General features: G+C 30.9%; 5 protein-coding genes and 1 pseudogene across 5 annotated transcripts; 1 reads left to right on the forward strand and 5 right to left on the reverse strand.

Annotated features, from left to right (window-relative positions):
* Nucleotides 1-1,670: 1,670 nt before the first annotated feature.
* On the forward strand, nt 1,671-4,163 carry LOC128172125 (uncharacterized). Its single transcript, XM_052837891.1, has 3 exons — nt 1,671-1,828; nt 2,156-2,315; nt 3,565-4,163. The coding sequence occupies exons 1-3, from the start codon at nt 1,763-1,765 to the stop codon at nt 4,104-4,106; spliced, it is 768 nt and encodes a 255-aa protein (XP_052693851.1). The 5' UTR covers nt 1,671-1,762; the 3' UTR covers nt 4,107-4,163.
* Nucleotides 4,164-7,979: 3,816 nt separating this feature from the next.
* Nucleotides 7,980-9,896, reverse strand: LOC128172136 (perlucin-like protein). Its single transcript, XM_052837903.1, has 4 exons — nt 9,768-9,896; nt 8,949-9,040; nt 8,650-8,740; nt 7,980-8,454 (listed from the first exon to the last, which is right to left on the reverse strand). Exons 1-4 carry the CDS (start codon nt 9,823-9,825, stop codon nt 8,309-8,311), a joined length of 387 nt encoding a protein of 128 aa, XP_052693863.1. The 5' UTR covers nt 9,826-9,896; the 3' UTR covers nt 7,980-8,308.
* Nucleotides 9,897-12,951: 3,055 nt separating this feature from the next.
* On the reverse strand, nt 12,952-15,305 carry LOC128172126 (uncharacterized). The gene is made up of 3 exons (XM_052837892.1): nt 15,209-15,305; nt 14,692-14,851; nt 12,952-13,517 (listed from the first exon to the last, which is right to left on the reverse strand). The coding sequence occupies exons 1-3, from the start codon at nt 15,272-15,274 to the stop codon at nt 12,991-12,993; spliced, it is 753 nt and encodes a 250-aa protein (XP_052693852.1). The 5' UTR covers nt 15,275-15,305; the 3' UTR covers nt 12,952-12,990.
* Nucleotides 15,306-17,437: 2,132 nt separating this feature from the next.
* On the reverse strand, nt 17,438-22,011 carry LOC128172134 (perlucin-like protein). The gene is made up of 6 exons (XM_052837901.1): nt 21,878-22,011; nt 21,274-21,365; nt 20,170-20,260; nt 19,857-19,985; nt 17,723-17,816; nt 17,438-17,546 (listed from the first exon to the last, which is right to left on the reverse strand). The coding sequence occupies exons 1-6, from the start codon at nt 21,936-21,938 to the stop codon at nt 17,519-17,521; spliced, it is 495 nt and encodes a 164-aa protein (XP_052693861.1). The 5' UTR covers nt 21,939-22,011; the 3' UTR covers nt 17,438-17,518.
* A 6,335-nt stretch (nt 22,012-28,346) lies between these two features.
* LOC128174214 (uncharacterized) lies at nt 28,347-30,233 on the reverse strand (annotated as a pseudogene).
* A 14,521-nt stretch (nt 30,234-44,754) lies between these two features.
* LOC128172138 (uncharacterized) lies at nt 44,755-51,068 on the reverse strand. The gene is made up of 9 exons (XM_052837905.1): nt 50,971-51,068; nt 50,175-50,378; nt 49,620-49,883; nt 49,118-49,198; nt 47,764-47,857; nt 46,999-47,187; nt 46,461-46,658; nt 45,539-45,715; nt 44,755-45,120 (listed from the first exon to the last, which is right to left on the reverse strand). The coding sequence occupies exons 1-9, from the start codon at nt 51,038-51,040 to the stop codon at nt 44,910-44,912; spliced, it is 1,488 nt and encodes a 495-aa protein (XP_052693865.1). The 5' UTR covers nt 51,041-51,068; the 3' UTR covers nt 44,755-44,909.
* Between the last annotated feature and the right edge of the window lie 11,650 nt (nt 51,069-62,718).

Raw genomic sequence — 62,718 nt, forward strand, 5'->3', positions numbered from 1 at the left:
CATACACAAATGATATTTCCTCAAGTTGTTTATTGCCATTGACATGAATCAGCTTACAGAGTTTGAGCCAGTGAACAAATCATTGCATCAAATTTCGCTTAAATTCTCGAATTAAAAATAAAGTAAACTGTCTGTGCTTAAGAATATTTGTCATTTACAAACGTTTGAGACACTCTTGTAGATGTTTTTGAGTCATAAATCGACCTGAAAATGATGTTCATAACTTGTTTCATAGACAGGCGATCGTTGCAAAGTTATATTGTTATGTTTATTATATGTATCTTAAAATAATGTAATCTACAAAGGAGCTATATTGAAAGTTTGTTTTTATTTAATCAAATATTGATATTGATAATGATATAGAGCATATTTCTATATTTTTGTAAATTCTTTTCAATGCAGTAACTATTTTAGACCCTGAAAGTATGATGCATTATAATCAGAGTTATCCATCTTTACAAATAGTTTGATTAGTAAACTCTGAGTAGTAATGTATTTCATGAATATATCTTTGAATATGATTGTATATTTTTATGCGGACACTTATTGTAAACAATGGTCATTTTTATGCTGGTATCTATTAATTATACTACAGGGTTTAATCCTTTAATCCTTTTATCATCTGAAAAAATGAAGACCCTGAAGTGGACTTGTTTATTTTTGGGACAACCCACTATCACAAATATATCGCTCATTTGTTATATCAGATCTCTTTTGAAAAAGAAGTTTCCTTCATATTGACGAAGTGATTTTCCCCTAATAGCGTCAGACAAGTTTGAATTTGAGTACAATAAAAAATACTGATAACAACTAAAATATGCATAACAGGAATATTATCTTTCTTGTGATTTGATCATCTTTAAAAGCTAAAATCTTATTACGTCGATGATATGGTCATTTTTAAAATAGTATTATTTTAATATCATAATATTAGTATCGTTTTTTAATTTCGAAGAAATTCTAGTGCAGAATTATTTAAAGATATGTTCTTTTTCTCACAAGAACCCCCATTCCGTTATGTTTTATTAAAAAAGAGAAGTAATACAAGCAATGTTTAATACGATTTCTACTAAAACATTAAAAATTAAGTTTATAATCTTTTTACTGATTTTTGGATATCGTTAAGAGCTCTAAATCATATAAATTGTCATGAAAATAACTACTTTAGAAATGAATTGGGCCGTCATCCTTATGAATGAAAATGAAATATGTTATTGGATCTACATATATATCATATTATTGCATGCCCTTTAAAAAAAAGAAGTATAATTACAGAAGAAGTTTAGAAAACAAACAAACTATCACATATTTTACAAATATTGTTCTCTGATATTTAATCCTGCTATGTAAAAGGCTTTATTCCCTAAAGAGGGCATACTAAAAAAAACCACATGTATAACGACCTTTTCTTTTATACATTGGACGTTCATAAAATTGTGCAACCCTTCACATTAGAACTTTACATAGTTAGCTTATGAACGTTGTTAAATATTGAATTAATTTGATGACCTTTGCATTGTAAAACTATAATGATGTGAACATAATTTCAGTCCTACAGTAATGATTACTTGAATTATCCAATTTTGGTTTGATAAATGTCAATTGCAATTCATTTCAAATTCCCCTGAACAATTTGAAAAGTTGATATCTCACTACATCAATTGTGCACTGTGATCGTATTTAAAATTCGAAGCTGCTGTTTTCCTCTCTTCACAATATTTTCGCAGTGTTGAGATACTGTGGCTAGTTATTGTGTAGAGACATGGGCATGATGAGATTGTATCTACTGGTACCATTAGTATTTTTTCTAGTGGGAAGGCAGTACTCTGTAAGTTTTGTATCTTTTTTAAACTTATCTATATGATATATTGATTGATATTAAGTGAAGAAAAATTAGGTATAATCAGCAATAATGTGTCTTTTTTCTGGTATATCAAATGAAAGGTACAACATTTTTCCTAGATATAAATTCAAATCTTGATCTTGATCGTTAAACATTCATTCACGAGACAAGATTTCATGGTATTTTTTGAAGAATACGATACATATTTGACGTGAGCTTGAATCGCTTTAGAGGGAAGATATTATGTTTATTAACCGATTATAAAGTGAGTGTCAAGAGTCTGATCATTTGTCTTCTTGTCATACATTACAGAAAGCTGAAATTATAAGAAAACTCCAGAAAACGTCATTTCAGACTTTATATTTGAGCACTGAATCTTTTGGTCAACAATCCAACTATTTTGGGCGATTTACTGGGCCTCCAGATACAGAGGCAAAATTTGATGGCGACGAATTAATTTCATTCCAAAATAGTAGGTCAACTTTTTTTTTAGAACAATATTTTTATATGCTTGTGCATGAAAGATTTCTTTTTGATAATTGTTGAAAAGCTGTTGTTTTTCCCTGTAAAAAATAAATATATGATTTCAAATTATCATAATTTCTTTAAAAACTATTTTTGAATACAGTTTGATATACAATAGTTTTGGTTGTTTAAAGAACATATCTTTGTCTAGAAAAATAATACATGTTTAAGTAATAATTAGGCTGTCTTTGATCCTTCTGAAATCGGTATATAGGCGGGTGGGAGATATTCTCGTTTCAAAGAGTGGGACATATATATTTAGGGGCATGTTGATTTCAATAGTTTTTTGCTAAATATTTTAAACATTGTCATTGAAAACTTGAAATCTTTAAAGTAGCTTTTATGCAGTGATACATTAAATAGAAATTGGGTGCTTTTGATTATGGCAGATTTGAACTAGGTTTTTATCAAAGCAGGAAAAGCAGGAGTATTGACTTAACAAGACAGCATGTCTTAGAAAAAAATTAAATCCACAAAATTTAAACCAATTTAACCATACTCTATTAAGTACTCTGGAATCATTATAATTCGCGGTGACTCAATGTTCGTGGTTTTCGTGGGTAGTCCTTGCCCACGAATTTATATCCTTCACGAAAAAAATTAGACAGAGTATTCTTTATTACTACAAGGGAAACCTGACGCACCCACGAAATTAGATCCCCACGAATAAGTAAAATACCAACAGTCCACGAAAATTGGCCCCATGAATTTGAATGATTCCACAGTATACAAATAAGCACTTTTGGATCTATTGGCTCTCACATTTCGTTCACCTACACAACTAACAATATATCTTTTCATCAGTTATGTTTTTGGAAAATCCATCAACAACAAGAATTTGTATTAAGGTAGTATGTGACACTTCCATGTTGTGACGCATTGTTTATCTTAATACACAATAAAACCAAATGTAGATATAAGTAGTTTCTTTCCCAATTCTGTCACATATCAGTGTAGCGCAGTGGTTTGGATGGTATACTACGAATTTGTATGTCATGTGTTCGAATTCCGCCTGGGGTTTTACAATTTTTACCTTTCCAAATATTTTTAAAAGCTATTTTTGGTTAAATAATGTAAAATTTGAAACTTCTAAACTGGTGATAGTATTTCAATTATGATGTACTTTAATGCACATTAATATCGACAAATTCGCTATGTTACATTAATAGCAAAATTATAAATCATTCTTATTTCAGAGTTTCAACGATGGGGCTTGGAATATGAGGCCGAGATGAGAAACAGTCACTCCAACTACGACAGCTGGCTAACCCTGCATTCAAACTCCACGGAGGAAACTTTGCTGGTGATGTTTAACTACAACTACGCTAATCGCTCTCAAACAAGGTTCATCGAAAATAGCTGCGAAATCGGAATAGAAAAGGTAGAGAGCACCTTTCAGACCGAATACATAGGAACAGCAAAGAACTGCGAATACCACGATGTCGTGAGAGAGTTCTTTATCGTTGGTTTAAACGTTAACAACACCAAGAAGGTGGTCAACCTCGCGTCACGTTACCCGTATTCTACAGAGACTATCCATGATAAATATTTGAAATATGTAGATACATACAAGATAAAGGATAAAGATGTTTATCACGCCATTTTAAAATGGCCGATGATGAAACAAGATGGCGTCACTGTTGACAGCGTTCGCTTTGAGTTGTGGTTAAATGAGAAAGACGCTTTCATGGGTGATGCAATTGCTGGAGTTCGCATTTGGAAATTCAAAATTGTCTAAGTTTTTTTCTGTCTTTAATGAAAGTAAGATGTTGTTCAATAAAGCAGCGTTCAAATATTTGCTTTCAATCTTTCTTTTCTTACATGTACCTTGTATTTAATTCTAACGTTAATATTTGAAGTGTTCTTCAAACAAGAAACTTATGCATATGATATAGAATCAATATGTATCGCTTGCTGTATCGCTTTTAAGTCAGCGATATATTCAAAAAGTAAAATTCTACTAAAATGTACTAATAGTTGAACAAATAAAGTACAATTGTTGACTACAGTCCCTGGAACGTTTTACTTTCCCTTTCCATTTTCACTTGCGCTCTCCGTTTCGTTCCGTTTGCGCTTACAGGTAACAAAGCTCCCACCGTGTGTTCACTTGCGCTCTACCGTTCGCTCATTCTTTATTCAGCGTTTACTAACCGTTCAGTCAGATAATATAATATATATGCTGATAACAATACTTACAAGAAGTATAGGTTGATCTTTCTTATTACCGACGTAACACAAGAACATAATAACTCTTGAAACACTCCGAACTGATTGTTTATCCAGCGTTCAAATAGCGTTCACATATCATGTGATGTGTTCACCGTTCACTTTGCAATTGCGCTTGCGCTCTTTGCGTATGTCCAGTTCCCCGTTCACAAGCGCTCACCAAATGTCATTCAGTGTGCGCTCATCGTTTGTACAGAGTGCGCTTACCATCCGCTCATCATTCAAGCTGGAAAGTAGAATTTTTTAGGATAAATAATTGAGATCGGAGTTTTTCGTTTGTATGCAAACTGTATTTTGCATATAACAAGCGCCTTATGAGTATTAATAACTCGAAACATGTTGTCGTTTATTGTGTCAAATAGAATTTGAGTAAATTCAATGAAATATCCCTGAACAGAGCAAACCCAAATAATAGAGAAGAGTTGTTAAAATTCATTTTTTTTTCTTCTGAATTGTTGATCAATCTGAGCAAAAAAGTTCAAATTTGACACACGAGTTCTCATTATAAACTTTCTGTGATCAGTTTTCCCAGTGACCAAAACTATTTTTAACTATTTCATTAAATATGTTTAATAATGTTTATTCCTCTTTCATACATAATTAAATCAATTCATATTTAGACATGCATAAACGATAATTATCTTAATCCGCTTGGTACATGTACAAAGTAAACGTGTGCATACCTTAGGAAATTTGTTAATCTTATTTCCTAAATTAACACATACATTGCAGGGTATTTTTTTTTATTATAATGAAAAACTAATCCCTCAACACAAAATACATTGTCAAATTTTAATCATCAAAAGGATACTATTTGTAAAAATCAATTATATTGAATGTTTATAAAAAATGTGTGATTATTCGCCTGATCTTTTTCAAAAATATTTATACTTTAATTTTTATCAAAGACCATCAATAGTTATAATTAATAACAACTATTATACCTACCTTCCAACCTTCCAACCTACCTACCCACCGACCTACCCACCTACCCACTCACCTTAACAATTTTGGTTCGGATTAGGGGAAACATGGATATTTTTGATAATGGTTTTAGGTAAGATTCTTTAAACAGACGCATTGATCTTTGCGAAATTACCACTCCGTCATTACATATCCTTATGGAAAAACGACACGATTTAGACATGTTTTTTTCTTTAAAAAGTACTGCTTTTTGAAGTTATATGTAATCAGTGCGAGGCTATTATGTGTTCCGTTATCTGGTAATTTATTGATGGCAATTGGTAAATATAAGTCTGTGGAATGTTTTTGATATTAAAAATATTAACGGAGGTAGGATTGTGCTCAATTGTCAGTCGTCATTATCTAAACACTGCCTGTTTGGTAAGATTACAGTTGCAATTGACACCACAAAGAAAACCATTGTCAACCAACGCAAAGCAGAAGTTAATAATCATTCTCGAGGGGTGTCAATTTCAACTGGTGGATTTCCATACAGGCATTGTTTTCATTGTTTTAACCGTTGTTTTTAACAAGTGTTTCTAACGCTGAAATAGAAATGAAAAATAGATCGGATTATTGACTGCGTCCTAGCCAATTAGATGTTAGCATATAACGTTCAACTACAAAAAAGACTCATGTACGTATACATGAATACTTTTATACCTCACGAGGTTTATATTCCTCATGTTTAAACAATGATGAAAGCGATTCGTAAACGATTTCATGTTATTTTCAATTTTTGACTCTTTGATTTTTTAGTGGACTACCTATAAAATAATTCATCAGGGTCAATGTTACAATACAGACGCCAATTGCAGATGTGCCCCCGTAATTCGAAATAACAACCAGTTTACCTCTTGATTTTAAGGATCTTGCTCATCACAAGCCAACGTTTTGTTCTTCAAGTGTTTCTTAATCTGCTATCATAATCATTTAGATAAAAAACGCACCTTAATGTTCAAATTGATTTGAACATATCACATATGTATATGATTTGACCGATTTGTTAGATTTATGTTCCATTACATTTAACTGTTTATGAATTTTACATGATTTAATGTTCCAATAAATTTAACTGTTTATGAATTCTAAATGATCTTAAATGTATTTATGAAAGTTTTTTTTTTTCTTAGGTTCTGGCATATATCACTTATCTCATTGATATAATAAGTTGAGAAATTGAAGAAAGAAAAACAGAAAAGAAATGTTACATCTCTATTTCAAAAACAAAATTTCTAGTTTTGTAGGCAATTAGCACAGTAGACAGTGAACACGAAAATCAAATTATTTAATGTTGAGATAAAAAACAAGAAAACAAATCGCTAAACGATCTACACGAGACGCTGAACTATTACATATCCACCAAACGAAACACATATTGCTCGAAACTTTTCACGGTTTGCACTAAACACTGAACGATTTTCACGAAACTTTTTTCGCACGAAGTAGTTGCTTGCTTTTTACACGTTTTGAACACGCATTGATTTCCTTACAAGCGGGTCCTCTCGGATTTTTTCTCTGATTATAAGAATTATTTTAAAATGACACGTTATAAAATATATTATAAATACAGATAAAAAAATCTTTATTTAAATCACAATAACAATAATGACATTTATTTACAAAGAGTTCATTCATTCACACCAATAAAAGAAAGATGCTACAAATAATATATGTATATGTATTAATCGTTAAAAAAAGATACTTAACATTCGTTTCAATGTCGTATGAAAAATGAAATTGTTCCGAAAAAATAAAAAATGCAGAAAAGATGAATGGTTTATTAAATGACATTGATATTGGAATTCGTATTATTACAATCGTATATCGTTTTATTTTTTATTATTCAGATCGTATCAACTACGTTTTGACTATGTTCCGTATATAAATTTCAGAATAATAAAATTAGACAATTTGGATAAAAAGGAAAAAAAAAAGGTTTGTATCCCATTTTTATGCAAAATAAATTAAGACCATTATATTGGGAAAAACAAAATAAACAATTAAATTCCAGACTCAATATACACAAAAGCTTATTTACCACACACTGTTAGAATAACCATACATTTATAGACATAGAGTGTGAACCGTACATTTCCCCCTGTTCTTCTTCAATTGTGTTCATTTAATTGTTTAACTTGATACATTTAAACTGAGTACCTTATCAAACACTGAATTATTAAAGTCATAAAACTTTTATTGTCTGTTAACCAAAAAAAGAGACGCGTGACCATTTCAAGGAAAGAATACAGTTTGATTAATAGGTTAAGCCTACTGCATGTGTTATCAACTATCTAAGCTATGTGTGCAAATTGGATATGTTGAAAATTTCAGTTATCGATGGAGAAACAAAACCCCAAAATACTACATTTTTATAACGAAATGACAGTATTTCAAGAACTTGTTTTTGTAAGGTCTTGAACATACGTATGCAAGTGTTTTGTTACTAACAAACTACTCCGGAAAGTTTTTAAATCAGGCGTTTTTTGTATCACTTGATAAATGAGAACAGTTCCTAATGAAATCTGTTGAAACGTGTCGCACGACTCTCGCATGCTTTACTCAAAACGCCTTACACGCTTGGCATGAAACACAAAACGCTTTACACGCTTTGCACGAAACACAAAACGCTTTACAGGAAACATTAAACGCTTTACAGGAAACGCTTCACGGTTCACATGAACGGTGAACGGTTTACACGAAACGATTCTCGCACGGAAGTCGCACCCTTTTTTGGTGTATTAGTGCGTTTCAAGGTTTGTAAGTACCCGGATGATCTGGTTCTGTTTGGTACCAGTCCGTATATCCGTTGTTTATTTGTTGTTCTGTTTGAACCCAGTACCAATTCTGATCAGATGTAAATTGGTCGGTACCACCAAGCCAAAACATAAAGCTTGCTGAAAATGAAAGAATAACAAAACAAACAAAATTCAACGATCCGAGAAAAATGTTAATCAATTGTGCATTTTTTAACATACTCCTTCAAGATGTTTTTGCTAAAAGATTGAAATTATACTTTGTATGTAATTTGGTCGCTTCCAACGAGCTCTCAATTAATATGCCCTTTTTATGAAATGAAAAAGAAATCTGACCAAAATCAATATGTAGTCTATTTTGTATGAATTTCTCTTCAGTCTGGGACTCTATGGCTATCAAACTTGCACCAAATGAAGCGCAGATGTCCTGGGAGTGAGATAAACACGTATACTGTTTAAGGTTGATTTAATCGTTAAAAATGTTTTAAACGTCCATATAATACCATCGCACGGTTAAAAAAGAATATCAGTTTGTTGCATGTTGAAATTTAATCAACAAAATGAAAGAAATCAAAATAACCAAATGATTGAGTTGTCATTAAAACTGAAATTGAAAAAAAAAAACTAAAACCTACCGATGAACTGTTCCAAGACTGAGTGTCATTCGAAAACAAGTAGCAAGAGTCCCCATGGTGGTCCCAACCAAAAGGGCATCCTCCGGCAGATTCTGTGTAAGAACCACATGTAAAACTGCTACCTTGTATGTTAGAGAGGATTTGAATAGACAATGCCTTCTGTCCTATCCGTTTGTGTGTTATACATAATAAAATAGTGTATAAACTAATACGTGTTTGAAACCAATTTTTTAGCTGTCTGACCAGCGAGCAGCGCGCTGTACCTATCTACTTCCTCAGCTAGGCAAGATTAACTTCTTTGTTTTGTAAAACAAAAATTACAAATGAAACACTTTCTAAGTTAGCAACTGTTTGGTGACGAGGATTGCCGAGGCACAGTAGACTAAACACATATGACGTTGCCCTTAAACATATTATAGAAATACATGTGTTCATCAATCAATAAGTCATTTTGTTTAAAAAGTTATCAAAAAGAAAAAAACACCCAAAAACAGAGCGACAAGGAAAATATATTCATTTTGTTAATTATTTTTAATTTCGTTTAAGTATGCTGTAAATTTATACATGTATATGTTATTGCGGCAATAAACAATATTATGATTAGATGGAAGCATTGCCCATTTCAGCCTTCTCAAAGCAGCTAACAATCTTAGGATAATGCAAAAAAGAATAATAAAGTACACGTAAATAAATGTCCAACTGTCAAAATGACACAATTTGAAGAGGATAATAATATTATTCAGTTGATAAAATGAAGGTTTATGTTAGTATTAAAGAAACACAGTCAGAGTCATTAAAAATAGTCTACAGAACAAATACCTGTATATTTCACAAAAATAGCAATCAGGCCAAAAACGTAGACACTTGACATGACCATCGTTGAAAATGTGCGTCACTTATACAGTTAATCGGTGAATCAAGTCTATGCATACGCATACCTTGACAGAGTTCTTATCAAAGACCAAATCAATGGCATCGACCTAGTAAATAAATGTTTCTTCGGTCGTTATAAACACCCAACATATCAAGGCTTTGTTATATAATATAATCGTTTTTTTTATTTTGATTGATTGATGACAAAATCCATATTTTGTTTGAATAAAAGATAAAGAATAATACATGTATCTATAGATATAAACAAAATTTGCAATGATTAAATGATTTAAATATACATTTTAATCGCCTTTTTAATAGAGAAGAATTTGATTTTCATCTCAAACACATTTGCCTGTTGTTAAGAATTTTCTGACCAACAAACCTAATTTGCACAAAACATTTTTTTACTTGTTACGTTTAAAGTGCAAGTTAAGGCAAATACTTAACTGTAATTACTTGAAGGTTCGAATTTTTCTGAATCTTATACGCCTGATATGTTCTTCTTGTTTTTGATCTAATCAGTTATTTATAAACTTCGAAAAAGCATAAGATGTTGTCATTTTGAATTTTCGGACAGTAATATAAACAACCAGTGCAGTTTTTTAATCAAAAAGGTCAAAAATATAATTCGTTTTTTTTCTTTGTTTTTTTTTTGTAAATATATTTTGCTGAAGCAATTTTGTATTTGTTATCTGCCTTTTATACGACGAATGTTTTTTGTTTAATTAGATACAACAGCGTCTGCATCATTTGTTTTATATTTGGATATTTTACTGGAAATTGACATTGATGGTAACCTAACATCAATACTTTATAATAAACGCCATTTTTTCTATAGTCAATTTTCCTTACTTGTGTAGCAATATACCTTCATCACCTGCATATGGTGCTTTTGTCTCTCAGTTAATTCGATACGCAAAGGCATGCTCTTAGGACGAAAAGTTTTTAAGGCGAGGCAAGCTACTGAAAAAAAGTTGATAAAACAGGACTATCAACAGTCTGGTTTGAACTCATCTTTTCGTAAGTTCTATGATAGATAAAACGACCTTGTCAGCAAACGCAATCTTCCCCTGCATCGCCGCTGATTGATGTTTTTCATACTAATTGTTAGAACATAATTAATTACCTAATTGTGTACGGAACTTTTTGTTTTTCCCGATTTCGACAAAGAGCATACGGCGGATGTGACCGGTCAGCAGAGGATGCAAACTTCTTCATGGCACCTGATCCTACCTTTATTTTTTGAAGAGGTCTGTGTTCGCTCTGTTCCTGTTTTGTAATTTGAACTTTTGAATTTGAACACTGTTCAGCATCACCACCTGTCATTTTTAATGAATTTTCTCAACCACGGTTTTATTTTGACCTGCTATATCTGGCAACACTGATTCAAACTAGATCTTCTAAAAGACTGTTGACATATAAACTTAAGTAAACCAACTTATACCATTTTGAGACCAAGAACATTCATGATACATGTAAGAAGCACAGACTGAAAAAAAAAGTTTCCGCATAACTCAAACCCGATGGAAACTGCGGAAACTCAAGAAAATTCATGGTTTACAGAAGGTTTTCATTTGGAAGCCCGACGTTAACATGGGTTTACGCATTGCGTAAACTTAAGCTATCCACCAGTCCAGGCTGTTTACACAGCGGGAACCTGCAGAAACATGAGGTTTACCAATTGTTTCCTTAGGAATTTATTATTTAAGTGCTTGTGGCTCCGAACGTTTGTTGATCATTTTCTCTATTGAGGAACTGAGTAGGTAATGTCGATGGCTGTTCAATGTAACCTCCTCAAATGTTTTGTTTGCATCTTACCGGTCTATCGATCACAGGCTGCTACATATAATCGTAATGGCATGCAGTAATATTTTTTCCGTATGAGGTAAAATGCACTTCACATACATGTATCTCGAAAGTATATTTGAATCATATTCTTTAAATTCTAAGGGTAATTAAATGTGATATTTACATTATTCTTATATAAGAACATGCAGTGAAAATATGTAAGATCAAAATCATTGATCCTTTCGAAATTAACACTAGAGGCAATATACATCGTTTTGACTGGAACAAAGACGTGATTTAGACATGGTTTTAAAATAATAAATCTTTCTTTATGAAGTTCTCTATTTCTAATCAGTGCGAGGCTAATAAGTGTTTTGTAATCTGGTAATTTATTGATGACATTTGTAAAAAAAAAAAATGACTTCAGTATATCTTTGATGTCGGCAATAAATGAAGTTGAGTTGAGCTCAACTGTAGGTTGTCATTATATAAATAGTGCATGTTTGAGAGGATAACAGTTGAAATTGACATCCTCGAGAAAAACCATTGTCAACCGACCCAAAGCGAAGGATGACAATGTTTTTCAAGGAATGTTAATTTCAACTGTACACAGGTACTTTAATACTGAATCTCTTGATTTTAAAGAAAATGTTACTGTATTAGTTTTTTTTAAACTGACTTCCTAGGAATTACGCGAAATCTACAGCGGACTGTACGCGCATAATTAACGCTCTTGTAGTAATTCGTTGTGCTATCCGTTGCCAGGTGTGTTGCTAGCTACCGTAGATGGTAATAGCACAGATTATAGACTGCATCTAAATCACTTGGATTACAGCATTCAACATGAAAGTATAATGATGATATATACGTATGTACGTGTACATGAATAATTTTTCAGCCTACGAGGTTAATATATTTGAGGCTAAAACAACAATAATGAAAGGGCCCATTTTGGTATAAGGTTTGACCGATTTGCTAGCTTTATATTTCATTAGGATTAACAGGCTATGAATTCCACATGATGTAATATGCATTTATGATATGTACGTTTCGGCAAATATTACGATTTATTTTTCGCATTCAGGTACTTTTTCACAACGTTATGAATAGTTTATCACGATGACTTTTCAGTTTTGATTAATTGGAAAACATCATTTAAAAAAAATGAAAACTTGATAAACGCTTAAATTGCATATAAAAAAGCTATTAAAACAAGAACCGAAAAAAAAACCCAGCATTTCTAGTTTTGTGAACACTAAGCCCAACACGCAATGCACATGAAAATTAAAACTATTTAATGTTGAAAAAAAAACAAGAACACAATCATATATGTTCTGTTTTATTGAGTTCCACTTAATTTTTCATTGATGTTTAAAACTTAGACAATATTGAATCGCCAGAGGCGATTGCTAGAAATACGTGCATTCTTTTCATTTACCCACAATTCAAAGGAAAGACCATCAAGGGTGACGCCATCCTTTTCCATCGCCGGCCATTTAAATATGGCGTAATATGTGTCTTCATTTTCAACTTTGTATGTATCAACATATTTCAGATGATTTTCGTAGACTGCCTCGCCTGGATACCGGGTAATAATGTTCTCTGTCTTCTCTGTTTTGCTAAAAGCCAAAACGACTTTAAATGTTTCCCTAACGACGTTATTGTTCCCGCAGTTCCTCGTTGTAGCTTTGTATTCTGTCTGGTTACCTATCTCAGTCTTCTCTATTCCTATTTCGCAGCTATTTTCGACGAACGTTGTTTGAAAGCGATTAGCGGATTTGTATATTAACAACAAAGTCAAACTTTCCCGTGTGGAATTTGATTTCAGGATAAGCCAGCTGTTATAGTCGGAGAACCTGCTATTCATGTTGGCCTCCCATTCTGTGTTGCCTTCTCGCGTAAGATCTAAAAATGTATTGTGAAATTTGAAACTGTGTACATGATTATCGATTTTATCTATGAATAATAAATTGCTGAGTGAAATGTCATAAAATCAGATACTGACCCATAGTTGAAGAGCAATATGTGCCAAATTCAGTATTAGTAAACAAAACATTATGAACATTTTCCTCTCGTAAAAATTAACATACATTTATCTCGTTAATATCTGAGTGCATCCTTTTAAGGCAAGTCCTAAATATTTTTATGTACCCATTATTGATTGTTTCGGTTTGTAAAGAAAGATTTGCATAATGTCTGGCCTTGATAAACAGGTATCTAGAGGAAAGATCGAGCGTCTATGCTACAGAAAAGGTTACCAATTTTGTTATTCTATCGATCGTTTTGTTAATAAAGGTTTAAGTGATCGATTATAAAAAAGGGAGTTGATTAATGTGCTAAGTAGATGGAACATTTTTTAAACAATTACAAAAAATGTACCATCCTCTCGAACCGAATGTAACCTCTGTAACGGGTGGGATAAATTATCTGGCATTACTACAGATGTGATGATACCCCTACGAAATGTTTTTGTCATTTTTATCATACTGTATAATATCTTTTTGTGTTCTTCGAATGAAAAAAGTTACACTTATTCATTACTGTTACTTAACTTACTGCTCACATTTAATTAGCTGAACAATACACTCGAAAGCACCTATTAAAAGCGTGTACTCATACACGAACGTGGTTTTACTTGATTGCGTAGATATCAGGCTTGTCCGGGCAAAACTGCATCAACTTTAATCGATTTTCTTCAGAAATAGAGAAAGAAAAGAACTAGATGATGTTTAATATGCATATGTGCTCTAGTGATATTGCTTCTATTTTGTTATTCTTTTTCTGTACATGTTTACTTGGTGAAATTAACACTGCATTCTGAAAGGGAGTACCATAGTTCGTTTCATACCAATAGGTTTTTTTTAAGAAATGAGTTGCGTTCCATTGTACAAAATTCCTCAATAATCGATTTTTAAAGTATATTACTTTTTATGATTAAAAAGAAATTCAGATCATTGATAACAAAATTGCCTTTAAATTATTTTTTATTCATATCTCCCAGAGACCCCGTTGGACATGTAAGAAAAACAAATCTTACTTAGTATTTTATGAAAGGAAATCTAAAAAAAAGTTAACCTACTGTTTTGAAATGAGAGTAACTCTCCGCCATCAAATGTCGCCTCTGTATCCGACGGTCCACGGAACTGTCCAAAAATGAAGTTCTCCTCGTTAGAGGACGCCGTGCTCAAAGATATAGGTTGTAACGCCGCTTTTCGAAGTTTCCGTATAATTTCAGCATTCTAAAATGTAATATGCAAATTTAAAATATTTACTCGTAGGAAAAGGTTCGTACATTGATCCTCAATATTACTGAAGACCTTTATAAAACACAATTGACACAATAATAGTTACTTGCATTTAATTTAGCTTAAAGTAAGTTTGAAATTTTAAATAATATATTGGAAGGTTTACATGACAAAGTTTAAAAGATATACAAAAATAGCTGATTGGTTATAAATTATTATACATCAGTAATTTTTCAGTCACTAGTATATATATTTAACCTATTACTGCAAAGAAAAAAAAAACAAGTTTAATAAGTAGTTTGACTTTAATTAATTATAAGCAAATACTAATTTAAAAAAAAAACAACTTACGGAATATTGTCCTCCAATCAGTAAAAATACTATCACTACCGAGAGATACAGTCTTATTAAACCCATGTTGCACCACCAGAGTCAATATCACAATAAACAACAATGCATGCACTTTTGCATATATAAAAAAAAAACAGTATTTCAACATGACAAAAGCAGCTGCTTCTACGCAGTCTGTAATACCGTAATTTATCAAACAAATGAATGGCAATCGCTTGAGGGAAATGTATCATAATTGACATTATTAAACAATATTAGTAAAGAACATAAATATAACTGTTCGTAATTATTACACATAATTGAGTAAATAAGATCATGATTTTCACGATTGTTCCTTTATACCTATAATTATACGATGCAAAGTTAATCGCAGTAATTTCACATGAAATGACCCTTATCAGCTTAAATCCATGTTTTAAATGTAACGACTTTAGGATTGTTTACGATCAACTTACAGAGGAGGAATGTCGAACATATGCAGTACTATAAACCATAAATTTTTAAAAGCAATATTTTGGTTTTGCGTGGTTTTTAAAAGTCGTAATTGAAAATATCGAAGGTTAGTTAAAACAAGTTGTTATATCTTTTATCATCTTTATATGACAACAAACAATTTGCCCTCACTAATAACCAAAGGCATAATTTTTCTCAACGTTTTTGATTCATCGATCTTGAAATGTAAACCACATATGCATTCATCACTGTATAACCACACTATGTAAGGAGACAATGACACCATTACTATTATTTTTAATGCAATTTACACTGCATAGGTAGCCTTAAGGAATAACATCGGTAGGCCACAAATCCATATTGAAATAGTTAATAATAGTCTGATATATAATTTTGATCCGTTTTTGCTCAGACAAAAATCTTCATTGCTTTATTCAATTTTAAAATGTTTTGTATCACTTAGAGGGATATTTCTTGTACACGTATTTCGCAAGATCATTTTCACAGGAACAATTTCTTCCAAGGAATTGCAGCAGTTTTCTAAGAACTGTGCATGTTGTTAACATATTCAAGCAGAAAACATACGGTTTTGAGGAAAAACCTATTTGGGGTTAAATGTATTTGGAGACAAAGCTTTGGTGAGATATGTACAACAATAAACCAAAGTACTAAAGTAGTGTCGGGAGTTGGTTTTCTTGATTATTTTAATTTTTACAAATAGACGATATGTAATTTCGGATGGCAAGTAGTTAATTAGCTGTATTTGAATAAGTAGGCACTTTTCTTTCTGAGATGAATTATTGCGCTTTTTCAACAAGCATTCCGAGCTCGGCTATAATTTGAAAATCCCATATGGATCCTATTGTGTACTATTTAATTATAGAATGAACGCCATCATATTGTACGATGTATTATATACATGTATATGTCTGGAAAATTGTACTCACGCAATATTGAACTCTGGTGTAGGAATACATACAACTTCGAAAAAAACAGACAGTTCTTATCATTTAAAATCTGACTTATTTAAATGTCTGTAAAAAATTAAGAATTCTCATTTCAAAAAAATGCTTCTGAATATATGACATCGAGCTTATCGATTGCTCTCAAGTTCTTAGTCTTGTCAGCGGTAATAATTTGTGTTCAGATTCAAACACTTTTTCACTTCCAGTTTACAATAGTAATTGCATCTGAAAGTTGATCAAAATCAACTCCCAAAAATGGTTTGCGAAGACAATTTTTTGTTGTTGTTGAAAGATTCTGTTCCTTTTTCAGTGTTATATCCTGATAATATTTTCGGGTTTAATAACCTTCAGCTACGTCTGGTATTGTGTCTACAAACAATCCTCAATATACAACAATTTCTGCAAAATAATAAATATATATCAAATTGTACTCATTTTAAATGCGCATTAAATCCATCATTACTTACAGTATTTGAATGCCTATAAAGATTATCAACGTCATTTTGATATTTGATTACGATTAATTAAGATCTAGAAGTGAAAAGCAAGCGCTTTGAAAAATATGTTCTTTCAACAAAAACTTGTTTGCAAATATACTTTTAAATATTCTTGTCGATATTCCGTTTGCAATATTTGGTCGGAATAGAGCTCAATAAACCGATAGAAATGCGAAAACCTTTACTAAAAAGAAAATATTCTAAAACATAAAAAAAAAATCTTTAAAAAGTTACAAAAAATGTCCCAAAAAACACCGACCCCCCCCCCCCCCCCAAAAAAAAAAAAAAAAAAAAAAAAACCAAACAAACAAACATACTTTGTTGCATTTGTTTATTTAGACTAGTAATGATATAATAGTAAATAACTGTCAAGTGCAGGTATTACATCTTCACGTTCATCCTATGAGGTCCAAATCTCCAAGACTAAAAAGAAAATATATGCAGCACTTAGATAAAGTAAAAAAAAAATCTCATGATATTGTCAACCACATTTTTTATTGTAAGTGTAAAAGATGTCTTGATAAAATAATTGAATGGTTGTTTGAAAAAAAAATGCAATAACAAAAATCATTTCTCAAAGGCAATGCAACAAAACGTACGTCATTTCGCAGATGTAGCCGTGTAACTCGGGACAATAGTCATCACACCATTGGTAGTTAAGGTCCTTTCTCATCGCAAGACAATGTTGTTTTCCTGAAAGTTATATAGTTTTAAAAACTACAATAATTTTTATGATTATTAAGTTTTTTCAAGATGTAGGAGCTTTGTTTAAAGTTGGTCTATTTTTGATATGCTAAACCTCTTTTTCATTATGTACAACATGAAAGATTGAGCAGCAGGCAATATATTATCATTCACATTTTGCTGTTTTAACACTTTTAGAAGAAATGGTCTTGTCTTCTTTCTTACGTTTATAGATACATATTTCATTTTACTGCCTTAAAGTAGTGTAGGCCATCCCCCCCCCCCCCCCCTGAAATACCATTGGGAAAAAAATGCTCCTTAAAAGTTAAAATGGTACAACATCTGTTAAATATCGTATATCCGGAAAGTTTTGCAAAAATCTTGTTTTTAATTACTGGCTATGATAAATGAAAAATCCCATTTTCCCATATCCACAAATTTTATGACAAACAAAAGCCGATATATATATATATATATATATATATATATATATATATATATATATATATATATATATATATATATATATATATATATATACGAGGGTTGTCCCAAAATAATGTAGACAGGACACATAATTGATTATCTGTTCACTGCAATTTCATTAGACTTCTGTGTTTTCTTCAATGACCCTTTGGCAAACAATACTGAACAGTTCAAATCTGTACTTTATTTATTTCTGGAGAAAATGAATAATTAGTAACAACAAGTTTTGTCAGACGGCGCAATATGCGACGTCGAAAATTTCCAGTTTTACGTTGTTGCTAAACCCTCCATATCGCTTACGATAATATTAACGTTCTATTTCCGAAAATGTCTTAGAAAAAATATTATTTTTGAACATGTACCCTGCTTACACATTCAATATGTATTTCTAGTTTTGTATTTTTTAAATATTTTCTAAGTACAAACGATCTGTCGGCTCAAAACTTGCCCCGTATTACTTGTTGTCTAACGTCCGTCTTACCGAAATGTGTCGTTCAACATTTTGACGTCCATTGATATCGTTCGGGGTTTCTTTTTTCCACGTACTGTCATCAAACTTGTTCAAATAGTTTCAATGTTGTTTAACTACTTATTCACAAAACGCATTTCTCATCGATTTTGTTAATTTCATTTTCTTCCAAAGACGCTTAGGATTTATTTCATGGTCTTTAAAAAATTGTATCAGTTACTGCTGCGCCGCCTTAAACGCTGACAACGTCATTTTAATACCAGTTAACTTTTCAACTTGTCACAAAACGCGCTATAAAATATATAAAAGTTTTGTTACAGCCAAAACATTTTCTGAGTAAATAATAGAATTATTATCAAATATCAGTATATGTTTAATTTGAATATTTTCATTCGAAAAGTACTTTTCCTCCCAATTTTCAATTCATTATGATGATTTTAATTTTTTGTTTTTGACATTGCGCCGCATGTCGAATTTCTGATCTAACATGCATTCATTTCACTAATTTAATCTCAAACAATGTTCGATTTTAAAACATTATTTGAATGCAAATTTCTTGAACCCTTTGTGGCACAAATTTTATCTTCCTTTGTCTTCGATTAACTGAATAACGCCACTTGTCTACGCTATTTTGGGACAACCCTCGTATATATATATATATATATATATATATATATATATATATATATATATATATATATATATATATATATATATATATATATATATATATATATATATATATATATATATATATATATATACACATGATGTTTGCAGCCAAAAGTGCTGTTCTGAATTAAGGAAAATGGGGATTAGGTTTAACAGGATGTTATTGTTTGTCAAGTCAACTGAATTGAACAGATCTGATTTTAAAAAAGTAATTCATTATTTTTTAAGAAATTTTGTTTATAAACCGGTAGTAAGTAAAACATTACAAAAATGACATGTGAAGAACATCGTCGTAGATTTACAATTAATAAATTATAGTATAAAAAAGGTTTTATGTAACAATTTGACATAAAAATAACTAGTTATGTGATTTGTTTATATCACAAGTAAATAGTTATACACAAATTAAAAAAAATAAATACCCGGATGATCAGGTTCTGTGCGGTACCAATCCGTATATCCGTTGTTTATTTTTTGTTCAGTTTGAACCCAGTACCATGTTTGATCAGATACAAACTGGTCGGTACCACCAAGCCAGAACATAAAGCTTGCTGAAAAATAAAATAAACAAAACTGAGTGTCTAAGAAAAAATTGATTATAAAATTGTGCATATTTTACATACTCCATCACAATTTTGATGCCAAAGGCTTAAAAGTATAGTCTCTAAATTGGTCGCTGCCAACAAGCTCTCTGTAAAATATGTCCTTTTTATAAAACTAGGAACATAGTCTGACCAAATTCATGATGTAGTCTATTCTGTATGAACGTCTCCTCAGTCTGGGATTCAATGGCTACCAAACTTGCACCAACTGTAGCGCAGCTGTCCTGGGAAAGAAACATACATATATTGCTTAAAGCTATACAATGTCATGCTATTTTTGCGTTAATTTTGAATGAGAGTGAAAACGCTTGTGTTTGTTCACTTAGAAAATTTATCTGTATTCTGTAAATTACATTAGTAGATTCCATCAATTTACAAAGATAGCATTTTAATTGTTGATGAAAGTAATGTCCTCATTGAGCATGTCCGCCGAAAATCAGGTAGTCACTATTTCTTGCTAAAGTACACATCCGTCACAGTTTTGTATATGCTTAACAGTTGTTACTTTGAAATTTTTACACGCATTATAAATGCAATACGCTTGTCATTCATGGTACCAATCCTTTTGAATGTCAAAATAGAACACTTACACGAACTAAAAATAGCCCGTAGTGGAAACACAGAATCTCACGTCATTGTTCAAGGAAAGTACATGTGTAAACATGAACATGTACATGTTCAACGTTTTTTCTAAATACTTTTTTTTAAATTTATTTTTTTGGCTTTCTTCAGTTCGTTTATAGGACACATTTATGTTTTACTGAAAAATATAACCTTTCCTTCGTTACACTTTAGCAATTATGACGACGCTGACCTCCATCAAGTTTTGTATGATAGTCTAAGATTAGCTGTCGATATCACGTGCTAGATTCATATTAATATGGAGGCATTACTTTCCTAGCAGGAAAATAAATATGTTTTTTCATTAAAAATTTGATATATTTATTATGTGATCGAACTAGACATAGTAATTAACATCATCAAAGTAACGTTGGTAATATATCGAACACATGCATTTCCCCCGTCATTTAAATTGAAACAAATTATAGTGGGTATAGATATAAAGTTGATAAAAGTGCTTCTATAACCTATACAATACCTTCGCACGGTTTTCAAAACAATATGTATAATTTGTTGCGTGTTCAAATTTGAAGACACAAATTGAAAGTAAGTAAAATAGTAAAATGATTGAGCTGTTATAAAAAAAATATCCACGAAAACAACAACAAAAACATACCGATGAACTGTTCCAAGACTGGGTGTCTTTTGAAAATAAGTAGCAAGAGTTTCCATGGTGGTCCCAGCCAATAGGACATCGTGCCGCAGATTCTGAGCAACAAACATACCTCGTGTACAAAATGTAGAAATGCAATTCAATCTAATTAAACCAAGTTGTTAAGCAGTGTGACCAGCGCTAAGTTCTTTGTCGTTTCTGCGAGTTTCACACCTTTTTTCCCGCGAAAGATAGGAAAAACTTTCTTAATTAGGAACGGTTTTGTGAAGAGAACTGAGATAAAACGATATATATTTAGTTCGGTAATATTTATTGATTTTATTTAAATATTCTGTATTTTTATATATTTAATTGTGGCAATAAACAATATATTGATTAGCAGGAAGCATTGTCCATTTAAGCCTTCTCAAAACAGCTGACAATGTTTTTTGAAAAAAAAATGGGAAAAAAGTTATTTACTGTACAACTGTCCAAATGACCCTACTTAGAGTAGATAAAATGCTATCATGTTCATAGAATGAAGATTTATGAAACAAACAAAAACCTAATCGCTTTAAATACACACACAAGTATACATGTTATAAATAATAGTCTACAGAAAACATACCTCCATATCTCACGAAAACAGCAATCAGACAAAAGACGTAGACACTTGACATTGTCAACATTGAAGATATGTCACTAATAAAGTTAATCGGTGTATCAAGTCAATGCTAACGTATACCTTGACTAAGTTCTTATCAAAAGACCTGAGATGTTTTATCAATATATCGGGACATTAGAAACACTCCAAAAATGCGAGGCTTTGTTCTATCACATAATCATTTTCTTTCTTTCTTTTTTTATTTATATCCATGACAGAATTTATGAATGTTTTTTGTACTAAATGAAATATTTATAGAAATCATGTATTTCGTGACAATTGAAATAATATTATACATTTAAAGTGTATGTTTTTATGTATATTTATGGACAGTTTTTGATTTTTATTTCAAGCCCCCTTACATTTTGTCTGTTGTTACGCCTTTTTATTATGTAATATTTGTTAGATTGATAAGATATTGGCTCTTCTGATTGGTCGAAAAATTTCTTTAATACCTGCATCAATAAAATTTTTGACGGATCTGGTTTTCTAATCTGTGCTGATTTAACACTATTTATAGAACGGGAAGTTCCAAGATAAACACTGTCAACAAAATGTAAAGTTGTGTCTGTTTAATTGTCAGCAAACAAAATACAACTATATAAAAATTAAAAGGTGACCTTCAAAAATAAACATACGCATTATTTAATTCATTAAATAGTAAATTAAGCGTCTTTTCACGATTTCGTCTACTTGAGATCATGAGATCAACGATCAACATTTACTGCGATGCTGGCTGTTTCAATTCCAAGAATGATTATAACGAACATATAGGCCTATACACTTTCACAGTAACACTGTTGTTTAAATTTGGTAACGATGAGTTTCAAGTTTACACACGTACATGATCGGTCATCGGAAAAAGCTTCCTAAAGCAAAGCTATGGGTAGTGCATCAAATAAACTCCTTCGGAATATTCCAAGCGTCAGATATTTCATTTAAGTATCTCGCAGGCTATCTAGTTACCACACATTTAACAAAAGTCGCAGATACATACTATTATTTGTCGACATATCAACCATTTTTGTCCACGATCACGTCTCCTTGCATGGTTATGCCCAGTTGCATATTTCAGCGATTTAACTCGCATTAAAACCAGTTTTAACGAATCTTGCTGCAGAGGTAATGATATCACCAACCATCGCATGTATTGCCTTTTCGTTTTCAATTCAGCCGATTCAAATTTCAACCCCCTTTTTCTGTTTAATCCATTAAATTCAGCTCTGCTCAGCTGAATGTGCATCTATTTTGAAAATTGTTGCTGTTGTTGAATTGTATTTATAGGCACTGCTTCATTTAAATAATTTACATTTTTGATCAAGGGCACTTCACATTTTTCTATTCGAGAATGTTTTATTAAATGATAAAAAATGAATTTAATAATTGTCTATTGATCGATGTATCAAAGGAAAATTTGACCGGAAAACTGTTTATTCTTCTATATTTACATTTTCCAGTGTCTTTACCTGTGATAACACTACGTATTAATTTTGTACTATATAACCCATAATACAAATGACGCCAAATTGAGGCGCCACTGGGGTTTGTTTATTGATATTTAAATATTAAATCGTACGATGGCTTAAAATTATATAAATATAAGTAATAAGGAATCATTCTTTGAATATTATGAGGTGGTAATTTCGGTCGGAGTGTGATCAAATCTATCATAAAGCCCTTCGGGCTTTATTGGATTTGATCACGCCCCGACCAAAATTATCACCTCATAATTCGTTATTATTTATCTATTTCATAACACAAGTTGAAACATAAACGGACTACTATTACGTTTAGGTTCTGGTTTTGGCTTCTGTAATTTTCCGAAATCTTACACATCTGATATGTGATGTGCTCCTTCTTTTTAATTAGATGAATTATTTATAAACTCTGAATGGGCATAAATGTTAATAGTTTTGAATTTTTACTGTCCACAAATAGTTGGTTGAATCTCATTCGCCATTATATGTTTTCGTTAAATACATTTTCCTTACACATTTTTCTACTTGCAATTTGTTTAATATACGACGTACGTGTGTTCTTGTTGAATTCTCTGAATATGTTTAAACACAATCAGACTTTCCAATAGGTTGTCGACAAACATAATTTGTATTTTGAATATATTTGCAATCGGGTAGTCGTGCATGGTAATGTTTACCATAGTTATCTTGGAATAGTATGCCAGAGTACCTGTGTGGCAACGCACTTTAAATAAAACATTTTTAAAGTGTGTTAAATGTTTGACCAATTTAGTGCATTTAAAAAGATTCAAAGCAAGTTAAATTTGGAACAATTTTAAGCATTTTTTATTTCAATTTATATATTAAATTTAAATTACGTCATGACATTAATATCAGCGATATCACATAGAGCAAATATTTGATTCATCTGGTTAATGTTGTTATTTATTAATAACATTCAAGTTTGCAATCCATAACAACAACTGTAATCAAGTTTAAAGTTGAATAGGCTAAAAAACATCAAAACAACCTTCAAAATTGTGATTTGTTGTGCTTTGGTTTAATACTGATATAATTTCTTGTATATAGATGACATCAATAAAGTTTGACATCATATGCATTTCATTTGTATCGATCGTTGATTTGATTTTCAATTTAATTTGTATAACAATGTAGCTCATTCGTCCAGTGATGTACTAAATTTCCCGAATTAATTTTCATTAACATTTCACGACAGTTTATTCTTCATCGCACGGGCCGAAACAAAGACTAAACTGAGCATATACTGAAAAAAGACAAACAAGTCAGTTTGAAGAAGTCAAGGAGAATAAATATTTTGACAAAACAAAACCAAATTTGAGGCATGTAACAGGTGATATCTGTAAATGCTAAAAATAAACTTTATTCCTATTTTGTGAAATGAAGTTGCATATTATAATTTATCTGAATTGCACTTTTACTGTAATTATTAAATTAGGTATCTAAAAGTTTTTCAAATATTTAATATGATCCCTAAAATTTCTGGTCTTTTTTTAAGTCTACCCGACTTGCTCGTAATGATGTTGTGAACGACACATTTCGGAAAGATTTTGATAATCAGTTTCCATATCTACAGCGTTTTCATTTGTTTGAGCCCGACCTCTCTTTTCATTTTGTCTTGATTGTTCTCTTTGACATTTGCAAATTTCAGTTCTGATCCATCTGGAAAAGCCAAGAAACACGATTAATTTACAAACTAAAAATTCAAATCTAAAATATAAAATAATAAGAATTTGTCAAATAAATCATTAAGTATATCTGATAGTCTTTCTGTTGACCACCCACCCTTCTTAACCCGAATCAAACGGAAGGAACTCAAATTGCTTGCAAATACGAACACAGTTAAGGTAATGGTCCATACCCACTAGATAAATAAAATGCGTACACATTTTTTTTCATATTTTTCATACGTGTATCTGAGGATATGTTCTTATCAAATTTTACCCTGTTTGCTGGTCCATCGGTATTATAAAAGCTAGAACCGTTGCTAAAAATAGAACCGATCGCGGAAAATGGCGCTTTTCTCATACATAAAGAATATAAGCCTAAGCCTGAAATTTGACTTTCACAATATCATTTTTTGACTTATATCCTATGCAAATTAAAGGAATTATTATTTATTTTTTCAAAACTTTTTTTTTATTGTTACACGTGCTTATTCATCAAAATTAGATAAATCTGCATACAAATTAGATAAAATGAATAAATTTTCAAAGAAAATGTAAGCTCTTATAATTTTATTTACGAACAGAATTCTCTAAAATTTTGATATTATTTACACCTTAACGCCCTTAATCAATTGTAAATAAAATTACCGAAGGGACCGGCCTTTCAGGATCAAAATTGGCATATTTTTGGTAAAATCATTAATATATTTAGCTTGAAAAAAATCCGTAAAATTGAAACTGTGCATAGGTTTATTATTTCATAACTCTAAAAAATATGTTTTGATTATTTTTATATAGAAAACATGATTTAAACAAACTGTTGATAAATCTGTATTATTTAAATCGCAAAAGATGGTTTCTTAGGATATCGATAAGTATTATTGATCGAGATCGGTATTTAGAAATTGCAGTCACATGGGTGGATAATGCTAACTACCTGATATATATATATATATATATATATATATATATATATATATATATATATATATATATATATATATATATATATATATATATATATATATATATATGTCTTCAAGACAAAAATCTATTCAAACATTTTTTACTGGTTTTAAAGACTGATGTTATAATGAAATAACCTCTTTTCAGCGCGTGATTTTAATTCTAAAAACATTTTTTTCGTTGAAAATAAATCTATGCTCGTTGCTAAGCGAATAGCATAAATATTATATAGGTCAAATTATTTCCCCTTGTGTTTTTATCTCCCTTATGCACTGGAATATAGATCTCGGTGAGGATTTCATTTGGATGTTTATGGACTTTCGGGAATTAATGTTCAAAAATTGGATTAAATTCAACCTTATAATGGATTGATATTTATGCAGGACAAAAGTAAGCGGTCTATATTTTTAAAAAGAGTACGTAGTCGACACAACCCAGTCATGTTATTTCGCTGATTAATACCCCGGTAGACCTAATTGATTGCAGTTTTCAGGATTTTTGATATATTTGTTTTGAATCAATTTCTATGTCAGCTTGATTTCTTTGTTTTGAAATACAATTTTTAACGCGAGGTCTCAATTAGATCGGGCACGAATAAGACTTAATAACGCGTGATTTACGTCAGACTTTGTTTTGTGACGGATGGATAATTACATTAAAAGACAATATATTTCAAAAACACAAAAATAATGAACTTCTGTCTTTATTACATACCTAATGAATGAAAATATGTTGATAACCAAGCTTAGACAAAACAGCATCGAAACAGCAAAACAAAGTTGTTGGAGGTTTGCACTTTGTAAATGTGTAACTGTAAAAAATAAAAGAGATTTTAATTTGTTATGTGTTCCACTGAAATATATTGCTTGGAATGTAAAAATGTATCGTATTGACCTGTGCTACTTTGCTGTTATAAAAGGGAACAACGTTACAAGTTGTCATACAAAAAAAAATAATAACAAACTTAATAATATCGAACTAACAAAGACTGAGAGTTAAGAAATTATATCCCAATCATATTAGAAAATTTAAAAAGTATTTTGTTCTTTAGATAACTTCTTTTAGATGTATACATGTACATGTTATTGACACTTTAACAGGTGTTTTGTCTCTATTCGCTTTAGGTAAAGAATTGTATAAAGAGAATCTACCTTGAGCATTTAGTTCATGACTAATGTTGCATTTGCACAAACTATCGGATGTTACGTTGCTGTCAAAACAGGCTCCGTGAATGCAGTACCGACTACATTGTTTATCACACATCTCACCATAATAATGAGGACTGCATTCTTTAAATATTAAAAAAAATAAAAAGATAATCAAGTTATTTTATATACAATATAATATTCTATAAGTATATATATGTAACATTAAAAAATTACTATTCCCTGTGTTTCGATGTCTTTCATTTGTTACGACCGGAAACTAGTTTTCAATTATTACGTTAAGCTTCATTATAGACATGCATGCATGTATACACAATGTTTTTTTCTAATATTGCAAACCAAACTATAATTATATTTTATCCTTTCATATTTATATAAAAGAAAGCAGATTATGACATTATGTTTTAATAATATTAAGACAGATTACCGGTCATTTCAGGGCAAAAAAAAACCCAAAATAATAAATGTGATTCTTATATTCAGTTTACAATGCAAACAAAGAGAACAAATATTTGTTGACAGCATGCAGGAATTATTGAAAGAAAAATAACGTTTTAAAGCGGCATGGTCACGATTTTGGTCAAATTCTATTTTTGTTTTATTGTTTACAATGCGTACAGAATATATTTTAATTGATCCGATGAAATGTGAGAGTTATAAGCAAGATGCATTGTTCACAATTCTTTGTCAGATAAACAGGGCTTGTTTTCTGTTATTGTATACATGTACATAGGTTCAAAATACCTGTAAAAAATCTTTTTCAAGCTAATTTCTGTATCTTCGTATTAATGTTAGGCATAAATAAACAGTTCTGAACGTTCAACGTTTTCATTTTAGGTCTAAAGTTGGATTTTTGCTTCAACATTCAAAATGTAAACAAAAGCTTTGTTTAAAAAAATCTGAAACAATTTGCAGGGAAAAATTAAAAACGTACATAAGACGTGTATTGAGAAATCATCTTACCAAACGCTTTGTAACACAAACATTTCAAAATTGTAAAAAAAATAAACTAACCACAGTGACCACTATTGATATCACACGATTTACATCCCTCACACGGTTTACAATCATCACCGTATTTGCCAGATTCGCATCCTGAAGCAATAAATAAAAAGTATAATAATTAGTAATAAACCCATCATATCTTTGCTTGCCGATAATAAACGATTAAAAGATCAAACATATTACTGATTGTATAAAATTTCATGAAGAATATACCATAAATTTCTATTTCGCAGGTTTCAAGAATAGGCCCAATTTCACCAAATTTATTGTTTTCAGGTGCGTCGTACGTGGTCTCTACAATGGCGTATCTAGCTGTGTATCGACACGGTATGTCAATCATATTTGGAGGTACGTTTGGTTGTGTGGTATTATCCGTATAACAGCGAACTCTCTGTGACGTACTTGACGTTGCTGCTGGAAGTTCTGATACATCGAGATAAAACTGAATCTGTACTGCATCCATGAATCTGAAACATGATTCGTTTTAAATGGACAGTAAAGTTGTACATGTCTGTACATTCAATGAATAAAGTGAGTTATTTAAAGCGTTGAACGCTGTGAACTAAAATGGGAAAAAAATTGGCTGAGGTGATGTTGGAAGTATACATTTTGTACGTATCATTTTTTGCGTAGAAATAAATATACAAATCTAGGTTAGTTAAGAAACAAGTTAACCATATAAGTTTACAAAAATATCAACTCATTTTAATATGGTTGTTCGTCATACTACGCGTATGTTAATTGACATACCTTCGGATCTGTAATATATCTTTACGTTACTTATGCTGTATGGTATTCCCAGATCAACTTGAAACCAAGCTCTCGGTCGATTAAAATCAGTATGCGAACAATGCGCATATGTCAAATCTAAATTCCCGTCATTAGCAAATGACACTCCTTGACCATGCTGCGTTGAACTCTGACCTAGAATTGTTGTTTTTCTTTTACACAGGTTTTCTGAAATTTAGATAGCGCACATGTTTTTTTTTCAAAAAATGCAAAATATCCCTGTATCATACACGGGAAGTTACGTGTAAAGGAGAATTTTCAAAAATTAATAATAAAAATAAATAAATGAATAAAAATAAGGGCTTTTTGAAATTTTAATCAAAGTACTGACGGGAGTTGATTTTATTTAATTTTTTTTAAGATTAAAGATATGTTTATTTGCATGGCGGGCGTTTTCTTATAGGCATTTAAATTACGTCCATGTTTTGTTATATGAAGAATTCCAAGAGATACCCCGTTTGAATCATGTATTGTATAATTTAAAGAGTTTTTTTTTTAATTTCATTAAACCATGTATCAATAATCGAAATATTTCCGAGAAATTGTATTGGATCCAAGCAATATTGAACTTTAGTCTCGTTCAACCAGACCATCGACTGTCTCCAATAATCTCCAATAATCAAAAGAGACTTAAATTTGGCTATTTTCAAAGTATTTACATGTATAAATAAGTTTCCTTGAAAAACAGTCCTTTAGAATATATTACATCAAATTTATGGATATTTTTAAGAACGTTTTGTCAGCGGTGATAATTTGTGATTAGGACCACACACCGTTTCACTTTCGGTTTGCCAGAGTAATTGCAAAGGAAAGTTAATTAGAATCAACTCCAAATAAAACCACAACAAATTTAGCAATTCAATTTGCTGTGTACAATTACTTTTTATATTATATCAATTCTTTATAAAACAAACAAAAACTTACAAAAAGTTAATGTTACACCATATGTAAGTGAATATTTAACCATAGGTAACCGAAATTGTCTATGTTAAATATAAAAGAAAAATAAAGTTCTTCATAAATCACTATGTACAATATATATAGAGATATGTATGGACACTCAACATTTGCTATGTAAACTTAGATATCTGATTTTCAAATTAATAAAAAATATTTACATACCAAAACAATAAAAACCGTTAATAAAGCACAAAAGTAGAGCCATGAGGAATGCTCCCATGCTTACACGGACTGCACATAAACGACTCGCTTCCCACTCCATTGTACGCAAGGGAATTGAAACAGCCTAATATATCTGATAATTGTTATTTATTATTTGTATGCTTAATTATTGACATTAAATTTTTCACTTGACGCAATATTGGTGTGAATTTCAGTTAATTATTTCAATTAGGCTAAATCAGTGGTGTTTGATAATAACATCGACACACTCATACTATTAATTGCATCTAAGTTTAACTTAACTTTAATGAGTCGTACATAGCCAGGCGATCGTAATTGATTGTAAGCGATTTTTCTTAATTTTTGATCGCATACATTTTCTGTATATTTCTTTTAGAATTTATCTAGTAAAAATATAGATATATATTCTGTATCTTACGATTCGTAACATATCTTTTTGGTATACAACATTTTATTCCATTTGATGGACATGTATTTTTGTTATCCAATTTTAAAAACAACATGATTTGTCACCACGGCACCCGGTAACGTTCAAAACATGATGCTAAGATGACGAACGCACATTTAATAGAAAAGCCGTCTCTTTATTTCACGCTAAGCCTTTTGTGCGTTTCACCGTACAACTAAAACATGCATATATTACACGACATAATATTTGTTCACATTTGTTCGAGAATCATAAGATAGTAATTGGGAGTTTTTGAGGGTTTTTTTTTAATGTGTCTTTTCGTTTACGGTATGAAAACCCTGCACGTCAGATGACGTTACTCATCCTTTTGACTAAATATTTACAGATATTCTGTTTTCTTTCGGGCAAGCTCATGTCCAAAATACAGTTACCACCACCCTCACCAGATGTATAACCACTCAACACTGTTGTTCAAATAATTTTTAGACATATCAGTTGCACCTTAGAACATTTGAAACTATTGCTAAATTTTGTTTCTTAATTTTAGTAATAATATGACGTTAAGTAAAATAGCTATGGTTAAAGTCTTCGTATTTTTTGTTGACCGTCGTATCTTTAAAATGATGTAAATTATAACACAATTCATATGTCTTTTTGAAAGCATTCATCATCCGTTCTTACTAACTGTTCATTTCTTCGTATTCAATCGTCGTACACGATATTACATAGTTTGTTAAAGAAATGGTCTCAAAACATTTTTGTATACACCCCCCTTATTTTATTATTTGTATTTTCCCTAAAATACTAGAAATTAGCGGATTTCTTCTAGAAAAAAAATCAGTTCATCATTTTATAATAGTTGTATAAACTGCCGAAATGCATTTTTGTCATCAACTCAAAATTTGGGCTTTTATCTTAGTTTTCAAGCGAATTGTCTTTCCTTCAAACAGGAAACTAACTACGCATTATCTCACGATTTCATTTCAATGTATATGGTCAATTAATGAAGTTTTAGCCTCTGTAGATCCGATTAGATGGCTATACGTGTAAGTCAATTCTCTTTCTATGTTAGTAATTTTTCAAAGGTTTTGTTCATAAAATTTCAGAATTTTCACAAGCCTTGTTAAAAAGCAACAAGTTTAGATTATTCTTTTCAAATTAAAAATAAAAATTTCAATGAAAAAGAAATTGTAGAATAAACAATAGAATAAGGAAATCGATACTAAAATTTATAAATCAAACTGTACAAACAGAAAACCTTAATTAATATATTTTTATAAGATATTTAAAAATTTAAACAACTTCATCCTTTCATTTTTATATTGTATGTATATTTATAACACTAAAGTATCCGTTCAAGAAGGAAGTAATTATTGCTTGCATTTAACATTACGTGTTAATCTTTTCCGGTTGTCATTTAAATAAACTTTGATATTCATTATTACCATCTAAAAGTACCATAAATAAAGTGATTAGTTAAACAAATTTGAGGAAGAGGATAATTATTTTTTGGTAATATCAATTGTTTTTAATTGAAAAAAGCATCATATAGTACATATAACAAAATCGACAATATTCTATTTATGAAGAATCGGATGTCACGTATATGAGATTCCTGTGTCAAAGATAAGTACCCATTTATAGAGAAAACATTTTCTCTTGGTTTTTAAATGAACAGATTTGTAGAGTGCCGTCAGATTAGAATAAAATATTTATAACTGTTCATAGTATGGAATCATTAGAATATGAGAAAAGTTACCCGTCGACCATATCCTCTCCTACTGATCCCCTTCACTAACGAAACACCATCCATAACAAATTATGAAACATCGTTAATAGGTTTGACCATATACAGACATCTACGTGCCTATGTTAACTGTATAGTTTTTTTTCTTTCTTTTTATTTATTATATGATGTGGCCATAATAATAAGAGTTAGTTTTTTTTATTTCCCATTATTTGATCAATTTACCAGTATTCCATAGAACTACAATGTATATCACGTATATCGTATACTGGAGGAAAGTATACCATTTTCCGCCCTGTGTAATATTAATATAAAATTCGCCTATCCGTGTGATATATCAACATTAGGGTTGTGATATAAGATTTATATCACACTCGATCGTTTGGTTTGGGGGTTGTTTTCTGCTGTAGATAAAAATTTTCTCCTTTATAATATTCTTTATAGTTTGGGACTGATGTGGAACTAATAAACAATACATCGTGTTATTGAAAATATTATGATATCCCGGATTGTGCGTTACAACAAACGGGATCTCTGTAGAACTGTTTCCGGATATTTTTTCCCTGTTAATCTTCGTAGTTCTGAAATCGGTATTTACTGGCTTCAATCACATGACTACACTCCGCGTAGTGAACATTTTGATGTGTGCTGGAGATAACCAGTTTGAAATATTTTTATTTCACAAAGGATGCAGGAAAGTGATTAGCTGTAACTTGTAATGAACAACATTTTATAAAAAAAAAATTCAAGCCTTAACTTAATCGATAATTGCATTGTGTACTCTACATTGACTTTATTTAGCCTTCATTTTGATAACCTCTTACTTTAAACAATATCATTTGTTCAAATTTCATTACGTTTACACTATTTTGTAAAAATTATTTGACATCACTTCCAGATAGTGTGTACATTTTTGTGACGTTGTCTATTTTATGACGTTATGATAAAGACGCCAATGCTTGTTATATCTGTTAGTTTAAAATCCACTGAAAAGCAGATCAGGGGAAAGCGCTAAAGATTAAATTCGAGAGAAACCTTTTGACAGCATGTACCTGTTCTGTTTTTTTTAAATCAAGCATTTGCCCCCAAATATCATCATACACATACATTTTGCCGTTCAAAATATTTTAGAAGATATCGTCGTTTATAACTTTTTTATGACGTTTATTGATGCATATTTCATTTTACTGTTTTTAAGTTTTGTGGGTCTTTTGTTATAAATTACAGGACTGTACTTCTGTATTTTGTCGCTTTTAAGAGGAGTATTATCGTTATTCGACATACTTCTTATATTAGAAATTCATAAAATTTTGACACAGTCAAACAGGTCATAAAAACAAATGATTATATGAATTTATTCAAATTTGACTATCATGTTTTCGCATAAAGGTCATGTCAAGGGCACTACCTTTTGCATCAACTTAAAAAAAAGACAAATTTCTATTATTTCTATGCAAAATGGTAAGATAGTAAAAATGAAAAACAAATTTCCTTTCATCTTGATTTAATGAGCATTTTAACAAATTTACTTTTAAGAAGTCGAAAACCTAAAAAGACTCTTTCCTTAAGGAGGCCGATTTGGGTTGTGTTTTTGCAGAAAAAATACAAAACCCAAACTTTTTATTTCTTAACCATATATTATTTAAACCAGCTCTAGTTTATTTGCAAAGTTGCAAGAAAATCTACAGTCTGGTTCTTTTTAGGGACCATCTCAAAATAAAGGTACATTTACTATTGGAATATATAGGAAACTGTCATTTTCCGCACATCAAAGCAAATTTAAGAAAAATACTACAATAGTTTTTTTTTTCAAATTGTTATACCGTATATCAGGTTTTTTCTGCGTGTATCCATTTTCTGCTTTGTTCGCGACGATTTCTGAATCGTGGAAAATATATCAGCGTAAATTTGATACAGGTATTCCTTTCCTTATGAAGTAAACAGGTATGTAAGAGAATGAACATTGTTCAGTAGGTTTATAGAGTAGAAATTGCAGGATCGGAGGACAAGCGGCAGATAATAGGTAAGTATGTTATTTAATAATCCATTGACAAGCTAAATGTAGAACGGTCGCTTTTATTGCGTAAACCGATGTTTAATTATACTTGAGCTACTGGTATATGTAACGGTACCTGATCTATTTATCTTTGACTGTTTGCGTCTCTGAAAATAATTATCGGTAATTATTTAACAATAAGAAAAACGTGGTTTGATTGTCCGAATTTTTTATTATAAAGAGCGGCAATTTAGATACTTTACACCCTTACTTCACAGGTTTAAATCATGACGCGAAAAAAACCTGATAATCGGTATATGATTAGTAATTCCATTTCCTACTTTATATGTAAAAAAAATACTAAATTCTACCGTGTGGTTTTTAGTAAGGGCTATCTTAAAATATCAAAATGCGCGGAATTTTGCTATATATTTGGATCTTTACGAATGAAGATTGGTTTAATGAATTCATTTAAAAAATTAGGAAAATGTCCCCGATAATAGCTGTATATAAAATTTCAACGGCGTACAATTTTTACCCTTTTTTATGTTATTTCTTATAACGTACTCCTAAAAACGCAATGGCAACGCTCCCCTACCGCACAACGGAAAAATCGTTTAGAGAAATAAAAATTCCCTTTAAAAAGCTAAATACTTTTATCTGTATTTTGTTTATTGTGTTCAGTTTTATAAATGATATCGAAAAAAATAATAAGAAGTATAAATCAACTGTATTATACTAGAATGCGCAAAAACATGCGCAATGAAAATTTATGTCGGCCTCCTTAAGACAAAGAAATGTGCAGTAAAAGTTACAATTTTACAAAATCTAATGATAGTTGTATATCTGATAAATTTTGCAATTATCTTATTTTCGAAAAGTTATTGGCTATAATAAAAGAAAATAAAAATTAAACACAAGCAAAAAACAATACGGTGAAGGAGATAACCGTAGTTTTACAGTTAATACAAAAGAGTATACAAGGGTTGTTAGAAATGTTCGCAGACAAAGTGATTTACGGGAAAATTAGTGTGATTTTTGTATGATGATGTATGCCTTATTAAATTACTGTCAATTGAAATAAGTATGCAAAAAAGAATCATATGATTTTAATAATATGTTCAAAAGTATACAGAAATTTTTACTATATATAGTTATATTAACGGAACACAATTCAATATTTCCACGACGTCATGTGACGTCAAACAACAGACAGGCAAACGTGTCACTCTTTTTAAATACCTTTTCTTTTCAGGCACTGTTATGTCATTTAACAAATTTTTAAAATGCACCTTAATACCTTTATCTGTCAAGTTTTTGTATAATGTCGTCTATGACATATCGTAGATCATTTAAATCGGAAAATTTCTGTCCAAAGTTTCGATAAAGCAAATTTCATAGGTGCAATATCCGAGTTGTTTTGATAAGGGGATTGCAGCAAGAGCTCAAAATATCAGTCATTTCATCTTTACATATCTGATACCATTTTAAGGCCATTGTCCTATACATATTAATTGGATAATTTCTAGCAGCATATAAGAAACTGTTGGTATCATCTGATATTTTCCTGCTTGCATGCAAAATTTAATGAAGACCAAGTGCTCCAAGATGTCAAATACCGTAAACGTTTTTGACTTTACTTTCATGCGCGGGTCGGTCATTATTGGCGATAAAATGGTCAGAAACTGTTTAATTTTATTGAAACTTTCACAGAATGACCTTTATAATTTTTTTTAACGTCATGTGAAACATCATTTATTTATATTTGTTGAAACGATACATCTTATTAATAAGTAGAAATGCTTACAAAATATTAAAAAATCAGAAGATGAAATGCTACGCGATGTATATCTTATCATGATAAACAAGCTGCTTATTTAAAAAAAAAAAAACAAATCTTAACACATTTATTAGAAATTACGTTAAGTTTAAAATTGAAACGTCTTTCTGGTATCATGTGAATAGTCCGCTCACAATCAAACTTGTCCGCGGACTTTTCTAAAAACCCTCGTTAATAAGGTTTTACATGTATGTAACAGTTTGCCTAAATTGACTCGTAGGGTGATTTGTTTATATTACAATTAAAGAATAATATCCAAAATAAAAAAAATAAATACAGTTGTACCCGGATAATTAGGATCTGTGCGGTACCAATCTGTATATTAACTGTTTACTTTTTGTTCCGTTTGAACCCAGTACCGCCAAGCCAAAACATAAAACTTGCTGAAAATGAAAAAATAAAAATAAAAATAAACAAAAACTAAGTGTCTAAGAAAAGAATTGATTAAAATTGAATAAAAAATTACATTCTTAACATACTCCATCAAAATTGTGTTGCCCGAGGCTTAAAAGTGTGGTTTGTAAATAATTACTTGCCAAAAAACCCTTAGTTAAAGTTTTTTTTTTTTACAAAATTAGATAAAAGATAAAACTCATGATGCTGTCTATTTAGTATCAACGTCTCCTCAGTGAAATAAGCTGTCGATATCACGTGATAGAATGATATTCATGTGATAGCATTACTTTCCTTGAAGGAAATACATGTTTATAATTGTTTAAAAATTTGATATCTTTATTACGTGTTCACATTGGGCAATTTAATTAACAGCATAAAGGATACTTTTGTAATCAATCGAACACATGCAGTTCCCGTCATTTGAAATTGTCCCAAAATAAAGCGTGTATAGCTTTTAAGTTGATTTAAACTTGACAAAAATGTTTCTTTAACCTGTACAATGTCTTTGCACGGTGTAAAAAAAGTGTTGCATGTTCAAATTTTCAACAACAAAGAAATGAAAAGTAAGTAACATGATTAAATAATTGGGCTGTAATAAAAATATTCACCAAATTAACAACAAATATACCAATGAACTGTTTGAAGACTTTGTGTCTTTGAAAATAAGTAGAAAGAGTTCCCATGGTGGGCCCAGCCAATCGGACATCATGCGGCAGATTCTGAGCAACAAGCATATTTCGTGTACAAATACAACTCAATCTAATTAAACCGAATTGTATAGCTGTGTTTGAGAAGCGCGCTAAGTTCTTTGTCGTTTTTACAAGTTGAACAGCTTTATTTTGAGAAAGACAGGAAACACTTTCTTAATTAGTACCTGTTTTGTAACGAGAATTCGTATAAAACGATATATATTTTTTTCGGTAATGATTATTGATTTCATTATAATATTCTGTATTTTTTCATGTTTGATTGCGGCTAAAAACAATAATATGATTAGCAGAAAGCATTGCCCATGTTAGCCTTCTCAATACACATGACAATCTTCTTGAACAAAAAATGGGGGGAAAAGTTATTAAGGTCAGACAAAACGTTCCTCGAGCATTCTTTGTATCTCCTCGTAATTAAGAGTTCAAATAAAAATTTTTATAATCATTTTTAAATGATTAAAATTTTGTTTTTATAGTAATATGCCTAGATACCTGAGGGTTTAGAGCGGTGACTGCTCACTGCTTAGAGAGTCGGTTCCATAGCTCGTGAGTTCAATCCCCAGCCGAGGTAAATATTTGTTTCTTTGTCAGTAATTCAAGTGTATTTTCAAGAAGATTATATACAAATTTGCATACTCTATTATTTTGCATAAATGCCTAATAAGGTATTTTAATTTGTTGCAAAAAGGCTTGTTAAAGTAGTCGTAAATCGATAACAAGTTTGCTGAAAAGGTTATATAAAATTAGGGAAAGTGTCGTTTGACCTTAACTGCCCAATGTCAAACCTGTAGAGGATGAAATTTTATCTTCTTGATATAATGAAGATATAATGAAGATTTATGAAACAATGAAACCCAGTCGCTTTAAAAACCACACACAAGTGTACACGTAATAAATAGTAATGTAAATTTAAATGTTAATCTTTATAAAAAAAAAACAAGGAATTCCTGACAACTGTATTATACATTTGAATCTTCTATTTTTTATCTTTATGTAAATTTAAGGAATCTGACTTTTATCCCACGCCCCCCCCCCCCCTTGCCTTTTGTCTGTTTGTGACGACCTTCAACAAACCTAATTTGTAGGAATATACTGTAGAAGCAAAAATTCTCTTTGATGATTTCATTTAATTTAATTTAGTTTTTTTCCGTTGGCAGTATTAATCAACAAAATTAAATCAATGACGAATTTTTCATCCAAGTATTCCTAAATACAGTTTTGTTACGTAAAATATTTTAGCGATTATGATTTCACGAAATTAAATCCAAACGAAATTGTACGTGGTTTAAAACAACGGAGTTTGAACCCAACAAATATATGTGCTTCTACAGTTCATTTTTAAAACTTGCTCTATTTCAAAGCACAAGTTCAAGCATAAACGGGTTATGAATTACTTGGAGGTTCCGATTTTAGCTCCGGAATATTACACATCTGATACATGAATGTGCTCCTTTTTTTTTGATTGGATGAATTATTCATAAACTCCGTGTAAGCAAATCATGTTAATATTTTGAATTTATAACATACACAATTAATTAGTGAACATGTCATTCGGGGTTTTTTTTCTTTATCTAGATACATTTTTAAGCATTTTTTATTTATTATTTGTTTAATACCTGACGTACGTTTGTTTTCGTTAAATTCATTTAAAATATTTCATCATGGTTTGATTTTGACCTGCTATATCTGACTTAATTTACCGTCTTTGAGAACGGGGATAGGATGGGGTAAACCAAAGATACAGACCAAGTACCAGTTAATTTTATCCAGAGGAAGAAGCAATATTCTAATCAAGAAACTGTTTAACAAGTAAGCTGAGAATGCACTGGGTTCTCTTTTAAATATCGGTATGTCTTTTTGATCTAAACAAGGTTAAAACAATCATAATTGTATATTAATGTGTTAATTATTTTTTCCAAACACTGAACAATACATCTTATTTCAAATGAAAAAATGACAAAAACAAACCGTGAACCATCTCAAAAATCCATTAAACGAATTACGATTTCAAAGCAGAGCAACACAGACTTCCATATTGATAGAGGTAGGATCAGGTGCTTAGGAGGAGTGAGCATCTTCTGATGACCGGTCACACCAACCGTGTGCTCTTTGGCGTAGTCGGGAAAAAATCTGAAAAGTCCGTAGACAATTTGGTGATTAATTAATGTCTAACAATTAGTATGAAAAACGTCAGTCGGTATGCGACCCAGTGTGTTGATATGGACGATATCACATAGAGCATATATATATATATGATTCATCTGGTTAATGTTGATATTTTTGGATTTCATTCAAGTTTTGCAATCCATTTAAAGTTTACAAATTATGTAGCTTGACATCTACTGTAATAACATTAAACTGGTTGGTTTTAAAAAAACCAATTAACCTCGGAATTGTTTGTATAATATCGTATCAAAAAAATACAAGTTAAACAACAATATGTCCCAATATAAAAGTTTTGTATTTTTATTATCGATGGTTGATCGATTTTATTGAACATTGATAAATATCATAATTTGTTGTTCACTATACTTAAATACCTGTTCTTTGTCTAAAAAAGTAACTACGTTTTTCATTTTAGTAACTCACATTGACACTGCTGTTCACTTTAGTCGTACATCCACGTATCTGATCTTGCTCTAACATCACTTAAAGCTGATATCAATTCATAAATACGCATTGTTTCCCTTTCATCTAGCGCCATATTAGTTGCCGATTTCTATTGTTTTGCTCATCGTTAAACACCCCCGGTAGAATAATGCATGCTTCACCGCATTCAGGTACTTCATACACCCGAACATGTTACACTGACAAGCAAAAAATTGCAGAAACGCGTTTTGAACAAAAATAATATGACAACCGCCGCACTGGCAAGGAATACCAAATGAACGACAAAATATGAAGACAAACTGAAATCCAGGCACAGATACTTTAAACATCGTCAATAACTGTAGACCGTTTTCCTGTGGACATGCATATAACAGTGTATAACACTGCACATGCGCAAACCACATACTGTGGCAGATCGAGCAGTATCAATGATCAAATGGATTTTAGAAATTGAGCGTTTTTTAAGAAACCGATAGAAATGATACGCTGTTACTTTTTTGTACTTAATATTCTATAAACTATATAAGTTTATCTACTGTGTTGGATGATGTGCCGCCATTTTTTAAAAAAAAAATAGACGTCTAGGACTTTGAATGAACGGCATTCGTATTCGATGTACATGCAATAGCGAAGTAAAGCAACATTACCTTTGCAAAATAATACATGTACTGTAATTTCACCGGAGTTTACGGTGCCGGTCGGTTTTGGGTTCCAAATTTACTTAGTGCAAATTACATCCGGTAAGCTGTTTTGGAAGACATTTTTGTGATCCGCTTCGGCCGATCACTGTTGTGTCCATATGAGGCATCCGGCAAATGCTTCCACGTGCGCACAAATTCCGCTTGCATAAGAAGTTCTTATAAAAACTTGAAGTTTGGTTTAGTATTTATATAACATTTTATGCAGTTTTATTTCAATTCATTTACCTTAAGAGATGCAAACATACATAGAATACAGTTCGACCTGTTAATTCAAGAATGCACATTTTGTCTCACGCGTAAGAATTTCTATCGAAAGATTCATTCAGTAATGCAGATGACCTCGATGAACTGACCTCAATCTTAAAAAGATGCTCCATGAACTGACCTCGATCTATTGATGTTGCATAATAGTAGCTAGGAAGACGGCTTGATTTATAAACAAGGTTTCGTTATAATGCGACCTCAATAGCAAGTTATGATGGCATTCAATGTTTTTCAGTCGCATTAAATTATGTTAATACAAATCTTTCTTTGTATACGTGTTAATGCTCTTTGAAGAACCCTACTCAGTCTTCTGAAGAAGAAGATACATTAACATTTAATAATTACGATAAAAATATAAAACTAGACAAGGAGTTTACGAACCGCTTTCCCCAAATTTATTTCAAAATTAAATTTGTTGACGGTTTATAATGATGAAATTATCGTGTACAGATTCAAAATAATCTATATTTTGTAAAAATACAGTACTTTTTAAATTATTTTACATCAAACTGATCATGTTGATTGCTTCTAGCTATCAATATATCATTATTGCCGATCATTCCTTTAAAAGGAATACTTGTTTTACTTGCATCTGGGACGTACAGATCCATTTTAGGATCCTCTCAACAGCGTCTGGGATGCTTCCCCAATCAAGTATTTGTGGTGCAAAGGCGCAACGAAGTATGTCTTCTTTCTTATATCTATATATTTGTAATATTATTTTCTGATTATTAAATTAAAACATATGCATAATTCAATATTTTGGCAAGTGTGTATGAAAGTGTAGCGTTCACTGATCAATTTTCTAATTATATTAGGTAAAGTAAGAATGTTTTAATATTGTTAAATTACAGTTGTTACCGTAAATCATCCCTGCTATATTGGCTAAAAAAAATGTGAAAGTGCTGGGCGTTTTACTTCCGACATAGAAAAATAAGCCTGTAGCAGAACATGTACCTTAAAAATTCTTTCATAAAATAAATATATTTTCTGGGGGCTTTTTTGTTGTAGTTTCCTTTATTCCTTTAATTCTTTATTACAACATTTTACTATAATGTGTAGTTCATGCATTATGAAGTCCATGCAACCAGAATGACTCGATCAGAAAGCAACTGACCGTAGGTTTCGCAACCGGTATTTTTACCCCAGTGGCAGTAAAAGAGTGATCGAAACTAATATGGCGAACACATGCTTTAATAAATCCATGTTTAGGTTATATATGCTAGCAAGGCAAAGGCAACGTTATTATACGTAGGTTATTCTCACATCTAACAAAGAATGCATATTATTACAAATAACGTAACATGTAGTTGTGATTGAAAACGTTAAAGACTTAATTGAAAGCAATTTTCATTTCTTAAAGGACATGTTTTAAAATCAAACCTTGGACATAAAACAGAATATTAAGTACAATTTATCCCACTTTTTTGATGTATCAAAAAACAAACATAAAGCTATCAAACGTCAAGGGTATGCTCAAGAAGATAATATAGAAAATTGCATACTCTAATATTTTGCAGAAATGCCTGGTAAAGTATCTTAATTTTTCGCAAGAAGGCTCGTCAAAGTAGTAGTAAATCGATTAAAAAATCTAGGAAATAGTTTAGGAACGCATCATATGACCTAAACTGTCCAACGTCAAATTGACACTACTTGTAGATAATTAAATGTTATCTTGTTGATGAAATGAAGACTTATGAAACAAAGAAACCCAGTCGCTTTAGAATACCAACACGTGTGCATGTAATGAATAACAGAGCACATACCTCCACCTTTCACGAAAATAGCAATCAGACAAAAGACGTAGGCACTTGACATGGTCAACATTAAAGATATATGTCACTAATAAAATTAATCGGTGTATCAAGTCTATGCTCATGTAAACCTTGACTGAATTATTATCAAAGACCTGGTAAATGGCATCGACTTTTATTGATCAATATCGTGACACATTTTAAACACTCTCAAAATACAAAGCTTTGTTCTATCATATTATGTATTTTTTTTTTAATCGAATTCTATCAATAACTGAATTCAGGTATGTTTTTGATATTAGAAGTAAAATTAGATTTCAATATTTATATACAATTCAAGGGATTGGTGACAACTGTACAATACATTTTGAATCGCCTATGTTTTAGGTATATTTAAGTAAGAATCTGACTTGTATCTCATTTTATCTCTTTTATCTCCCCCCCCCCCCCGAACTTAATTTGTAGGTCGATACTGTAGAAGCTAAAATATTCGTTGGTGATTTAATTCTGTTATCTTCGTTGGCAGTATTTATCAACGAAATTAAATCAATGACAAATTTTAATCCAATTATTCATAAAAACATAGTTGATACGTAAAATATTTTAGATATTATGATATAACGAAATTAAATCCGAACGAAATTGTATTTGGTTTAAAAACAGCGTAGTTTTAACCCAACTATATGTGCTTCTACAGTACATTTTAAAACTTACTCTATTTCAAGCACAAGTTTAAGAAAAAACGGATTATTTTCCTTTCATCTAGCGCCATATTAGTTGTTGATTTTTAGTGTATTGCTCATCTTTACACACCCCCTATATAAGGCCGAGAGCACTATTCATGCTTCACCGCAATAAGGCATTTCATACATCCGAACATGTTACACTGGACCTTAAAAAATTCAGAAACGCGGTTTGAACAAAATGATATGACAAGCACAGCACTGACACGGAATACCAAATGAACGACGAACAAAGACGGACTGAAATCCAGGAACAGATACTTTAAAAAATCCTCGATTATTGTGGACTGTTTTCCTGTGTATATTACAATGTATAACATCGCACATTCGCAAACCACACACTGTGGCAGATCGAACAATGTCGATGATCGGATAAATTTTAGAAATTGAGCGTTTTTAAAGAATCCGATGGAAACAATGTTACGCTGTTACTTTCTTGGACTTACTATCATAACGTTTATCTACTGTGTTGGATGTAGTGCCGCCAAGGTTTTCGAAAACATTAGGCACTCTGTATGAACGACACGCGTGTTCGGTGTGCTAAGATTGCGAAGTAAGACAGCACTACCTGTGCAAAATAATACCTTAGAAATTCTTTCAAAGAAAACATATATTTTATATTTTATTGATTGCATTTTCCTTCATTCTCTTTATTCTTTATTACAGTTATTTTACTACAATGTGTAGTTCGTGCATCATGAATTGCGTTCAACCAGAATGACTCGTAAAGAAACCGACCGTAGCTTTCTCAACCGGTATACATGTATATACCCCAGTGGCAGTAGAGGAGAGATCGAAACTGATATTACGTACACATGCTCTTATGAATTCATGTCAGTTTATATGTTCAGTGTACATGTACGTACTTAACACATTTTTTTAACAAAAACTACAGTACATATATATTGTTTAAGAATTGTGTTCAAGAAATAATAACAATATTTCATTGCATTTTGTTAGCTTTGTTTCCAATATTGTATCATCAAAGAAAAGGCAATTTTATGTACATTAACCTGCACTTCCTATGTATTTAAAGAGCAATACTATTAAAAGAAAAAAATATACAAGCAGTACATGTAACTGTTGCAATTTACATTAAGTACACCTGTGTTTTTATTTGAGAGGGGTATTATTTCATTTTTTTCCATTCTCAATTTGACCCAACTTTTGAGAAATGTTGGGGTTTTTTTTATCTGGATTACTTACATGCCATACCCGCTGTGTCGTCATATACTATGCATGATACTTGTATGATATTTATTAAAGTTCATGTTGAAAATTTTTTAAATGTTTTTTATTAAATACATATTCAACACTTTTGTTTCGCCCCATGTTCGGTGGTTGAATCTGTTTTAAGTGGGAATATCGTACAGTTTTCATGTAATTAAAAACAATTTTCTAGATATATACATATGTAATTTAAGAAAAAAAAAATATTTTTTTTTCATGTATGGGAACAATTTTAAGGACCTAATAACATGAAAATATCGCAATAGAAACAACAAATCTAACATAAACTGGGGTAAAACATGAGTTCATTTGCATGCAGGCATTCTTTAATACTGTTTCAGCAAATCCTTGACTTTGGTCTAGTAATCTATTTCCTTTTGATGTTGTCTTCAGGTTGTGCGGGTAGTTCGTAAATAGGTTCCTCCTCATAACAGTCATCTCCATCTAAATTTTCGTAACAATTTAAACTTGGAACATCACAATAAAAATCAGAGTTTGAAACACGTTCCTCATTTAAGATGCTAGTTTCTTTTGCAGGTTGAGTTGCATATTCTTTTTCACACACAAACTGTTTGCATCTAGAGAGAAAACGAAAATGTGTTTAAGTACATAAATTTGTATCATTTTTTTATGACATAACAGTGGGTTTATATTACAATTTGTGCAAGTAAACTATTCCCAACGATAAAACATGTCAAAAGACATTGCACCGTTGTGTATCAGTATAAAAATTACTATTTTTATTGAATTTTCTAATCCACTGCTAGTGCAAATGTCAATGCAAAATGAAATTGCAATATATGACAAATATAGTTATGAATTAAAAAAGAATCACACAATCCTTTACTCTTACGGTGCAAACAATCTAATATTTTATTCTAAACTGACCAAGTATATTACTTGTAATATAGTATGTTTCAATTTGAAATTCATATATATCAAAATGTTGTATTTGTGTAAATATACAAACGTTTAATTCAGGTAAACAATACATACATCTCTGAATCTAAGATAGTTTCTGTTACTGTTAGCTCTTCATAGTCAGCCAAATCAGGATCGTCTTTACTCAGGTCCTCGTAAAATTTACCATCAGAATGAGTTTCATTAGTTGACAGTCGACTAGTCTTTTCTGATTTTGAAGTAAGTCCTCTTTTAAAATAACATTGTTTACATCTGAAAAAACCCCCACAAAAATTGTCCATTACCATTGTAACATTAGAAATAACACTGCTATTTTTTTTTTGAACCTATCACATTTATTCTTATGAACGTTAATCATGCTTTAAACTCTGACAATGACATTTTCAGTGGAAATACCAACACGTCATTAACCATGCTACAACTAATGAAAAAAAGAGTTGTCTTTCTTTACATTACAACAAAATATTTACATCTAACAAGTTTCATTTCCTCAATTTCTTAGTTAAGTCATAGCTCTATAGAAACAACCAGACTGAAATAAACAAGCCCCATTTATTAAAATCAACAGCGGCTGAAACTACTGACAATAAAATGACAGGACTGATATTGACAAGCGCTGTTTATCGATTTGTCAAAACCTACAGCGACCTAAAAAAAAATCACAGACTGCACGAAATACTGATGATGATGTCAGACTTAAAGTCTCACAGGAGACGATTTGGCTGTTTTTTTTTAAACAAACGTACTTATGTACATTAACAGTGATTTAGTGAATTTTAAAAACTTTTCATAATCAATTTACTATTTAGATGAAAAAAAGGTGTTAATGTAAACAATACAATTTCTCTTTGATGATTCATGCGAGTTATGAAAATAGCGATCATTGCCGAAAAAAAAAATATATGTATAAACCGCTTGTGCGGGTTGTGTATTTTTTCTGCAATTTGTAGTTTTCCTGAAAAAAAAACCTATAAAAATAGTTTAAAAAATAACTTACGTCGACAGATTTACTTCCTTGTCAATTGTTACTTGGGGCTTGCTGTTATTAACAACACATTCAACTTCCGGCACGTTTTCATAAGATACACGATCACAGTTGGAGCTATTTTCATTAATTGATGTCTGGCTACTTGTTTCAGCTTGAGTTGATTCTTGTTGAGTTAAAAATCTTTTTTTGAGCAAAGTCGTTATGCATCTAAAATAAACCAGAAACGATTGTTTTGTTTTTTTTTCTATTTATCATGAATAAAAGCAATCTTTTTTATTGGAAGTAAATCAATATAGACACATACTTTGAAAAAAAGTATTCAAATGAATAAACAAACAGCATGTGTACAGTGCTTTTGCTTTTACAATAAACTGTTATTGTGCCTTAGACTTAATTTTGATGATACCATCATATTAGTTTTAATATCAACGTTGGACACAAATACGATAAACGAATGTTTGATTTTAAATGTAAGTGCAAATATATCTTGAAAAATGTTTATATAAACTGTGAACAGGTTTAAAAACATAAGAAATTTATAACGTACGTCTGCAACTCTATATGCATATCCAGTTTGGTTGAATGTTTATAGTTGAACTTATTACAAATGAATCGTTTAAGGTTAGCATGGGTTAGAGGGGTTGTAGTCACTTCATTGGTTTGGCCTGGGTTACATGTACTAAATGCAGTGTCATGTTTTGGTGTATATTCTCTTTTGAAAAGGCACTTGTTTCCTCTAAAATATGAGAAAAATTTAAAAAAAATCAATACTGTATATTTTTTTTAAATAATTTAAATCAGATAAATCAATATACGGCGATAAAGCTTAAAACATGATGTATATGCATGTGACTATAAGCCACAACTAATATGTAACACATATGACAACATTTAATACAATATTTGTAAAAACAAAAAGAAAGAATTCAAATAAATGAATTGGTGATGACAAATAGGTTGCTATTTCGTAATACTAGGTTTAAATAAGAGTAAGCTGAGTGCATTCGATATAATGGCTACTTTCATCCATGTGCATTCAAAGATATTGTTATCATTTTATAAGGCATAAAAAACACACCGTGGTTTATTGTGTTGAAAACGAATTTTGCTTTTTTGAATTAAATTTGTCAGATGTATCACGTGCATCAGTAACAGTTATTTTATTATTTTTTGGAAATGTTTATCTGTTGTTTACTAATATCACAAATTTTATGATATATATCTTAATATAAAACAACAGTTTAAGGCTTTTAAAGGTCAAAAGTAGGGAACACCTAAACAAATTATTTGAAAATCTGAGAATGTAACATACCGTTTAATACGACAAAACAAGACATATACCATGAAAAGGAATGCCAGTCCAAAATAAAGACTTAATTGTATTACTGGGTAGCTCGAATCTTGATCTGCAAATAAACACATGCAATCATATACGTGTTATCTTGTTCATTATCATATTCACGTATGGCAACATGGTTATTACCAGCGATATTATTAACGGAAATTACGAAACAGTCAACGGATAGAGCCACTTTTGTTGTACTTGATTACTATCAATTAAAATAAAATACTTAAAATTTTATTTAGATCAGTTATGTAACTGTTTCAATTGGGTCGAAATGTTAAGCTTCATTTTACTTAATTGACATTCATTGTATATTTTCCCTTGTGTTTGCATTGCAAATCTGCGAGGTTCAATTTTCTACGAATACACTTTGCAAATTTATGCACCAATAGCACAGATGCAAACGTTTCCAATTGTTTTGAGTATATTTATTTTTATTCGATTAAATGAAGCTTTCAATCTTACGTAACTAATTTGATATGTACTTTTAAAAATCGATCAGTAGATTATATCTAGTACTTAATAAAAAAAAAGTTCCTCCACAAACTTTATGGAATTATTTTTTTTTTTGTCGTGGAACTAACTAAATAACATGTTAATATGGCAGTTTCATGTATCTTTTATATCCCTGACTAAGCGCGTAAATGATGGCTTTAAAGCGGCGGTAAACAATATTCCATATAAATAGACATCAGAATAAAAATATAAACATAATCATTGGATACTTATTTTTGGATGTTGTCGGTTCTATGACATACCAAACGGTGCAGACAAATCATCATACCTCGGTCACGCGCAGTATTCAATTTGTCTGCACCGCTTGGTGTGTCATAGGACCGACGATATCCAAAAATAAGCATCCAATGCTTAAGTGTAACGTAGTACTGCGTGTGAAAATATTTTTGTTCGCTGCGGTATTCAAGTAATGAGTTACGATTAACACACAATTAGAAACTAAAAAACCAATAATTTAGCCATTTTTTTGCAAACAGATTATGTAAAGTCATATGGAAAACATAAAAGGCGAACTGTTCACGGTGGACTTAAACGTTTTTATGTTTTCAAATGCTACAAGTAAAACCCCTTTTAATTCACCAATACCAACATCTTTTGTTTAAGAAATACGTTTATATAGTTCTCAAATCCACGCCAAACCACATTTGATATACAAATAATTCCTAAAACAGTAGCTTTCTAAAATGGAGCAATTATGATTGTCAGTTAAACATTATGTGTACATATTGCATTAATTAGTGGTGTCGATTAAATTCGTGTTCATCATTTTTTTGAGTAAGATCACTTTATAAGTTTTAAAACTTACTACAGAAACCACTGCTAACATCACACGTCAGACATCCGCGGCACGGTCTACAGTCGTCACCATATCTCCCAATTTCACATCCTGTACAATAGACGATCAAGGTAAAAACATAACTTTGCATTTACAGGCACGTAGCATCGGGGGGGTGGGGGGGGCAGTAAAGATTTTTCTTAAATTTACATACAAAAAATTAAATTAAGATGAGTTCCCCCCCCCCCCACACACTTTTAAGGGACCATATAAAAATTAGAATTGAAAATAAGTTTACTGCAGAAGTTAAAAGTAAGTAACTTTAATTTCTAACAATTAAATTCAGGAATATCACGACAAAAGAAAGCTTAACCTTTAAACTAAATTTATGAAACTGATTTGCCTATTTAATGAATTAATTGTAATGACAGAAATAAAACATATTAACGGCTTAGTAAAGGAACGTAATGACAGAAAAAAAACCATATAAACAGTTATATGCCATTAGATTTTAGGTTTCAAAATCACATACCATAAACCTCTATTTTACAAATTTCAAGGCCCTTTTCTGAAAAAGAATCCTCTTCAGGAGCGTTGTACTTTGTCTCCACAATGACGTATCTAGCTGTGTATTTACAAGGTATGTTTATCATATTTATAGGCAATGCCTGGTACACTCTATTTTCGGTGTAACAGCGTATTCTCTGTTTTGTTGTTGAGGTAGTTGCTGAAAATTCCGACACATCAAGGTAGAACCGCCCTCTCCTGTACCGTCCCGTAGAACTTGACATATATACTACAATGTTTTAAAACTGTTGATTTCAATTGATAAATATTTCTTACGCAAAAATCAAAAGTCCTTTTAATGTTATCTTACATATACGCATTCTACAAGTAGATTACATACACTCATTTTACTAGAAGATTAAAAAATCACTGAAGTAAAAAAGAGAAAGAGATAAGAAAACAGAGTCACGTGCCTTACTGTAATTAACAAGACATTAAGACTGATTTTGAAAACAAAATATAACATTAATTTTTATACAGCAGTAATGTTATAAATTAGTATGTTAAAAATTGAACCTACCATCTCGTCGATGGATTCGCACATTATTTAAGCTATATGGTTTCCCTAAGTCTACCTGAAGCCGAGTTTGTGTCTGGTTTGTATTAGTGCGCGAACAATTAGGTTCATTGAAATCTAAATTCCAATCATCAGCTAATGCTGCTTCGTGGCCTTGATATGTTGAAATCTGTAATATATTTGTTGTTTTTCTTCTGGAAAGGTTTTCTGTACAAAACGAAAGAAAAATATTTACTAGGAGTACAATAAAATACATGAAGGACAATTGAACACTTATTAACATTTGGCAGACATTGTTTTGAAAGTGTTATCATGTGGGGGTTTTTTCAGCCATTGTTTTAAATGATTTGTGATCTATATGTTCGGATATAAAATTTGCACACATACACACCATTCACATAATTTATTTCAAGCTATATAGATAATATTTACTATTGATGAAATTTCATAATGTCAAATATGATTACGTTATAATTTGACTATTTAAAACATTTGAAAACAGTGGGATTTTTCGCTAAGTAAGTATAGTATACGGCAAATACATTTCATTACACATTCTTATAAAGATAGCATACATTTATTTATAAAACAAATATAATTCGTTGCTCTTCCTTAACCAAAACACCAATTGTGAAACACTATATTTTCTTTAATGTAATACTGCTTTATCAAAACATTACAAAACATTACCCACCCTCATTCATCTAATGATTCTATGTTTTTTTTTTACAAATGATACAGTTGTTACTTTAACCATTTAAAAACAATATATTTTGTTTCATATTCAAGCAGTACATACCTAAACAATAATAAATATTGGCAATACACATCAATATTGTGATGAAAAAAGAAAACATATTCAATCCCATGAAAATAATCGTACGTTTTTATATTCTGTTTTTTTTTTAAAGAAATGATATAATAACAGGAAAATTATTTTTTAAGAGCTAAGTGTCATCGGATGAAAATATATATATATATAAATAGAAATATCAGGAAAATTAAAATGAAACGTACGTGAGTACTTGAAAATCATTTGTTTTAATAGTCATGCAAAAGGATATAGAAAAAAAAAATAATAAATTATCTAAGTTTGGCCTAAGAATTCAGGAAGTTGGTGCTTCAATTTGCGTTTAATTGAGGAAATTTGTCCTTTCCGATTAACAAATTAGAAAATTAATTTACGCTATATAGTTAACCTGGAATTATTGTCGTTACTTTTCTCCTCAATACAGTTTTGCAAACTTAGATAATAAAAACCATGTTAATTTTAAACAATGAGTCTCATAAAAGAATATAACAAGAGTCTCTATATGACGAAAGGCACCAATTTTTTTTGCGGATAGTAAAAAAAAAGTAGGGACAAATAATCTTTGCAATGAACTTCCTAGAACGAATTTATCAAGCAAAGAAAGATAATATTTTTAAAAATCTGCACAGAAAATGAAAATTTAATAAATTAGCATGAATGATAACAAATTAAAAGTCTACGATAGATGGCCCGCTAAATATGTATTCTTTGAATACCCATAACGTCTGAGAATTTAGGCCATTCAAATTCATGAGTTGTGCGGTACAATCATGAAGACATGCGTTGTTACTATGGAAGTATTCACTGATTAAAGTATTGATATTGATTTAAATCCCGTGATTTAAATGACAAAACAAAATCTAAATTGCATCCCTCCATAGATCGCTCATAATGCAATTGCATTTTCAAGTGATAATTATGAACATAGCAATAATGATATAAGAAATTTATATTGAAGGGTAAATTTAGATATTACTATAACTTTCATTATACATTTCTAGCAAACAATGGAGTCTACCTGCTGCTTTTTATCAAATCGTATATTTTCGAGTGTACCGGACGCTGCCTTTTGACAAGTCTGAGTGAAACGTTTCTGTTCAATCCCCTTCAAATAAATTGACTAAAAACAAAACAAGATTACATGTGAAAACACGTTTGGTTGTGAATTGAACAATGACATTTTTGCCAGAATTTGACCCCGAAAAATAATTTTAAAAAATGAGTTTAATCTAGCAATTAACAAATATTAAATAAAATTGGTATCATTAACTGAAATTGATAACCTGTTAATATATTCGATATTGCTTGCATTAATAAACTACAGAAACAATAGAGTTGTGTATTCATACATTGGTATTATTATGTGCCACTTTTGTTTTAATATCAAAGCAATATGAGCTGCAATTTTCATGATGAAATTTATTTTTTAACGAAAATATTACTTTCTACTAAAATGACAAAAATATCATGGTTTTTGAATTTCTTTTCGTCAAATTTTTGTTAAAAGGGCCAATAAGGAGCCTTAATTCGAGTGAAATTAAATTATTGTCGTCCTGTACAAAAATGTGCTGTATGTTCCTTAAAAATTAATAATTTGTCCAACCTAATTTATAATAAAAGTTTTTACATGCAGATTTAGCATACTAGCAGGTTTTTACAGCAAAATGAAATTCTAAAAAATACAGCTCATATTGCTTTAAGTTTTTTAAGGCATACTATATAGTTGAGGTTGATTGCGTTTTGAACACAATGGAGTGATAATAATGATAAGAAAACGAAACCTACGTGTTATAATAGTACTTGAAAATAATTTGAATTTAATAAGCATGCCAAATGATATACATGTATAATGAAATAACTTATCTTAGTTTAGTCTTGGCGTATAGGAAGTTGGTGCTTTCAATTTGTGTTAGATTGAGGAAATAAACTCTATCCGATAATCAAATTAGAAACTTAATTTAATTGATATATTTTTTGAAAATAATACTTGCGGGTATTTTGGGTTTTTCTGTCGTATATCTCATTTAATTTATTTAATCACGGTTTCTTTTTACCTTGCTATAGTTGACAACCATGATTCCACACAACTAAATAAAATATTGACAAACAAACAATGCAGCTTTAATTTATGTCCATATTTAAAATTGAGCAATCAAGTATGATAATATGTTCAATAAAGTCAGATAAGAACAATGTACATAATAATACATGTAGATGTTCAGTTTTTTTTTTAAAAACAAGAGACATAGATTCCTTGTTACAATTTAAAATTAAAATAAAAAAAAGACATAAACATATACAGTAGCAAAATATAAATTTACACCTAAAATGGTTGTGCGTCAAATTATGTTATGCAAATTGACAAACCTCCCGGTCTGTAATATATCTTTACATTACATTATCTTTAGAACCGTAGTGTTTCTATTGCTGAGGTTTTCTAAAATTTATATGAAACAAAAATAGAATAGTAAAATATAATTTTATGTAACGGAAAGAAGTGCAAGATATTATATTGTAGTATGTTCTAAAATCTTAAGGCTATTGACAGGTTTGATAAAAAAAGACATTGTTAAAACCATTTTTACTGCACAATTTCTTCTTTTTTATTATCACAATATTTTACAAAACAAATAAAACAATAATGCTATATAAAATTAGTATCTTTAGTAATTAGGAGTAACCAAACTGGATTAGTAAAATAAAAAACAAGTATAACATACATTTTTTGAAATAAAAGAAAACGTGCAATGCTATGTAAATTAAGTATTTGATTTCAAAGTTATATAAACAATTTATACCAAAAAAATAATAACCGTTGATAAAACACACGGGTGCAGTCATAACTCATGTTTCCATGCTAACACGGACTGAAGATAAAACACTCAAACTGCACTACTATGATCAAAACGGGAATTTAAATGGCTTAATTAATCTGAAAAGTGATGTTCGGTATTTGCTATTTTCATGCTGAATTAAATACATGATATCCATTAGGTAAAACATGTCGCAATATTGCTGTTAACAAGAACTTGAGGAAAATTTCCGTTTAAAATTTAAAATAGGGAAATTAGTGAATTTGATTATTACATGGAATAATATCATTTTTAATAGTATATAAAGTTCACTTATGTAAGTATGACTTTGAAATTATCACCATTAGTAACTAAAATGCCATATTCGCAATAATATTAACATCCTGGGTACTAATCGTTTAAACAGATCGCATCAGGATCATCTGTCTTAGTATTAAAAATCTAATTTTTATTGAGTCCTAGAAAAAACAAATAAATATTCTCATTATATTCTCATTATAATTAAAAATCACAATGTCTCTTTAATTTCAAAATGATGCATTATAACAACTTTTGAATGTCTATCTAAAAGCATTCATAATTTGTCTTTTAATGGTACGTTTATTTGGAAATCGTTTTAACACGTTTTTTTTAATTCATGTAAATTATATCTGGTTTAGTTCGTAAAAGGTTATCATATATCTGTACCCCCCCCCCCCCCCCATTTAGTATTTGCATTCATTATCCCTAAAGTAAACATTATTATCACATCTTAATGTATCTGGTCAATTGATGCAGAAGCCTCGTTAGATCAAATGACGTGGTCACATGCGTAAGCCAATGCTCTTGCTCTATCGGTACCTTTTTGAAGGATTGCTAAAAGATTTCTGATTTCTAACTAGCCTTGCTGAGAGGTCACGACATTTTCTGCTTTTCCGTTCGATGTATGTATATGGCAACACTGTTGCTAACAACAATGCGTAAGTTACCTGAAATGTTTAATGGGATTATTGAATGTAATTGACATGATTAAACACTATAGTATAGACACCCCAAGTATGAACCGGACATTAAAAAAACCTCTTACTGTATGTTCAGAAAACATATACATTTTGGTATTATATTTGTAAAACTAAAAAAAGCTGTTCGAAAGGAAGTGAGTATGGCTTGCATTTAACATTTTTTGTTAATCTTTTCCGGTTATTTAAACTGTGATATAAATTATTATCATCTACGGAAATAGCACAAGGAAAGTGATTAGTTTGAGTAAAAATAATTGAGGAAAAATTTTTTAAATTAAATTACATCAATGATGTTTAAATGAAAATACAACCATCATATGGTACACATTTTAAGATCAATGAGATTCTATTTATCAAGTGTAAGATTGTCACGTATATAAGAGATTTGTGTCATAGGTAAATACTCCTTTATAGAGACAATTTCTCTCGTTTTAAGAATAAGCAGACCTTCATATATCTATAATTTTTAGATGGTTTTATTGTGTAATATTTGAAAATTGAGAAAACTTACAGATCGAGAATGTCTACCTTAACCTATGAAATACTATTGATAACAAATCATAAAACATCGTTTTTCTTTATGATATGTATAATTAATTAAACTTAGATCTTTTCAAACAAATTTTTGAAGATTTTACTGAATCAGAACTAAAATTATTTCAAAGTGTATTTTCTACTATGGGGATAACATAACCATTTTACAGTAAACGTGTGATATTTAGTGTGCACAGTATTTGGCGAAAAATGACTTTTTAACAAGTTAGCTAGGATAAGAATTAGGAATTATCTAAATGCTGTCCTTCTATTATATATATTAAGGCATAATGCGATGTAAACAATTTCAAATTAAGACAAATATATGATGATTTAAATTATTGATGCTGTGCCCAGATATCTCTCTCTCTCTCTCTCTCTCTCTCTCTCTCTCTCTCTCTCGTGCTTTTAATGTTGGCAAAGCGTTCAGAGATCAACTTAATTTCATTACAGATATATCACTGTCTAGTGAAAAAAAAACCATACCTCATTAAATGCTTTGTTAGGTATTAGGTATTATTAGGTAAAAGTCAATTATTTTAATGCTTCATTCATTGTGGAAAAAAAAAGTTTTGTAAAGTTAACATTGGGCATTTTTCACAATATTGTGTTTTAAGCAAGTGCAAGGTTTAGTCGAAAGCATCCAGTTTGTTTTGAAGAAGATAGAACAATGTAATGCCACGATAAACGTCACCAACAGAAAGACGAGATACCGGTAAATCGAAGCAATCTGATACAGAAAACCAAAAACAGTGTATGTACAGTAAAAGTTGTCTAATTTAGCGGAGGGTGGTTCTGAGAAATTTGGCCGGTGTAATGAAGAATAATGACCCCCGTAGAATAATGACCGGGGGTCATTTTTTGACGTAGAATAATGACCCCCTAGCTGAAGAATAATTGGATTTTTCTGAAGAAAAAAGATCCAGGGGTTATTTTTTCTTCATGTTAAACATGACGAAAAATGACCCCCATAAAAAATGACCCCCCGCCCCACCCGTAAACATGAATAGAAATTGATTACCTCGTATCCAAGATATGACTTTGAAATTACTAAATTTTGTACTCTGTTCAACTGATTTTGAAGTTATAAACACCGAACTTGTAAATAAATCGCTGTATATAGTTTTCATATCCGTAGCAAGTACGCGCAAAACACTCTGACATTGCCACAAATTGATTGCTAACAGTTACGTTACTTCTCTCGTCGACATACGGCGGAAAATGACGCAAATAAAGAAATATTTATACACAATGAGGATATTGCGTGATAATTAACCAACAATAATCATGAAAGAATAATTGTTGCAATGATATTAGCCATATTCATTGGTGAATGAATTGTCAATCGAAGAATGATACATGTATATATCTTAATGGAAAAAGACTAAGTGGGCAGGTAACGTAGGAATGTGAATATATACTTCTTATTTACATTTCTTGGGGAAAGTGATTTTTAAAAAAATCATTCTGCGTTAGTTTTATTTTGTGATCACAAATATACTTTCTTTCAGAGCAAATTTGTGAAGAGTACCTGACTGTAGTAAATTTTAATAGATAACACTGATCGATTATGATAAGAAAAGAATGGTTCTAAAAGCGTTGATAAGAGGTTAGGGCCCATGTTAGGGGTTTATATCCTCTTGATTTTGATCACACGATCTTAATTGTATCCAAAGTTACCAATGCTCATACAAACTATTGAAGCATTAATCATCTTGATATTAACTAAACTTACTAAAGTATGCCGAAGATAATGTTAAAAAATATTTTCTGTACGAGTACTCTCAGTTCTTTGACGGTTTCCCTTGTTGGCCATTAACCTCTACTGGCGTAATGGCTGATGTCAGTGCCTACTAACTTCAGTTTGGTTTTAATGCCTAATAGTGGAGTAAACTTTTCATAATTTTGGTTTCATCATTAATTCTGGGTGATAAACTAGTATGCCAAGCAGTTTGTATTGTGGAAATCCTCAATGCAAGTATAATTCATGAACAATATGAAGAATATAGAAGATGCGACGGCGAAGCGCGAAGATGCGAAGACGAAAGTGCTAAGTTGCGAAGGCGAAGAAGTGATACTACTATCGCTTCTTCGCCTTTGCAACTTCGCACTCTCGCCTTCGAATCTTCGCGCTTTCGTCTTTTTAGCTCACCGAGACGAAGTCAATGGGAGCATACGCTATACCCCCGGTGCCGGCGTCCGGAGCTGGTTAAAGGTTTAGTTGCAGCTCCTGTATCTAAGCTATTACTTGTCCTCTCTTCACCAAAATTACATGGATGATGCATATGGACCTACTGAATCTGGTTCCTAACTTTCAGTTGCTGGAGGAGGTTAAGGTTTTTGGAGCAGGTTAAAGTTTTTGTTGCAGGTGCCCTTTAATAGCGATATCTAAGTTACTGCTGGTCCTAAATTCATTAAACTTCTATGGATGGTGCGTTTCATGATACTGATGCACCTGATAGACCTAAATGCTGAATCTGAGCCACATGTTTCGCATGCTGGAGGAGGTTAAGATTTTAAGAGCTGGTTAACGTTTTTGAAACAGGTGCCCTCTGATGATGATATCTTAGATATTACTTGTCCTAACTTCACTAGACTTCCATGGATGGTGCGTCTTATGAGACTGATGTACCTGACAGGCTTGAATGCTGAGTCTTAGTCATAGGTTTCAGATGCTGGATAATGTGAAGTTTTTTTGGAACAGGTAACATGTTTGATAGATAATAGTACTATTTCAAACTTGCAAAGCTGATTAAACTGTAAAATGAGTGAATCGCAGATGTAACTTCAGATGCAAAACTTGATCTCCATTATTAAGGATGCTCAAAATATATATCATTGTTATTTCAGGTCCTAACTTCACCTAACCTGAATGAATGGTGTGTTTTATGATACAGATGTACCTGACAGGCATGGATGCTGAATCAGAGCCATAGGTTGGAGATGCTGATGGAGGTAAAAGTTTTAATTGCTGGTGCCCTCTGATGATGATATCTTAGTTATTACTGGTCCTAACTTCACCAATCTCGCATGGATGGTGCGTCTTATGATACTGATATACCTAACATGCTTGAATGCTGAATCAGAGCCATAGGTTTATGATTCTTGATGAGGTTTAGTTTTTTGGAACAGGTCACATGTTTTATAGATGATAGCTTGCATAGTTGATTTAACTATATTATAAATGAAACGCAGAAGTTACTTTAGATGCAGAGCCTGATCTCCATTATCAAGGATCCGACCTCACTTAAACCTGCTTGATAGATAGATGTGGTTGTTGTTACGTAACATGAGTCCTATGATATAGTATTGTATGATTTGAAACACTATTGTTTAATAAGATACAATATAATACCATATGTTATATTGTAAAACGTTATATGATACGATAAAACATTGTATCAATTTTTTGATATTTTATGATATGATGTTGTATCATGATATTGTTATGTATAGTATTGATAATTATGATACACTATTGTATAATATTATATTGTATCATTTATGAATTATCTAATAACATGATACTATTACATATGATATTTAAATATATAATATTGCATCCTTTGATATCATATTGTACATTTTATGATATTGTATCATACAGTATTGCATAATATGTTATTGGTTTCTGTAATATAGAATTATATAACATGAAATTGATGATATTGAAATATTATAAAATATCGTATCATACGATATTGTATAATATGATATTGGTTTATATGATATATTATCATATCACAAGAAATTGTATTTTATGATATTTAAATATATATTATTGTATCATAAGATACAATATGTATAATATGATTGTATTATATAATATTTTACTCTATCCCATGATATTGTATCATTTATATGATACAATGTTGTATCAAATTATATTGTAGTATATAATACAATATCATATTATGTATCAAATATGAAACAGTATCATACAATACTATATCATACTATAATATTTACATTCACTTTCTTTCCCCCTATCAAATTGCATTGATTTATTTGAGTGATATTTACGCACAACACAGAAGACCCAATAACCAAATCTGGTGCGTATGAATACATTTAGTATTCCTTTAGTATTTCTCGAAGAACAAGAACTGACTCTTCTCGCGACTTCAAACCGGATAACGACCTGATATTATACTTACGCTGATAAATATTTCATTGATGTAAATATATTTTGACAGTTAAATGAGTTTGATTAATTTCTTAGTTTACCAAGAGTAAATTCATTAAATTACAGATAGAAAAATAAAATTGTGTTATCAGAATTTAAAACGCTGTGCACTATTTTTGTCAGCATATTTGGCCATTCTCTTAATTTGGCATTACTCGTTGAATAAGACAGAGCTTTTAAAAAAAAATCATATATGCGGGAAGAAAATAATTGTTTAAAAATCGTAACTACAAGCATTGATTCATTATTTTTTTAAAAATGAGGTCTTATAATTGCAACGATGAGTGCAAACAAATTTTCATAACGCGCTAGCGCGCGTTATACAATTTGTATACACACACCGTTGCAGTTATGAGACCACATCTTTCAAAAAATAATGATTCAATGCTTAATTATACAATATAATATCATATGTTTCAATGTTATGATGTATTATTGCAATATGATATTGTTTCATATAATACTATATTGTATTATGTTTTATGATACTCTATTATTTGATCAAATACAATTATAATGTATAACACATTACAATGCCATATCATACGTCAACTATCATATCACAATTTTTTACGGTATTTTATGGTAATATATGATATATATTGTAAGTTTGAAAGGATGCAATTTTAATTTTATATTATTTTATTGATTAACATATGAACATATGATTATCATACAATTTTTTAACAGATAATATACTATATTGTTTCAAAACAGAATCCATGAATATCCAAGATAATAAAGGATGGTTTTCATATAATATGATAAAGGTGGTCTCATAAAGGTGATGCCTTGCCTCGGTGAGCTTTCTAATCTGTGATTACCTATGTTTTATAATTGCAGAGCTCTCCATCGTTTAAAGGGTTCCGAGGCATATTTTATTTTTATTTTTTAATTAATAAAAATAATTTATCCAGGGGGATAGGGTCCGGACTCCCTCTCCCGTTTTACTGCGTAAAATTAATAATATTGAACTTTCCGGGGGGCGGACCCCCTCTCCCGCTCTAGATCCATGCATGAGCAAGGGGTGTCGCATAATGAAATTAGAATGTTACTGTGTCGGTCAACGGCAAACAGACGGCTGGTAAGTGACAGGAGTCTAGAAGTGCATGTGTACACATTGTGGCGGACATTAAATTTTGTGTGGAGTAGATAATGATTAGGCCTAGCCAGCACTGGTAAACATATATGTAACATGTACACATTAAACTATTTATAAACATTCATAGTAAGCGCGATGGTCTAGCGCATGCGTACCAATAATAGCATGGATTAATCGGAAAACTTTGGCGAGTACGGTGCCTGTATTAAAATCTACGTAATCGACCGAGACTTACTGAATGCAATCAAAAAAGGCGAACGTGCGAAGATTCGAAGGCCAGAGTGCAAGCTGGGAAGGAGCGACAGTAGTATCGCTCCTTCGCCTTCGCACATTCGCGCTTTAGGCATCACATCTTCGCGCTTCATGGTCGCATCTTCGCACTTTTTCTCCCTCGCCTTCGCCCTATCGACTTTGCAACTTAAGTCGAAGTGGCCTATCGACACACCATAGATATATGTAAATGTAATTGTTAAGATGACAACCATACCCCGATGCAATACGTCAATATCTTGTTATAACGGAGGGACTTTTATTTTCTAAGATATACCCCTTCTTTCACTTTAAGTTTATTTGAATATGAATTATAATTTCTGTTACTTTCTGTAAACTGCAGCAGTAAAAATTACAATAGTGTAAAGACTATTTCACAAATAATAATAAAAAAATATACTGAAAAACTTTAATCTACAAGGGGGTCATTATTCTACAGGGGTCACTTTTCTCCATGTGGAGTGTGCTCATTTTTATGAAAATGACACTTATTCTTCAAGCAAATCGGTCATTATTCTACGTAGAAAAATGACCCCCGGTCATTCTTCTACGGGGGTCATTATTCTTCATTACACCGGATTAGCAACATCCTAACATCGTCTATTCTTCAACATTGTTATTTCTCCTGAAATATATTAGTCATCCTCGATCGTGATTACAGCGCTTATCTTCAGTTGTTTTTATTTGGAAAACAATAATTGCATAACGGAATACGTACAATGAAAATACATTTTCAATCAAATCATTGATAATTTTTCAACACCCATTTAAGCTGAGAGAGACGAGACAAGTGCATGCTTCACCGGAAATTGCTATACAAACATTAACCACGCGACGAGTCAACAGGTCGATGATTACGTAATGGCGAGAACTGTTTTCATGCAGGGAACAATGGACAAATATTATAAATTCACAAGAATTCAAATAAGAATGGAGCATTTTGACAGAATAAAATGTTACTCTGTTTGTACTTCGGGCATTACAAACATTATCGGCAATCTTCCTCTGGCGGTATCCAGAATCACGACCTGATCTAAGTTTGGCTTTAAAAATGCCAATTTATTTTAAACAAGAGTTAACGGTATAAACTAAAATGAGTTGATAGTTTGGATAAAAATATTTACAGTGGTTAAAATCAAGAGCAACGACGGGAAATTTGATCAAAAATTGACCAGTAATTATCCCGCATAAGGCAGATTGATAAGTGGCCGATCGATAAGTGAGATAACTCTCACTAAATATAGGAAGTCGGTTATATACATCGCGGCTGGATTACAGAATAGACATGATCCGGATTGCACAACATTTTTTTAAACATAAAATGTTAGGAAATGTCAAGGGACTGAATAAATTTCCCGGATTGGACAACATGCCATAATGCACAATATCCGGATTCAACAAGTTTTACTGTAATTGTTTTTTAAATATAAGGTATTTCAAAACAGATGTTTACCCTATTAATCACATCGATACAACTGATTTTAGAAAAATATTGTTGCTAGAAAAACACGTTCTCTTTGAAGAAAAAAACATTCTTTTTGTTATCGGAAGTCATTAAAACCTGTAGGACTACATGTAAGCATTAAATGTTGTATTTAAACAATGTAAAACATATAACTCTAGCAGCACATCACAAATAAGCCATATTTGATTAGTATCGATTGCTGTAAACATATTAAATTTTGTAAATATGTTTCATGTAAATACCCTTTGATACACATGTTTGATAAACAGGTCAAAATTTAACAAAGGTAAACATTCTTAGTTTTGTAATATGTGTTGAAAATAGAACTAGAAAATGCTTGAATACGTTAATAATATAATATTGTC

This window comes from Crassostrea angulata, chromosome 2, assembly GCF_025612915.1.
Source record: "Crassostrea angulata isolate pt1a10 chromosome 2, ASM2561291v2, whole genome shotgun sequence".
Classification (NCBI taxonomy): Eukaryota; Metazoa; Mollusca; class Bivalvia; order Ostreida; family Ostreidae; genus Magallana; species Magallana angulata.

What these genes read in the sequence shown, in the direction of transcription:
- LOC128172136 (XM_052837903.1), bottom strand. Translation starts at nt 9,825, where the DNA reads ATGGTCATGTCAAGTGTCTACGTTTTTGGCCTGATTGCTATTTTTGTG. An exon ending in TATTTTTGTGAAATATACAG is followed by an intron (nt 9,041 to 9,767) that starts GTATTTGTTCTG and finishes GTTCTTACACAG; the next exon opens with AATCTGCCGGAGGATGCCCT. An exon ending in AGTCTTGGAACAGTTCATCG is followed by an intron (nt 8,741 to 8,948) that starts GTAGGTTTTAGT and finishes TCTCACTCCCAG; the next exon opens with GACATCTGCGCTTCATTTGG.
- LOC128172126 (XM_052837892.1), bottom strand. Translation starts at nt 15,274, where the DNA reads ATGGGTTTAATAAGACTGTATCTCTCGGTAGTGATAGTATTTTTACTG. An exon ending in TGATTGGAGGACAATATTCC is followed by an intron (nt 14,852 to 15,208) that starts GTAAGTTGTTTT and finishes ATTACATTTTAG; the next exon opens with AATGCTGAAATTATACGGAA. An exon ending in GTTACTCTCATTTCAAAACA is followed by an intron (nt 13,518 to 14,691) that starts GTAGGTTAACTT and finishes ATACATTTTTAG; the next exon opens with ATCTTACGCGAGAAGGCAAC.
- LOC128172138 (XM_052837905.1), bottom strand. Translation starts at nt 51,040, where the DNA reads ATGGGATTGAATATGTTTTCTTTTTTCATCACAATATTGATGTGTATT. An exon ending in TTGTTTTGTCGTATTAAACG is followed by an intron (nt 47,188 to 47,763) that starts GTATGTTACATT and finishes CTCATATTTTAG; the next exon opens with AGGAAACAAGTGCCTTTTCA. An exon ending in ACTATCTTAGATTCAGAGAT is followed by an intron (nt 45,121 to 45,538) that starts GTATGTATTGTT and finishes TTTTCTCTCTAG; the next exon opens with ATGCAAACAGTTTGTGTGTG.
- LOC128172134 (XM_052837901.1), bottom strand. Translation starts at nt 21,938, where the DNA reads ATGTTGACAATGTCAAGTGTCTACGTCTTTTGTCTGATTGCTGTTTTC. An exon ending in CACAGAACCTGATCATCCGG is followed by an intron (nt 17,817 to 19,856) that starts GTATTTATTTTT and finishes TATAACTTTCAG; the next exon opens with GAAAACAACATTGTCTTGCG. An exon ending in GGCTACATCTGCGAAATGAC is followed by an intron (nt 17,547 to 17,722) that starts GTACGTTTTGTT and finishes TTTTCTTTTTAG; the next exon opens with TCTTGGAGATTTGGACCTCA.
- LOC128172125 (XM_052837891.1), top strand. Translation starts at nt 1,763, where the DNA reads ATGGGCATGATGAGATTGTATCTACTGGTACCATTAGTATTTTTTCTA. An exon ending in TAGTGGGAAGGCAGTACTCT is followed by an intron (nt 1,829 to 2,155) that starts GTAAGTTTTGTA and finishes CATACATTACAG; the next exon opens with AAAGCTGAAATTATAAGAAA. An exon ending in ATTAATTTCATTCCAAAATA is followed by an intron (nt 2,316 to 3,564) that starts GTAGGTCAACTT and finishes TTCTTATTTCAG; the next exon opens with AGTTTCAACGATGGGGCTTG.